The sequence below is a fragment of the Trichomycterus rosablanca genome, chromosome 11 (assembly GCF_030014385.1).
Source record: "Trichomycterus rosablanca isolate fTriRos1 chromosome 11, fTriRos1.hap1, whole genome shotgun sequence".
Classification (NCBI taxonomy): domain Eukaryota; kingdom Metazoa; phylum Chordata; class Actinopteri; order Siluriformes; family Trichomycteridae; genus Trichomycterus; species Trichomycterus rosablanca.
The window spans coordinates 2,036,152-2,108,240 of record NC_085998.1 but is presented as its reverse complement, the minus strand read 5'-3'; the positions used below and the strand labels follow the sequence as shown (position 1 = coordinate 2,108,240).

Sequence of the window (72,089 nt, the reverse complement as noted above, 5' to 3'; positions counted from 1 at the left end):
TCATGCCCGATTTAGTAAGGTGAAGACCTGGCTCGCAACCCAAGTCAAAATTCGTCCCAAAAAGTGTCGAGTCAGGGTCATTATAGCTCATTATAGAGCTCAGGGGAGTAACGCTGAAAGAAAAAGGGGACTTCCCTAAACTGTTGCCACAACGTTAAAAGCATATCATGTACCGATGTGGCAGAAACGACTACAACTAAGCATTAAGTGGGGTGTCCATGTAGTGTAGCTGTATGTGTGACGATGTTGATTCCTGCCTTTCATTCAGGTTCTATAAGTAAAGCTCTATATCTGAAAGACAGCGGTTTGACCGGTACGGATATTTGACACCGTTTATATAATATTAAATACACAAACGGCACCGATTGTGTCATTCGGAAGGAAAAACCCTGTGCCGAATACGTTCGACTAGCGTTCGCGCTTCACGCACCTCCTTAATGTTCAGGGTTCGGCCGTTAAGGTCATGCTTGTTCATCACTTCGATCGCTTTCTTCATGTACTCCTCATCTTTGAACTCCACCACCCTGAAAACGAGAGGACGCGTGATTAACATCGTTTAAAGTTGTAAATATTACTGTATAAGGGTCGTTCCTACAGTTCGGTGCCTTGTGTCCCCAGTACTGATCACTATTTATGAAGTACATTTTAAATAAATACAACTTCTAAACATCTTACTGAAATAATGAACACGGTCACACACTAAACACAATGTTTTCTAGCCCCCCCCCCTTAGACACCAGAGGTTTTCCCAGGTCCCCAGTGCTGTACATTCTGATTTAGGGTGTGTCGGAAAAGCTAGCTAGCTCTCTCTCTACATAGACGCATCTGACGTCGTCCTGTGCTGCGCTCACGAGAAGGAGGCTGTTCCAAATCCTAGATGCCTTAACATCCTCACTACTGAGGCATCTTAACATTTCAATGTTATTTCGGCTCAAGAACGAGTGAGCATCGGAAGCGTCCTTAGTGATCGAGGCAATCCCAGCATTCGTTGCGGGTCGGGCGCTCTTCTCTCACAGAAAGATAAACATGGCTGACGGGGCGGAGAAACGATCTTTTTAACTTGTATAAACTCGTACCGAGTGTTTTTATTTGCAAGTTCGGGCTCGTCAGGAAACGTAACCCGTTATCGGTACATGAAGGGAGATGCTATATTGACATGTTAGCGTGCTGTGCTACCTCAGTTAATTGGTTTTAATGGCAAGATGCTAGATGCTAGATGCGAAACCCGATGGAACCGCCGGCTGCGCCCGGGATCGCACACTTCCATACTCGATAGTACGCGAAGCGAGGACGCGAGAGCGGTTAGTACGTCCGAATACGTAGTATACACAAAGAGGTACGCGAGAAGCACCCGGATGACCTACTTATTGGGCAGCCACGTTCGAGTACGCAAGCGGTGCACACTTGCGGTCCGCTAATGTATCCCATAATGCAACTGGAGCTGCGTAGGCGTTCGAAGCGGAATAAGAAACAAGAAAAGATAGCGGCCCTCTGAGTCCTCTGTTCACAAGTGTAGGTAAGATAAATAAAATAACAATTTTAAAGACGAATTAATAACAAAAACTTTTGGCGAGTGGGGTTTGTAATGAGTCTGTAACCATGGTGATATTACGTCATCACTTGACGTCGGTAAGATGGCGGATGTCGTACGTAGCGGTGTTGTGTGCATACTGCACACTTCTGTACTGACAGTATGTACTTCTATACCGGCAGAGTAGTGCATACTTCCTCCAATCTAGTACGTACTCTGTAAGTATGCGATTCCGGACGCAGCTGCTGTCTGAGTAGTGCGTTTGAATAACCTGCCTTATAAATCACTGACTTATTAGAATCCTCTCTACTGAGGCAGCTGCATGTGTAGGCAGTAAGACAGCGAGGCGGCTCACTAGGTTTTCGAACACACACTTAGTGGTGATATATGAGGTTTAATCATGAAAATATCTCCGTCTTTCAATCCTGTATCAAGGTTTTGATTAAGTCCCTCTAAACCCTGGATTGTTTTCTTTATGAGTTTGATTTTATTGCTGATGAGGGTTTCTCACACGTCCCTCAGGTTACCGTCCACCCCGTTATCTCTTACTACTGAAGAGCCGTTTTACATCCCGACATCATTTCCTGGAAGGTAAACGACTGTGGAAGATGAGCGGCTCATTAAGCTCCTCGTTTTAATGTTGTTTTTTCCACATTTTACCCTAAAAGCCTAATATGGTCGACCATAACATACATGTCCACCCCGTTAGGGTCCACCCTTACCCCTTTTCCACCAAAAAAACCATGGTTCTGGTTCTAGAACCGGTTCTGTTCAGGTTTCTCTGAACTTTGGTGTTCTGTAGAGAACCGACGCGCGTTTCCACCAGTTTTTGAGAACCAAGCAGCGTCATCAAAGGTGGGCGTTACTAAGAGTTAAGAGTAGTAATGGAGGAGTGTGTAGTTTATGTGCGAGCATTTGTGCTGCTGTTACAGATGTTTGTTTTTATGTAAAAAGCATCGATCTAACAATCGGTGATAAGAAGACGTGACGTGTTTGTCTCAGTTGTTGTTTTCTTTAGTTTATTGACGTGAGAGGAGTTTTGCGCTTCGCTTTCACCGCGACTCTCGGCGCAAATAGCCGATCTGCTCGGCGCTCGACTCGAGCGATAAAACATCATTAAAGTTCCACGACACGAACAAACATCTGTGTGAAATAAACATCAAATCCAGTCTAAAATACCACGTGTATCTGTGTTTAACTGGATTTACTTCACGTGTGTTTACGCAGCTCGGGGGGTCGGAAAAGCTTCACGATTTATTTATCACGTTAAGCGTTTTTCGTTCTGTCCGGGTCACTTTTATCTCGTCATATCGAAGTTTAAAAGATAAACATGCAGCATTAAGCTCCATACGAGACCCCAGCGGACGGCATCGTTGCTAACGCGCTGTGCTGTACGACACGACGCGCCCACTGACGGACGTCACGGTTCGGGCTGAATAACCCGGTATTCCGTGGTGCCAGATCGGCCCGCCGGTTCTCTGTCTGGAACCTCTTTTGTCCGGTGGAAACACGCGGAACCGGTTCAAAGTCAAGTTCGGGCTCCGTGCCGCGTCGGTGGAAAAGGGGTACCGGTGTTTTCTCTGTGGAACCGGACCCTGACCAGGATAAAGTGAAGTGTGTGTGTGTGTGTGTGTGTGATTAGAAATCGTCGTACTCACCCACATCCCTTTGCGCAGCGCCGCAGATGTTCCACACGCACCACGTCACAGGGGAACAAGCAGAACGTTAGTACAGAGCACAACACACACACACAATAAATCAGCACAATATAAAGACCGTATTGCTTGATTAGGTGAATATTTATTCATCACTGATGGTCCAATAGCGGTTCTGGTTCTAATAAACCAAGTACAGATGGAAAGGTAAGGTAGGGGGTGTGAGAAAGGTCAATGCAGAAGCACTAGGGATCCAAACAGAGACGGACACGTCTGCTGAACGGTTAAGCCAGACTAAACGTAGCTGTCCGGGTCCTTAAAGGAGTATAGAATTACCCGTTGACATACACAGAGTTCAAATTCCCATTAAAAACACCCAGTCCAGTCGTCTCTAAACATGAAGCCACCAGTATTATAAGAATACGTTCAAAATATACTGAGTTATCATGGCATGGTGAGCATAACGAGATGCGTTTTGCTTCACTAGGTCAACAAACCATCACAAGAGTCTTAAAAAAAACTCAACGGTCAACGTTGTGACCCAATCCGACAAATAAAGACCAGTTTAAGTTTTCCAGTCACGGTGCTACACATGAGAGAAAGAAGCCGCAGGCACAGCCTCGTCAGCACTTACCCTTGACTTTCCTTCAGCATCCTTAAAGAGCTCCACGTATGTAACCTCACCGACTACATGAGACATACAAAAGGGAAAATACCAAACACACACAAGGCATTTAAAATCACAACAGCACCACTGCGCCGAGGCTCCTCACCCTACAGCGTGAAATAACAATCAATCAGTCCATCCACACATCCATCCCAAACCAGGCCTCCTCCCACAATGAGCACTGTACAGTAAAATAACAGCACGCCAGGCAGCCAGGCATCCGTGTTCAACCACGTTCGCTTCGGATTATCGCTCGGGTTACACGTGTACGATACGAAAAACAAAACAACGAAAAGACACGAGGCCGAATCGTCAGGAGCCGTACGAGACGAATTCTCGGATCGGACGAGGCCGGATCTCTGGACCCGTGCCGGCGCCGCGCTCCGATACGACAGGGAGGGAGACGCGCGACTCCGCCGTTACCTTTATCCCTCATCAGGTCTTTGATGGCCTGCCACTTCATGTCGTACGGGATGTTGCTGATGAAGACGCGGTTGCGGTGCGAGGACTTCTTCTCCCCCGGAGCCCTGTCCTTGTAGGGGTGGAAGCGGCTGGATTTCCGGCCGCCGGCGGATTTCTCTTTGCCGTCCGATTTCCCCACGGGCGAGTCCGGATCGCTGGAGAAAGAGACGACGAGTCGGGTCAGCTTGGCTGCATCGTGCCGCCGCATCAGGAACCCTGATCCCGACTATTTACGCAGGTTTAAACAATCTATACATCCCTAAACTCAAGGTTCGTTAGAAATGAAAGGAATCAGCAGGTTTTGTTGTGTACCGTAAGCTGAAATATCTTTAACAGGGTTCCGTGGTACATTGCAGGAGTCCGTTTACTCGATTCAACAGGGCAGTTGTGGCCGAGTGGTTAAGGTACTGGACTAGTAAGTCTATCAAGTTGAATTAGCCTGACTGGGCGTTGTAAGGTACTACAGTATAATATGGAACACATCCCATGCATACGGGCTGCTGTAGGAGCAAAAGGAGTTTGCTGAAGGCGAGTTATGGCCTTCTCCACCTCCGAGAGCACATATTCAATCATAACCGTATAGCTGTTAACGTATAGCTATTAATCCAGCACTTGATCGTGATCGCACATAATAACTAGAGATGCATCGATACCATTTTTACCCGTACGAGTGCATGTATTTTTGTACTTGCCGATACCGATACCTTTTTTAAACAAAAACACACGTGAGAAGTGACGAGAAGTTTAACGATACCACGTCCAAAAACGCACGTCAACAGGTAACGAGCGATCAAAGTGTTTGTGCGCTGACGTGAGGAGGAAAAATAAATGAATCTGAGTGGATCTGGCAACACGAGCAGCATGGATCGTTCTGTAGTGAGTTGGAGGTTAATAAATATTTCTGTAATGTTGGTGTTTTGTTGTTATGTTCTGTAGAGAACGATCAGGTCAGAAATACTGTAAAACGTGTGTGTGCTGATGTATTCTGATATAAACTATATTATCCCCCCCCGTCCCACCTGTTTACGCTCCTCTCCTGCGTTTCCCCTCACACCGTATCCTGCGTTCTCATTGGCTGTTCCACACAGCACTCGCTGCCAGTCGTGCGACTCGGATCAGATATCTGACGTGCTAGAAAACTCGGTCGGATCGAGTTGTTGGGATAGTTCACACTTAGAGATCGAGAACAGAGTTTTGATCGCCGAGCTCGGCATTAATTAACCTCCAACTCACTACAGAACGATCCGTGCTGCTCGTGTTGCCAAATCCACTCAGATTCATTTATTTTTCCTCCTTGATTTTACGCTGCACATCAGCGCACGAACACTTTGATCGCTCGCTACCTGTTGACGTGAATTTTTGGACGTGGAATCGTTAAACTTCGTCACTTCTGTGATTCCAGTTGGTGATGGATGGTGTAGTGTGAAACCCCCCCTATCACCCATCAGTCACGTAGTGTGAAATCCACACCGACTGAAAGACTCCCGAGTGCAAAAGATCCAGTCGTGTAGCGTGAACTGTACAGCGACCCGACAAATCAGAAGATCGTGTCGTGTGAACCGGGCGTAACGCAGCAATAGACACGGTATCGGATGTTTAGTATCGGAGCCTCGTTTGTGAGTACGAGTTAATGAGCGCGGTATCGGGCCGATACCCGACACCAGTATCGGTACTCATGCATCCCTAACAGTGATGTATAAAGTACCGGAAGGCCAGACTTGAGACCATTTTTTTTATTTGGGTAGTACATTCAAGATACTATTATTATAGATACTGTATATATCCCGATAACCTAAAACAACTGAATTTTGGCAGAATTAATTTAAAAGCAAAACTCAAGCAAGTTTAGCTAAACGTGCAGCACTTTTAACCCTTTAATGATCTGCTCAACCATTAGTTTAAATCTAAATAACTGGGTAAAATAAGCTGTATTTAAAATCATCTTATTTGGGCTGTATCTACTCCCTGATTGGCGTGTGTTAAACTTAAATATATTGGTATTCTTACTTTAAGAAAACACCATTTCTAACTTGTGTGTCAACCTGAAGCAGCAGCTGAAAGATCATCCATAAAATATTGAAAGTTGAGTTCTTGTTGAGATGATTACAGGGTTAAAGACGTGCTGCATGTTCCTCAGCACCATGAATGTTTCCTCTGTCGGTGTAATACAGAAGTTATCTGAGGAAATATTCGTCCGTAGGTGAGTTTTATTACTGAATTAATTACGTTTTATTATTTGTGGTTCGAATGTAATAGCTAGATATCTGAACAATGTTAATGCTAATAATAATAATAATAATAATAAAAACAGTGGTGCTGTGGCTTTACTTTGTTTATCATTCCTAACTTACATCAGTGTGTAGGACGGGGAGATTCTGAAATGACGATTATTCCGTATCTGAGTGAACGATGCGCTTTTACAAAACGCATTAATGTGTTTAACCGCTGGTGTAATTTACAAGCGCAGATTCGCCAAACGTTTTATTTTGTAGTAGCGAGTAACGAATTCGCATACAGCAAATGTATTGGAGTAAAAGTGAAAGTTAACGAGTTTTTTTTATACTCCAGTACAGATACTCCGAAAAACTACTCAAGTACTGTAACGAAGTATTATTACTGCGTTACTATACACCACTGATCTCTAATAATAACCAACAGACCCCATCAAACTCTTTATTAACTGTAACTGACCTGTTGTTTATATCCCGCACTACACTGCCACACCACACTCTACACACACTCTTGTGTTACACTGTAATTCCATGCATTAGTTATTATTTACCTCATGGTGTTTTTCTACCCTTGTATATACGCAAATTTTACCTAGCACTAGAGATGGGACGATCGGGGTTTTTGGCACCGATTCCGATCTCCTTTCAGGGACATCTGCCGATAGCCGATTGCGATTTTGGGGGGGGGGGGGGGGTAAATAAAATAAAATAAATAAACTTAAAAAGAGCCTCACAGTAAAGATAAACCGGAGCGCGCGTGTGTGTGTGTGTGTGTGTGTGTGTGTGTGTGTGTGTGTGTGTGTGTGTGTTTGTGCCTTTAGAAGAGACGCTTTGTTCACAGTATCGCTATAAGTGATTCATTGATTCACGAGTCATTTTTCGCGAAGCGTAAGTTTCTCTTCTCGGTTATCTCTCTGTGTTTACTGTTATTAATTAAATGTTGTGGTTGTAAATAAACACCAACTACTACAGAACATTCTGTGACTTACATTATAAAGCTTCATTACACTGATATTACCACAGATCTGTAACCGAGTCAGACTCGTTCCGTCTAAGCAGCTAAAAGTTCAGCAGATGATCCTGAACTAACGAATTTGGTAATGAATAAACTTTTGCCTCTGATTGGCTCTGTAACGTTTTCTGTTCTCATCTACATCACAAGTCAGAACCGCTCACGATTTACCAAAGTGAACCAGGAGTTTATATAACGTGCTGATAGAATCGACTCAGATGTGACCGGGTTGAATTATCTTTTTAAAGTAAATATTACAATCAGCAAAATTACATCGTATGTATGATGCACAACGTTAATGATAGGGCTGGGTATCGCCACCAATTTCCTGGATCGATTCGATTCCGATTCGATCTTCGATTTTCGATCCAATTTCGATTCAACACATTTAGGCATATTTGAGTTACATTAACAGGTTTTGTTTACATATGTAAAGATGTTCAGAGAACGAATGTGATAATTGTACAAAGAACACTCATTATTAAATATATTTGTGTATTTTGTTTACATAAATAATTAATCCAAAACAGAAAACAGTAACATTCAACAGCCAGGTGTATGTTTACATTACATTTACAATGTTGTAGCATGTCAGACAAATGAAATAATAATAAAAAATAAATGTTACTGTTTTCTTCCATTTGTCTGACATGCTACAACAGTGTAAATGTAATGTAAACATACACCTGGCTGTTGTACAGCTTATGCCAAGTTTACACGACACGACACTCTGATTAACACCGGGTCACTGTAATGTTCACACTACACGACTGATCGGCGATGGGGGGTCTTACACTACACCATCCATCACCAGGGGGAATCACAGGCGAGCTTCTCTGCTCTCCAAAACTACGTTCTGTCACGAAAACACACGTGAGAAGTGATGAAAGGTTTAATGATACCACGTCCAAACATGCACATCAACAAGTAGCGAGAGATGAAAGTTTGTGCGCTGATGAAATAAATGAATCTGAGTGGATTTGGCAACACGAGCAGCATGGATCGTTCTGTAGTGAGTTGGAGGTTAATAAATATTTTGTTTTGTAGAGAACGATCTCGCGTGTGCTGATGTATTCTGATAGAAACTATATTGCGCTCCACCACCTGTTTCCAACCTCCCCCCTGTGTTTCCCCTCGCTGTTTCTCACATCGATCGAGAGCCGAGTTTTGATCGCAGAGCGAACACAGAGTTCCTCCCGAATCCAGAGCCGAGCGAAAATCAGTGCAAAAAGTCGTGTAGTGGTCATAACCTGAGCTTCTGCCATGCTAAACTGATGTGCAGGTCAGATCTCGTTGCATGAAAAAAACAGTGGCTGGTCACGCGAAATTAAAGGGGGTAACAATAGTAATAGATTTCCGTGTGCACCGTAAAAAGGGGCGTATTTAAAAAAATCGATCTCGCATTTATATGAATCGATATCGGATCGTTCAAATAAAGATCGATTAAAATCGAAAAATCGATTTTATAAACCCACCCCTAGTTAATGATGTTATTTTAGGTCATGAAGAGCTTTCACGATGGTTTCTGTACGATGGTTGATGAATGGTGATGTGATGGTTGGCGCGTCGTAGCTCAAAGTCTGGATCGATCCACTGAGCTGTTAACTTAACGTGATCTTTATATATCACACCATCGGATCGGCTACTTTTAGGAAATATCGCCGCTCGCCGATAGCATATTTTGATTAAAAATCGGCTGTGATACCGGCTATGATATAAAAATCGGCTATGATACCGATTCATAGCCGATCGATCGTCCCATCTCTACCTAGCACGTTATTATTTGTACTCTGTTTAGAGAGCTACCAACAGCCGGAAACTAATTCTCTGTATGTGCAAACGCACATGGCGAATAAAGCCGGTTCTGATCATCACATTTGATCAATCGGTGTTCTGTGCAGTTTCTCGACGAGTACACTTTTTAAACATGGGTACTTGGGTACAGTGCAGGCCACTGGAACAATGGCCAATGAAAAGAACCACTGGCTTTAAAAAGCGGAGTACCATAAAGCACCACGCAAGAGAACCTTTCCCGGTACAGATTAGTACCTCACGTCTCATGACTCTTCATTTGGTGTTTGGGCTGGAGAAACATCACCTTATGCACTGGGTACATGGTCTTATGTCGATTTTGATAGTGAGACTGTAGCTGGTCAGTTCCCCTCCTCTATATACATTACATTTAGTGTCTTTAATATTGATCCTGTCCTGATTAATAGTTATAGGCGGTTGTAAAGCACCTGTGTACAAGTGTTTTATTATTATGATTAATTTTGTATTATTAGATTTGTACCAAATGTAAAGTGCATTACAAATTAAATGTATTATTATTATTATTATTATTATTAAGGGATCAATAAGATCCACTACTCTTACAGGACTCTTTTTACAAGCATCCAGTATTTAAGAATCTCTTATTAGATGTTCACAGAGAGCCAGAACCTGCATAATTCTGCACTGTATACATTAAATTAATGTTTCATAGCGACATTTCACAGGGTTTTATATTGTATGCTTGACCCATCCAGTGTAGCAATGTTTTTAGGTGATTGCAGGGTCTGGGGTACATCCGTGTCTTGCTTATTTAATATAAAATACATACTCAATCTCACTTTCTTTAATCACTTGGTTAATATCAATATAAAGTGATAAAAACAACGATATTGTATTACAGTAGCGTTGGATTTTTTTTTCCTACCAGTTTTGCGGCCTGTCCCACCCACCTGTGCACGGATTGGCTGAATCAAGCCCGCGTTTTGCGCGATAAACGAATCGCTGAACGGTATTTCAAACACCAGCCAATCATATCCGCGACGACTGCGAATTGATAGCCAATCCCGGCACAGAACGCTGAATGGGCCTGAAAACGGGTGGCATGAAAATAACAATGCGCCACTGATCGCTAGCAACCATTGTAGCACAGCTTGGGAACGATCTATGCTAAGCTAGGCTACATTGTGCAACCGGATTGATGATAATTATGCACAATTCGTCTCTTAAAGATTTATCCACACGCATAAAGACTGAATATGTGTGTAAATCTATTATATATAGTAATATAGTGATCCGAAATCTAGTCAGGCCGCTAGCTAGCCCCCTCAGCCTCCATCTTTGTGTAGGTAGCAGCCACCTAAACGATAGAGAAACAGAATAAACGTTACGTTTTGACTCCATTAGTGTTGTCCTGTGAGTTGTCGGTGTTCTCCTCCATGTCTGGTGATCCCTCCGGGGATTGTTGATCGTGCAGTTCGTCGTTATTGTCGGACATGTTGCTCGGTTCGAGGTTCCCTCACAGAGCGGCCGCTGATTCTTCTGAGTCTGCGCACTGCGCCTCCCCTCCCGAACGCTTTTAACTCGCCGACTTCTCGCTCCCAGATATCGCGAGACTTCGTGTGGAAACTTCTGGAGCGGTTCTGTGGTGATGTGAGATACACTATACTGCCACGAGTATTCACTCCCCCATCCAAACCACTGAGTTCAGGTGTTCCGATCACTTCCATGACCACAGGTGTATAAAACCGAGCACCTCGGCATGCAGACGCTTCTACACACATTAGTGAAAGAACGGGTCGCTCTCAGGAGCTCGGTGAATCCCAGCGTGGTACCGTGATGCCACCTGTACAACAAGTCCAGTGGTAACATTTCCTCGCTACTATCTAGAAGTGGAAGTGATTGGGAACGACAGCGACTCAGCCACGAAGTAGGGTGGCCAGCCGCCCGGCTTTAGGTCGGACAGTCCGGTTTTTCAGCTGCCAGTCCTCCGCCCATGCAACACTAGGACGGACACCTAAAAATCCTCCTTTTGGAGTGAACTGGTTACATTTTTAATCAATATTATCTGTCATTGGCTCAGGTACATGTCAAAACAAATGCTTTGTATTTCATTGGTTTAACAGCCTCATTTGACTGCTTATAGAGCTACCCAGAGCGGTAGAGAGAACAGAGCGGCGACACTCCCATAGGGAACCGTTGGAAAGGGGGCGGGACATATTTTCTGCGCAGCTTCCAGGTTGTGGAGCTCTGTATAGTTCCAAACAACCCATAGAGCCCCATTCATTTCCACTACTTATCAAGCATTTTTAGCTGTATGTTGCTTTGTTTTAAAAAAATAATGAATTTAATGTCATTAATATACTTAATCCTGTTATTGTTTAGCATTTGCTCAGCACTAAATGTTACATGTTTATCTTAATTAATAGGTATAACCCAATTTAGCTTAGTCAGTTAAGCTAAATTAATGCCACTAGAGTCTTTTCACCTAAAATGAGGTGATTAATCAAGAGTCTTGTTACAGAAATGATCATAAAACATTAGAGCCATAATAAATCATTATACTTTTACTTTCATACTTAAGTACATTTGAAGGTAAATTTAGTTTAGTACTTTTACTCAAGTTGAGGTAAAGAGTATTTTTACTTTTACTACTACTTTACTGGAGTAATATTTTACCTTGGATATCTCTACTTTAACTCAGCTGCATGGTTTGTGTACCTTGTCCACCACTTACATTAGACAAAATGAACTAGTGCATATTAATTATGAATTCATTCATGTATTACATGTAGGAATCAATTATTAATCACTCATGAAATAAGAGATGAATGAAGCTATTTCATGTACCTGCACTATAATGTTAAAGGTACGGTTTTGTGTTTATCAATCTGTTCATTCAGTGCAGGTAAACCTTATGAATCCAGCACATGGCTTAGTGTTTAACCAAAATGATTATTATTATTATTATTATGAATCCTCAGGAAAGTGAAGGGAGATTATAGTTTATGTAAAAAACAAAACATAAAAAAACTTTAATGTCTATACTGTATATTGTCTCTACTACTTAATGATATGGCATTATGTAATGTAGGCTAATATAATGTACTGTGTGTTAACAAGAACGACCTATTAACATCATTATAAACATCAATCTTCCACTTCATATACCAAATTGACATTAAAGCAGATGCAGTAAATGTAAACGCAGTTGAAAATACCCAGAAATTGTACAAATGTTTATTATTTAGTGTTTAATATTTCATTTACTGCTGCCGGTCCCATATGAGAACATGACAGCGCCGGGTTTGTTTGGAACTATTGGAGGGTCACATGAACCACGTGACCGCGTAGCGGCGAGATCAAGGAGTGTCGCAACTCTCTCCATCTACGGCTCTGGTGCTACCTATCATGGGCGGATCTTCTGCGATTGGCCAGTGGTGGGTCCGCCCTCTAAATGCTAGTCTGTGATTGGGTGGTTGAATTTCACCCACTCGCTCTGTTCTGCATACACCTCTACCTGAGTCAATTAGTCAGCTCTCATGCTCAGTAACGCGGTAAAAATGCCAAAATGTGGTGAGTAAAACAGTAATTTGTTATAGAATTCTTGCTTAAATTGGTCAAAAACTCTGTTATATGGGTTCTGGTTTCATTCTGTGTGTTGCAGTATCATGCCCCCCTGTTCCTGGTATGACGTCCTCCTTTTGGGGGTGTAATGTCCTCCTTTTTGTGACTATGAATGTGGCCACCCTACCACGAAGTGTTAGCCACGTAAAATGACAGGGCGGGTCAGCGGATGTTGAGGAACACGGTGCGCAGAGGTCACTAACTTTCTGCAGAGTCGATCACTACAGACCTCCAAACTTCATGTGGCCTTCAGATGAGCTGAAGAACAGTGTGTAGAGCTTCATGGAACGGGTTTCCATGGTCGAGATCCATGAAAAGGTTCAAAGAAATCTCAGTGGATGCATGGTAAGGCCAGAAACCACTGCTGAATGTGCATAACGTTTAAACCCCCAGACAGCATCGCATGAGAAACTATTAAAAGTTTGGACACCCCCTATAAGGCTTCACACCTCTTCACCCAGACCTCCCCCTCAGCTGAAATGTAATCACTGTTTGCCACCTTTAGCAGTTCTCACCCCTTGTCCCATCACCATCAGAAAACACTTGACCAGCAGGACCAGTGGCGATAATGTCAAAAATTAAATGGTGAAATATGTACAGTTGTGTTAACATTTCATTGACTACAAATGCGTTAGAACACGTTCATCTCGAAGACGAGTTCGTTTAAAAAAGCTGCGATGTACATGGACGTTTTTGTGACACGTACTTAAGTGTCTCTCCACATTTCACGTTAAGCATCTCGCTCCGCATCGTAGCTGCGCTCGCTCGCTTGTCTCGGCGTTATGCGCACAATATAAAACTTCTGCACCCGGACAAGATCAGCGCTCATAGAAACATAAAACACTTTTGTTCTTGAAATGTTATACGATGTTGTCATTTTCAAATCTATATCATAGGAAGTGTTATTGATTCAAAAAGATCAGCAACACAAATATAATTTTTAGACGGAGCTCTATAGTCACTATAGTGCTATTTTAGAACATGTGGGCGACCAGGTGCCTGCGGGCACCCTGTTGGTGACCCCTGATCTAGATCATCTAGATCAGAACTTGAGCTTGTCTATAGAATTGTGTCTATAGAAACTAGAGATGCATGACAAACTAGTACCGATACTGGTATCGTGTATTTGCCCGATACCGCGCTCATTAACTCGTACTCGTACTCGCAAACGAGGCTCCGATACTAAACATCCGATACCGTGTGCCTAGTGCACGTTGCTGCGTTATGCCCGGTTCACACTACACGATTTTTGCCCTGGTTTTCGCTCGGCGGCTGGTTGGCGTTAGATTTTCCGATAGTGTGAACTATCCAACAACTCGATCCGACCGAGTTTTCTAGCACGTCAGATATCTGATCTGAGATGTGCGACTGGGAATGAGTGACATGTCGAACAGCCAATGAGAACGCAGGATACGGTGTGAGGGGAAACGCAGGAGAGGAGTGTAAACAGGTGGGACGGGGAGATAATATAGTTATATCAGAATACATCAGCACACACACGTTGTACAGTATTTCTGACCTGATCGTTCTCTACAGAACATAACAACAAAACACCAACATTGCAAAAATATTTATTAACCTCCAACTCACTACAGAACGATCCGTGCTGCTCGTGTTGCCAAATCCACTCAGATTTATTTATTTTTCCTCCTTGATTTCATCACATCAGCGCACAAACACTTTGATCGCTCGTTACCTGTTGACGTGAATTTTTGGACGTGGTATCGTTAAACTTCTCGCCACTTCTCACGTGTGTTTTTGTTTAAAAAAAAACGGTATTCTAAATCGGTATCGGCAAGTACAAAAATACATGTACTCGTACTTGTACTCGTACGGGTAAAAATGGTATTGATGCATCCCTAATAGAAACAATATAATTCAGTAGGACCTTCATATGAACAGGATTTACCATAAAGAGTGTCAGACAACAACAGAATTAACCATCACATTCTACCTTTTATCTAACTTTTCACTTCAGGAATAAGGTACTGCTTACTGTGAGAAATGCAGAAATAGAGGTCAGATTTTCACGCTCAAGGCCGGCTCACACCATAAACGTACTGTTTTACCTACAGTGGATTTAACTACGGACCTCTTGACGTTTTGCACACTTATTGTGTTGTGTATTTGATTTTAAATGGATGTAGCTGCCAAAAGGAACTCCTCCACTTCATCATAAATCTGAGTTCATTTCTGTCTCCTCTTCACTCTCTCAGGCTCAAGGTTTCTCTGATTCTTTCTTTATTGGTTTTGTTACTGTACTGTTTATAATGCACTGTTCCACATCATCCAGGTTCACTGCGTCTTTTAAATACGTTATATTCTTTATTGCCGCTGGTCTCTCGAGAGCCACCAAGCAGAGTTTGGTTGTATAACTACGACGACAACGACAGTAAAGTCTTATCTGATCTTATTTCATCTTATCTTATCTTGTATTGAATTCTTTTCTTCTTCAGCTCGCTACCAAACCTGTAAACTGGATGAATCATGTAATCATTTATTGGTACTAAAATAGTTATTGAGAGAACAGTGGATCAGGAGAGGATTATACTGTAGTTACTCGTCTCACAATAAACATGCTGGTAGGTGCACTGTGTACTCTATATTACACTTGATGAACTGGTGTCTTGTTCGGTGTGTATTCAGAGTTCCTTCTCCAGAGTCTGGAGTATAAATGAGGTTTATATATAAACACACACACTTTAGCCATAACGTCAGGAATAAATCTGAGGAAGTTAGTGTTTTGATAAACGATGAGCTGATGGTCAGATAGATCAGGATGCTCAGTCCTGTAGAATTTCATTGTAAAAATGGAACTACAGCAGCACTTTGCAGATTAAATAAAACAGTAATGCCATCTCAGTGTCTGCGGGACAGACCGATCCTCTCGTTCTGCGTCTGGGAGCGCCGGGTCGTTCTTCTAGTTCAATAAGCGCCATCACAGCACTCCGAGTCGAGCTATAATGCTGTGCTGGGACGCAGGCCAGCAGAAACGCTATAAAATCCATCAGAAATGGGAGCGGAGTACGCAGAACATCATCATTGTCTCTGAATCCGGCACTGATATATAACAACTTTGTTTGTCACGGGACTGAATGGGTTTGCACGGGAGATTCTTACTTTACATGCTCGACTACACGAGTACAGAATGAAACGAGAGTTATTAAGTCTTACAATAGCGACTAGTTCAGATTATTACGATCAGAATGTAAAATTCTATAAATTATTCTCACACGCTGTGTAAAACAAGAATCCATTTGCATTGATGTCAATATATGTTCATTACGTGCACCAGTCCGATAAATACATTCATTTATTTCTAAGCTAAACCTTCATTTACATTGTCCACGTTTATCACAAGCTTTTATCCAAGGCCACTTAGACAGGACTGTGACAGTATACAGTCTAAGCAATTGAGGTTTAATTTAAGGGCCTTGCTCAAGGGCCCAACAGTAACAACCTGGCAGTGGTGGGGCTTGAACCCCTTTGATTAGTAGACAAACTATGCAAGTATACAGTTACTGACTGTAGCCCATCTGTTGCGTTGTACACTTTGCCACCCCCTGTACCCCATTTATCAAGTAAAAGGGACCCCCACTAACAGACAGAAAGATAGATAGATAGATAGATAGATAGATAGATAGACAGACAGACAGACAGACAGACAGACAGACAGACAGACAGACAGACAGACGATAGATAGATAGATAGATAGATAGATAGATAGATAGATAGATAGATAGATAGATAGATAGATAGATAGACAGACAGGCAGGCAGGCAGGCAGAAAGACAGACAGGTAGATAGACAGACAAATAGATAGACAGATTGACAGACAGACAGACAGACAGACAGAGAGACAGATAGATAGACAGACAGATAGATAGATTGTAGATAGACAAACAGATAGATAGACAGACAGACAGATATACAGACAGACAGACAGATAGATAGATAGATAAACAGATAGACAGACAGATAGATAGATTGTAGATAGACAAACAGATAGACAGACAGACAGACAGACAGACAGACAGATAGATAGATAGATAGGAGCTTCCTCACCTGGTCTACTTCAGTGGGATCTGCATCAACAACTAAACTGAAATCTTTCACAGTCGCCGTCCATTGACTTTTGCACTTTTGAGGGAGGCAAATCAAATACGTGTCCACTCTCAAAAACCCAACGAGATCAGATCAAGAGATCCCCCAAACACCAATAGCCTGTTGATTTTCACGTCCTGTCATGTGTGTTTACCTTTTATTCTAATCAATGAAACGCCGCGGGACCCCCCTCTAGGCTCAGTGAGGTAACCCCAAGAGGGCTGCACCCCCCTGGTCGAGAACCGCTGTTGTGCAAGACATGCATGAGTATGAACGCTTGATGCTTCTGCTTGGCGTTACAAGAGCTTTCATGAGAAGCAGCAGTGGTAGCCTAGTGGTAGCCAAAAGATCGCTGTTTCACGCCCCACCTCAGAAAGGTTGTCACTGTTGGGCCCTTCTGCAATGCCCTTAACCCTGCATTGATTAGATGGTATACCGTCACAGTACCGTAAGTCGCTTTGGATAAAAAACTGACGGCTACAACCTAATGAGTCGAATTAATTTCTCCAGCAGTGGAATCGGAGTCACACACACACACACACACACACACACACACACACACACACACACACACACACACACAGCATTAAGCAAACAGAGCTCGTCTACGCACTGATATTTATATCAATGCACACAGAGAACGACTCAATAAACAGAGAGAGACAGAAACGACGTGGGGGGAAAGAAAATGAGGAGAAATGAAAGATACTGAACGCTGAATTGAGACGCTGCCGCTGCCACCGAGGCTGACCGAACGTGTGTGTGTGTGTGTGTGTGTGTGTGTGTGTTGTAGTTTTGCGCTGGCTGGCATTTCGTGGAACGGATTAGCGGGTTCATCTCATGTCGACATGTGGGTACGATTCTGCCAGTGCACTCGCACACACTCCTAACTCAACACTCGCACAGCAATCGCATATACACACACCACAACACACACACACACACACACACTCTCGCATCTCTTCAGTTCTCCAGCCACCTGCTGCTCTCGCATCGTTCCTCTCGCATCGCTCCTCTCGCATCGCTCCTCTCGCGCTCTCTCTCTCAGTGCCGTGGTGGAAATCCATTCCTCATGTGACCGTCTGGTTATTCTCTTCCTCTCATCCTCCAGACGCTCCGTGACATGGTGTCGATACGAGCCGCCATGCAACAGGTACAGCCGCGTTTATCCTCCTCTCCTCTTATTAAGCGCACGGTCGGACCGTCGGACGTTTCCAGCCGTCTGCCGTGGAAGCTTGACATTTCTGCAGCGGCTTCCATGTTTGCGTTACGTTCTGCCGTTCTGCCATGTTGACGATAACGTAATCGGCACATTTGCTTTGTGACTTGTGCTTCGGGTGCGATCGGGGTTGTACAGGGTGATGCTACGACTTAAGGATAGACGAAAGAGACAGAGAGTCCTATATTAATCTAATATGATGTTAATTTATGTTATATAACATGTACATTTATAGCTACTGAGTTTGTATACGTATATCCTCACTATATGGACAAAAGTATTGGGACGCCCATGTGTTTCCAGCCACAATAGTTGCTAACCAGTGTACCTGATCAGTAATATAAAGCAAATTATATTCTTCCTTCCTGTTCCAGCATGAACGAGCTCTATAAGGAAGCCCCACTGATCAGCTCTGGTATGAACTGGAACATCAACTGAGGCTTTCCCGTCTATTCAAATGCTTTTTTTTTACTGGATGGGCACAAATTCCCATACACAGACACACCATGTTGTTCTAGCTGGAAAGATCACACAGACGTCACTCTATTTCAATACTGTTTGTTTTGGAACAAGGTGTCCAACAAGCTCATGGTCAGGCGTCCAAATACTTTTGGCCATTTAGTGTATATACACACACACACAGGTGATGTCAATGTTTCTCTACATATCTTTTTAACCTGCTTTCATTCTGTTCTTCAATGGTCAGGACCCCCACAGAACCCCCACAGAGCAGGTATTATTTAGGTGGTGGATGTGTGTTAGTGTGTGTTGTGCTGGTATGAGCGGATCAGACACAGCAGCGCTGCTGGAGTTTTTAAATACCGTGTCCACTCACTGTCCACTCTATTAGACACTCCTACCTAGTCGGTCGACCTTGTAGATGTAAAGTCAGAGACGATCGCTCATCTATTGCTGCTGTTTGAGTCGCTCATCTTCTAGACCTTCACGGTGCGCTGTTGGCTGGATATTTTTGGTTGGTGGACGATTCTCAGTCCAGCAGTGACAGTGAGGTGATTAAAAACTCCAGCAGCGCTGCTGTGTCTGATCCACTCATACCAGCACAACACACACTAACACACCACCACCATGTCAGTGTCACTGCAGTGCTGAGAATGATCCACCACCTAAATAATACCTGCTCTGTGGTGGTCCTGTGGTGGTCCTGACCATTGAAGAACAGCGTGAAAGTGGGTAACAAAGCATGTAGAGAAACAGATGGACTACAGTCAGTAATTGTAGAACTACAAAGTGCTTCTATATGGACAGTGAGTGTAGAAACAAGGAGGTGGTTTTAATGTTATGGCTGATCTTTATATATATATATATATATATATATACGTATATATACAGTGTATCACAAAAGTGAGTACACCCCTCACATTTCTGCAAATATTTCATTATATCTTTTCATGGGACAACACTATAGACATGAAACTTGGATATAACTTAGAGTAGTCAGTGTACAACTTGTATAGCAGTGTAGATTTACTGTCTTCTGAAAATAACTCAACACACAGCCATTAATGTCTAAATAGCTGCAACATAAGTGAGTACACCCCACAGTGAACATGTCCAAATTGTGCCCAAAGTGTCAATATTTTGTGTGACCACCATTATTATCCAGCACTGCCTTAACCCTCCTGGGCATGGAATTCACCAGAGCTGCACAGGTTGCTACTGGAATCCTCTTCCACTCCTCCATGATGACATCACAGAGCTGGTGGATGTTAGACACCTTGAACTCCTCTACCTTCCACTTGAGGATGCGCCACAGGTGCTCAATTGGGTTTAGTCCATCACCTTTACCTTCAGCTTCCTCAGCAAGGCAGTTGTCATCTTGGAGGTTGTGTTTGGGGTCGTTATCCTGTTGGAAAACTGCCATGAGGCCCAGTTTTCAAAGGGAGGGGATCATGCTCTGTTTCAGAATGTCACAGTACATGTTGGAATTCATGTTTCCCTCAATGAACTGCAGCTCCCCAGTGCCAGCAACACTCATGCAGCCCAAGACCATGATGCTACCACCACCATGCTTGACTGTAGGCAAGATACAGTTGTCTTGGTACTTCTCACCAGGGCGCCGCCACACATGCTGGACACCATATGTGCCAAACAAGTTTATCTTGGTCTCGTCAGACCACAGGGCATTCCAGTAATCCATGTTCTTGGACTGCTTGTCTTCAGCAAACTGTTTGCGGGCTTTCTTGTGCGTCAGCTTCCTTCTGGGATGACGACCATGCAGACCAAGTTGATGCAGTGAGCGGCGTATGGTCTGAGCACTGACAGGCTGACCTCCCACGTCTTCAACCTCTGCAGCAATGCTGGCAGCACTCATGTGTCTATTTTTTAAAGCCAACCTCTGGATATGACGCCGAACACGTGGACTCAACTTCTTTGGTCGACCCTGGCGAAGCCTGTTCCGAGTGGAACCTGTCCTGGAAAACCGCTGTATGACCTTGGCCACCATGCTGTAGCTCAGTTTCAGGGTGTTAGCAATCTTCTTATAGCCCAGGCCATCTTTGTGGAGAGCAACAATTCTATTTCGCACATCCTCAGAGAGTTCTTTGCCATGAGGTGCCATGTTGAATATCCAGTGGCCAGTATGGGAGAATTGTACCCAAAACACCAAATTTAACAGCCCTGCTCCCCATTTACACCTGGGACCTTGACACATGACACCAGGGAGGGACAACGACACATTTGGGCACAATTTGGACATGTTCACTGTGGGGTGTACTCACTTATGTTGCCAGCTATTTAGACATTAATGGCTGTGTGTTGAGTTATTTTCAGAAGACAGTAAATCTACACTGCTATACAAGCTGTACACTGACTACTCTAAGTTATATTCAAGTTTCATGTCTATAGTGTTGTCCCATGAAAAGATATAATGAAATATTTGCAGAAATGTGAGGGGTGTACTCACTTTTGTGATACACTGTATATATATATATACAGGTATATATATAAAGAATTAAGCTAGTTTGTCTGAGTAAACTAAGCCAGATATATATTGCAGATATTTGTACATGGTACACATGGTACACTGGGTTCTTTGCCGAGGTCAGGAAGAAATCCCAAACTGTCACTCTATACTAGGACAGAATGACCTCAGAAGCTGCTGGAACACGGATGCCACCGCCCAGGGAATTCAGTTTTACACAGTCACAGACTTGGAGGAAGCCATGCAAGAAAGAAGCTGCTGCTCCAGAATTGGAGATCTTGAAGCTTGACCACATTACGTAGGAAAAAGACAAACAAAGATTCGGTTATTTGGAGGAACCAAAGCTACACCAGAAGCTTGTTGGTGTGTGTGTGTGGGGGGGGGGGGGGTATAATAATAATAATAATAATATAATAATAATAATATAACAGCAAATCTAACATACAGAGAAAGAAGAATAACGTGCAGTAAAGAGGAACGTTTTTGCTCGACTTTTGGAGGAGGAGATGGAGGAACAGCACAAAGCGATTGTGGAAGGAAGTTCCAGAGTTTGGGGGCTGAGGAACTAAAAGACCTACCGCCGACAGACACCAGTCTAAAACAGGGAACCGCTAGAAGGCCCGTGCTAGAGTCAGTAAGGGTGAAGAACTGCACTGAGCAGAGATGTTCACAGGTCACAAAATACGAGTCTGAGTCGAGTCACGAGTCTTTAGTCTAGAGTCTGAGTCAAGTCACGATATAATATAACAAACACAAAACATATATTGGAAATGTAGCGTAGAAATAAAGAAATAATCTGAAAGTTAAGATAGAAAACAACAACAGATTAGCGAGTGTATTTAGCCGTTTTACTTCGTGACTTTACTTTCATAGTTACCAGTTAAAAGCTTAAACTGATGTTTTGTTTTCATTGCAAATCACGGCACAGCGGCCAAAATCCCAAACACAGCAAAAACAATCATGACCGCTGCTTACCTTAGCTTCTGTTCTTCCAGATGCTATTACATTTATAAGCGTGCATCCCATTAGGAACAGAATCCGTTATTTTGTAAATGTGCTTATAATTAAAAACTTCCAAACTTTTCCCGGTCGTGAAGTAAAACAGGAAGTGGTTAGAAAGCCGATCGAGCGTTTCATTACCACGTCATCTGTGTGACGCAAACTGAATAAATGCAAATAACAGCATTTCTTACTAACAATTACAATCAGAAGCTCTGATTGGTTCAGAAAGCGCTCTTTCAACCATTAGCACCGATTCTGTAGGAGCGTTCCATTCACCCCGGTTGTTTCTGTGAAGTGCACTACGTAGGGGATTCCACCATTTTAAGTGAGATTCCGATCCAAAGGGAACGAAAATGTTCAAATGAAGTGAACTTCAGACTGTGTAGGGAGTAGGGAGCGACGCTTCATCACTACACCGGAAGCTGGCTGGAACATTTACACATTGTGTGCGTTGCGGGTTAAGACGGCCGGAGCGTTATTATTATTATTATTATTATTATTATTATTATTATTATTAGAGAGCAGAAAATGACACGATCAGAATTATGTCAGATCATATATATAAATATATATATAATCGTCACATGTAACTAATGTTGCTGACTTTGGTTGTCCACGAGTAATTTTTTTTCGAGTCCGAGTCATTTGAAACAAGTCCGAGTCGAGTCTGAAGTCGCTGTGTGTGCGCCTTACGTGCGAAACGGACTCGAGTCCCCATCTCTGGTACTAAGGTAGAAAGGGGCGAGGCCATGAAGGGCTTTCCCAGGATAGGGGATCAAATACAAGTTGTGTTGTATGTATAATTTAGATCCAGCAGATTTGTTCATCAATATTTTGCGGACAAACAAGTATTCTAGAGTACCAATCATCCAGCCAAAGAAAAATATCAGTTGTAGTATAATTAGGTAAATCACAAGGTTTCCGGAATCTCCGGAAAAGAAGAACCTGTGATTTATTAACTATTGAAAGCTTTGAAGGAAAACCTTGATGTATTTGATGTTTTATTTCGATTTCTCCAATATTCCTACTTGTGATTGGTAGCAATTCTCAAAACTGTTAAAGTCAGCTCCCAAGTTCACAGACACAATAAATAAATAGTGGAAGAACACCAAGGGCATAGCAAGACTGTACGTACCACTAAGGCCCTCAGGCTGACCCGACGTCCCCAAGTTACCTTGGCGTGTGATGAGGCGGTGGTAGTGTATGACAGGACTTGGGAAACACAGAAGCAACATGAGACAGAGGGTGTTGGAGAAACCAATTTGTGCAGCCAACCATCACAAAGTAATGATGGCATACTGGCATGACATGACAGGGGAAAGGCTCAAGCTGTGGGTTCAAGTAAAAGGGGCTGAAAACAAAAGGTTCTATCAAGGAAGATGGTGGGGAAGATTCCAAGAGGCATTGAGTATGTGACGGGTGAACCACGGTATCTCCCTGCTGAGCGTTTTGTTTACATTTGATGGTGTGAATGAGGATTGGATAATTAATGAGTATGACGTAGGCGCTTGTAGAGTATTTAAAAACGGGTGAGTTGGTTGCCCCCCAGGTTATCCTGGTTGCAGTTATTGCAGGTAGGTCCGTGGTAACTTGGTATCTCCGTTAGCGGTGTATAGGTCGTACTAGTGATTACATGTTTTACACACAGCTGACGAACCACGTTGCTGCTACTATTTAGTGTGGGCGTTTGGTGCTGTGTGTGTGCGCCGTGAGCCCTTCCTCTTGGTATGTACTCGTTGTGCATTGAGACGTAATTCCACTTAAATGTAATATTAAATGGAGTTATAAGAGATTTGTTTTATTTACAGGTGGCTGGGGGTGGAGCGTGCTGCTTCTTGGGTTGCCAGTCGTATCCAGTTGACGCATTCCCATCGAGCGCTGCTGTCTTTCTTTCAGTTTTGTCTCCAAGTTTGTTTTTCTTTCTTTTCTTCAGCTGTCTTAATTGTTGTTATTATTGACCTTATCAGTATTGAGAATATGGTTAATATTAATATAAGTTTTATTATTTGGTTACTAATTTTCTTTCCTTTTTCTATCTTGTTATTATCTAGCCCAGTGTTTCTCAACCTTTTTTCAGTCACGGCACCCTTTAAAAGTGTGCAAAATCTCAAGTCACCCCAGTCTAAAATGTATTAAAAAACGTACACTCTGCATCCCTCGGACTGCTAACACACACGGACACACACCATAAGGTGTCATTTGGGGGGGGGGGTAAACGTGACTTACTTTTAATGGGAAACCTGAGCCTGGGATGATGCACACAATCGCCCTATTCTGGCAGGGATGGATGAGAGGCAGACGCGGAGCTCCTGGTCCAGAGCCCTCAGTCGCTCCCTGTACTTGTTCTTGATGTAAGTTAGGCTCGAAAAGCTCAGTTCGCGCCATGAACGAATCAGATTTAACATAAATAAATGAGTTTATAGTTTATTTCTCAATTATTTGTCATTATACTGAGAGCACTGCTTCTTTTCTGCATGTTCTCTCTGTAGCTCGGTTACGGCTCTCTCAACTCAAAAGAAGCTTTATTGGCATGACAAATAAGGACATTCGTATTGCCAAAGCAAGTTACAGAGAAATAATAAAAAATAACAATAAGAAAGAACAAATATATACAAAACAGTTACATGTGCAAAAATATAAAATAGAATGAAATATTAATAAAAACAGTGCAAAATAATAACAATAAAAATTATAATATTTACATTATTGAGGTAATAACGATCAGTTTGTGTGTGTGTGTGTGCGTCTCTCTCTCTCTCTCTTTTTGTGTGTGTGTGTTTTATATATTAATAATTTAAATATGAAATTATTAATATTTTATATTTTTTGCACATGTAACTGTTTTGTATATATTTGTTCTTTCTTATTGTTATTTTTATTATTTCTCTGTAACTTGCTTTGGAAATACGAATGTCCTTATTTGTCATGCCAATAAAGCTTCTTTTGAGTTTGAGTGTCTCTCTCTCTCTCTCTCTCTCTCTCTCTGTGTGTGTGTGTGTGTGTGTGTGTGTGTGTGTGTGTGTGTGTGTGTGTCTCGCTCGCTCTCCGCTCTCCGCTCTCCGTTTTCAGATTAGAATTTCGATAATAAACTGCTCTTATTATGACTGATTAATTCCCTCTACTGATGGAAGCGGACTGGGTGAATTACAGCCGAACTGCGCAGAAATAAACATATACTGTATGTAGCGGCTCCCAGAAGCGCGACTCCGTTCCTTTTAAAGAGCCGTTCAATAGAATCGGATCGTTCGCGAACGACCCATCACTATCAGAATATTTTTGACGGCACCCCTGATGAAGCCACACGGCACCCCAGGGTGCCACGGCGCCCCGGTTGAGAAAGGCTGATCTAGCCTACCAGACTAAAGTGTGTGTAGTGTGGTAACACTTGTGATGTGGTTTGCTGTGCCGGCACGTATATATTTGGTGTTGTACTTTGGGTGACCACTTAAATTTATTTTGGTAGGTTTTATTGTAGTAATTATTTCTTTTTCTTTATTTTGTTTGTTTAGTTTGTAGGAGTGCTCTTGGTGTCCTGTAACCTGCAATCAAAGTACTGGGGCTTTTGCTGATCTCAGTAATAATATTTGTTGCCCTGCTTTGCACCAAGTTTAATTGTACTGTATCTTTTAAGATGTATTTTATGACTTGTCTAGATAATACTGGTTTAAAGAAATAAAGTGTTCTAGTTTTCTATAAACACACGCCTCTTGCTGATTTTGCTATACGAACCTGAGTGCCTTCCCTCTTTTTGGGGTAATTTTTTCTCTGGGTGAAATTCCCAGGGTGGCATTGTCTGTAGTGTTTTCTTATGGTAAAATTGTAAAGATTGTAATTTATCCCTCCATTGGTAGCCGCCACAAGTAGACAGGGGACCAAGAACATCCTTGGTGGAACCAGTGGAACCAAAAGGGCTAATCGTGTTAAATTTTCAGGGGGTCAAATAGGGCCGAGTTGAGACAGAGAGTAACCTGGTGGGTAGAGCTTTTGGGCTATCAATCAGAAGATTGTTGGTTCAAATCCAGACTCTGCTATGCAGCCACCCTTGTGTAGCCACTCTTGAGCAGGGACCAGCTTCCAAACAAACTGGGATATTCAGAAAAAGAATTAAATGATAAATAAAGACATTCTTCTTCTTTAAAGCTATATAACTTGCCTATGCTTGGGTGTTGAAACGTGTGGATTTGTGTCTTTTTCCAGGGTTTCCACGATCATGAGGTCTATAACATTCCGGGGATGAAGTGGACGCTCAGCGATCATGTGTAGCGTGCATTATAACCACTCGTATGTGAGCAGCGGTGACATGAACTCCCTGACTCTGGAGCAGAAGACGGCCTTCGCGTTCGTTCTGATGCTGCTGGTCTTTCTCGCTCTGCTGATCGTCCGGTGTTTCCGGATCCTGTTGGATCCCTACAGCAGCATGCCCTCCTCGCACTGGGGGGACGGACTGGAGGGGCTGGAAAAAGGGACGTTTGAGTACACCCTCACCTGAGGACACGCCGCGACACCATGTTAGCTCATAACCTGCCTTGTTGGAAGTCGACTAACCTTTACCTGAGGTCATGCCTTCACATGAGGCGCCTATGCGCCAAGCGCCTAGCTGAGATGTTATATCTGACCCCAGACACAACATTACGTGAAGCCACGCCTTCATCTGCAGCCATGCTTAAGGGTACCACATTTTTAGGTCAAACCACAACTTAACTTGAGGTAGCACCCTTACCCAAGACCTGATCTAGCACCCTTACCCAAGACCTTATCTTGCACTCTTACCCAAAACCTAACTTTGTTCCCTTACCCAAGACCTTATCTTGCACCCTTACCCAAGACCTTATCTTGCACCCTTACCCAAGACCTTATCTTGCACCCTTACCCAAGACCTTATCTTGCACCCTTACCCAAGACCTGATCTAGCACCCTTACCCAAGACCTTATCTTGAACCCTTACCCAAGACCTGATCTAGCACCCTTACCCAAGACCTTATCTTGCACCCTTACCCAAGACCTGATCTAGCACCCTTACCCAAGACCTTATCTTGCACCCTTACCCAAGACCTGATCTTGAACCTTTACTCAAGACCTGATCTTGAACCCTTACTCAAGACCTGATCTTGCACCCTTACCCAAGACCTGATCTTGCACCCTTACTCAAGACCTGATCTTGCACCCTTACCAAAGACCTGATCTTGCACCCTTACTCAAGACCTGATCTTGCACCCTTACCCAAGACCTGATCTTGCACCCTTACCCAAGACCTGATCTTGCACCCTTAGCCAAGACCTGATCTTGCACCCTTACCCAAGACCTTATCTAGCACCCTTAACCAAGACCTTATCTAGCACCCTTAACCAAGACCTGATCTTGCACCCTTACCCAAGACCTGATCTTGAACCCTTACCCTAGACCTGATCTTGAACCCTTACCCAAGACCTTATCTAGCACCCTTAACCAAGACCTTATCTAGCACCCTTAACCAAGACCTGATCTTGCACCCTTACCCAAGACCTGATCTTGAACCCTTACCCAAGACCTTATCTAGCACCCTTAACCAAGACCTTATCTAGCACCCTTAACCAAGACCTGATCTTGCACCCTTACCCAAGACCTGATCTTGAACCCTTACTCAAGACCTGATCTTGCACCCTTACCCAAGACCTGATCTTGAACCCTTACTCAAGACCTGATCTTGAACCCTTACCCAAGACCTGATCTTGAACCCTTACCCAAGACCTTATCTAGCACCCTTAACCAAGACCTTATCTAACACCCTTACCCAAGACCTTATCCTGCACCCTTACCCAAGACCTTATCTAGCACCCTTACCCAAGACCTGATCTTTCACCCTTACCCAGGACCAAATCTCTACCTGATCTCACCTTCAACATGGACAATGGTAGCTCAATGGTTAGGGAACTAGGCTCATTTGGCAGATCACCAGTTCAAGACCCACCAACCCCAGGTTTCCACTTTTGGGCCACAATAACATAAATGTAACTGGTGACACCATTTCCTTAGAATATGATGTACCTCTACCTGAGACAATCTTAACTCTGGTGAAGACCTCATCTTTACTTAAGATCACATCCTTGCCAGAGACCGTACCCAAATTTAAGACTACACCCTTACGACTTACTTTACCCGTATCTACCTAAATGTAATTGAGACCACACCTTTATGTAAGACCACTGTTTACGTCATAACCTAAGGCCTCACCACTGCCTAAAACCACACCCTAATGTGAGACCACGCCTTACCCTTTTACAAGACACCTTATATTGTTGGACCATCTTGTCTTGAGTCTACGTCTTCACCGGAGACCGCACCACGCCTTTACCTGATCAAACATGGCAACTACTGTATATTTTTTATACTTCTAAAATGGAATGATGTTGCTTGATAGACTTGATGGACGTTGGTACACTGTGAATGTTGCGTACACCTTTATAGAAGACCGTGCTATACCAGAGACCAGGTATGGCAACTTTACTTTACGTGTGGACCTGTGGATTGTGGATCTTCCTGTTCAGTGTGAAATCTGTTTACTAAATGGTGACTGTTCCATGTTTGGTCACGTGAACGTTGGTAGATTTCATGCCTTCATCAAGTGCTTTACGACCGGGGTATAATGAACAGGGTATAATGGCTTCTCGTTGAGGCCGTGCGTCCTTTTGCATCAACACGAAACCAAAAGCAGATTTTACAGTTTTGTGTAGGTAACACAATTTTTAACACAATGTCTGGTTCCTTCAGTCATCTGTAGATCAGTCTGTAGCAGGATGTTGTTCTGTCCATGACTGGTGTACGCCACGATAGATTAGATGTGTGGATGTGATGTTGATGTGATCCAAACCTCAAACCTTTCAACGGAGAAACTGTAAAGAGGTTCTGGAGAAGTCTGGTAACCCTGAAAGCAGGTCCGTTTCTTTGGAGCTGCTGGATTGCTACGTACACCACCATGTACCAGACCATGTAGATGTACCTGATGGGTGTAAAAACTAGAACTAAAAGTTAATCTGCTTCTCCGCACAATAACAGTCCATCTATTCTAGAAATCAGTGAAAAGGACCACCAATCACAGAGCTTATCATTGGTTGGTGGTCCATTTGCACCGCAGCAGTGAGACTATGGTAGTCCATGGTGTTAGAGTCAGTGTGACTCAAATGTGTGTGATGTTGGCGTACGTGTATTACCCTAGTGTGAGTGTATTATGATAGTGTGTGTGTGTACTGGGATATGTCTGATGGGGGGGGGGGGCCTAGCCATTAATAGGTGCACTTGTTGGTGCACTCTAAGTGCAGGTCCCAAGCCCGGATAGAAACAGGAGGGTGTGAATCTGTGTGCTAATGTGCTATGGATAGTTCTAGCTAAAGCTCGGACGCTAAACAGATCTCGAACTAGCCAAGAAGCCAACGATCTAGCACAATTCACAATCTCGGGTATTAATAGCGCAAAGTCATGATGCCCTGTCCAATAACGTGTGTAAATAATGCCAATCAAGCGCTTCTCAGTAGCAATCTATCTTCAAGTTGTGTCCACATTAGCTTAGTATGCTAACTTAGCTAGCTAGATACAATCAACTACTGCGAGCAAGCTAAGGCTAAAGCTAACTTGGGTAAACGTTGCTTCCTCCAGACTTCCCTGTTTGTCGTTAGCTCAGAATTGACCCCTCATTTGTTGGCGTGGTGGCACAGCTGGTGGTGTCGATGCTGCACAGAATCATGGGTCCCGTGGACCTGGGTTTGATCCTTCCTTCCGGTCATAGTCGCGGTCCGTGTAGCGTATATGAATGAGAAGATATTGTGTACAGTATGAGATCTAAGAATGCGAGGATGGTTGTACTGCCGTGTTCACTGTTACTCCAGTCTCTCGGGGCCGGTCGTGATCTCTGATGAGGTCCAGAATTTCAGAGGCTTTGAGACCCTGAATCTAATCCCAAACCTAATCCCTAATCCCCCAAATCTAACCCTAAACTTAACCAGAAACTCTACACCTTTAACGTAACCCTTCATCCCTAACGCTGATCCAAAATCTTTATATCTAAGAATTTAGACATGCCCTCTTCTTAGGACTGTAGGATGATGGGTAATGCGTCTATATTTCTCCAGATGTTTTGTTCTGTTGGAGATCACGTCTGGCCCGGTGATGCCACTGTTACACCGACCACATTTCTGTGCCTTCATTTAGCGATGATTAAACGATCCTATTAAATGTTTGTGTACAGGCTGATAGGATGTGTGTGTGTGTGTGTGTGTGTGTGTGTGTAATGAGGCCATTCATACTGTGACTTTGTATTTGTCTAGTGAAATAAAATAATTTTGCTCTAAATCTTCCTCAGATATCTCTATTCATTTGTCTGAATTAATTCTATAGAAATGGTTGGATGATGAATCTGAGAGCGCAACGTTACAACCGCATCATTAATAACCACACACACACACACACACGCACACACACGCACACACACACACACTTCACCAGATTTTAACCGGCTCGGCATGACCAGTGAAATACCAGGGTCAGTGTACAGTACATGTGTCCACACAAGTCCACATGGTACCAGGTACGAGAAACACGAGGAGGAAGGATTAACATCAACCAAGCATGCAGCACACACATGATGTCACGATGCCATGATCCCATGATGCCATGCAGCTTCTACAGCTTCTGGTGGTTTACTGAACACATGGAAGAAAAATCATCACTTTTAAAAATGGGATGACAAAAACTGAACCTTAAACTTAGTGATGGTGTGATTTATCAGTTGTTGCCTAAACCTAAACCTACTCCCTGAATCTAATTATTAAAACTACCCCCTAATTATTATTATTATTATTATTATTATTATTATTATTATTGTTTTTATAATTTTTATTATTATTATATTTATTATTATTATTATTATTGTTATTATTATTATTATTATTATTATTATTATTATTGTTTTTATAATTTTTATTATTATTATATTTATTATTATTATTATTATTGTTATTATTATTGTTAGATAGATAGATAGATAGATAGATAGATAGATAGATAGATAGATAGATAGATAGATAGATAGATAGATAGATAGATACTTTATTTATCCCAAAGGAAATTATTGATTGTTATTTTTTATTATTATTATTATTATTATTATTATTACTATTGTTATTATTATAATTATTATTGTTATTATTATTATATTTATATTTATTATTATTGTTTTTATTATTATTATTATTTTATTATTATTGTTATTACTATTATTATTTTATTATTATTGTTAATATTATTGTTTTTATTATTATTATTTTACTATTGTTTTTATTATTGTTATTATTATTATTATTATGATTATTATTATTATTATTATTGTCATTATTAATATTATTATTATTGTTATTATTGTATTTATATTTATTATAATTATTGTTTTTAATATTATTATTATTATTATTGTCATTATTAATAATATTATTATTGTTATTATTATTATATTTATATTTATTATAATTATTGTTTTTATTATTATTATTTTATTATTGTTATTATTATTATTATTGTTATTATTGTTAGTATTATTATTATTATTTTTAGTATTATTATTATTGTTGTTTTGTTGTTATTATTATTTTATAATTATTTTACTTTGATCTTTCACATTTTTGCTACATCAAGCTTTTTCAAGGTCACAAACGAACTCTAAATTCTCAGAATTGTTGCATAAGGAACAATCAATAAGGAAGTGTACTAGTGTATGTGTGTATGTGTGTGTGCGTGCGTGTGTGTGTGCACTAGAACCCAGAACATGTTCCTGTTATTGGTGGCTTTACATTAACTCACACACACCTGCGGAAAAATTCAGGTGATTCCAACACCTCACAGTGTCAATCACACACACACACACACACACACACACACACAGGATCATTAACTTTCTGTTAATACACACACACACACACACCAGCAAGAACAACAGCCTCTCTTCTGAGAAGCTACTCACAAGACTTTGAAGTGGTCGGATGGGAATTTGTGCCTGTTCAGTCAAAAGATGCCTGGTTTCCTCCAGATGTGACACTTGGTATTCAGGCTAAAATGTTCCATTTCTTGTTTCTCATGGTTTGAGAGTCTTCTGTCCTCCATCATGTGCCTTTTACTAAGGAGTGGCTTCAGTCTGGCCACTCTACCATACAGGTGTGATTTGTGGAGATGCTGCCTGGATGGTTGATCTTCTGATAGGTTCTCCCATCTCCACAAGGATACTGGAGCTCTGTCAGAGTGACCCTCAGGTTCCAGCTCACCTCCCTGTCCAAGGCCCGTCTTCCCCGATCGCTCAGTTTGGCCGGGCGTCAGGTCTAGGAAGATTTTTGGTGGTTCCAAACTTCCTCCATTTATGAATGATGGAGGACCTGTAAAGCTGCAGCAGTTGTTCTGAACCTTCTCCAGATCTGTGCCTCGACACAATCCTGTTTCTGAGGTCTGCAGATGATTCCTTTGGCCCCATGGCTTGGAGGTTGCTCTGATATGACCTGTTGACTGTGAGACCTCATATAGGCAGGTGTTGACAATCCCCAATCATGTCCAATCGATTGATTTGACCACAGGTGGACTCCAATTAAATTGTAGAAGCATCTCAAGCAGTATCAGTGAAAACATAATGCACCTCAGCTCACTTCTGGGTGTCACAAGTGTCTAAAAACCTGCTTCACTTTGTCATTGTGGCTATTTTGTGTAGGATTTTGTGATAAAAATGCACTCGATTTATAATAGAATGAGTCTGTAACGTAATAAAACGAGGAGAAGGTGAAAGGGGTGTGCAGACTTTCCGACTTGACTGTAAATATAAATAGGGCTAGTTAGGGTCATCTGTTATCAAGGTCAGAAAGAAAACCTGAGCCGTAACCTTCCGCTGTGAGGAAATCTGTCCGGATGTTCAGATGCACCTCAAGAACCACTAGAAACGCATGAATTCAATAATTTTGGGGCGTCCAAATACTTTTGTCCTCACATCTGATCCTAAATCGATTCTATTGTTCCTAACTCACTCCAGATTTTACCGTCGGTACGTTTCATTTAACAGAAGCAGAACCATAAACCTGCGCGTGATCTGTTGGACGCACAATGGCATTAATAATCAATGATCCGCGCCGCGGCCAGCGGCTCTATTATCTTTTTATGGCCCCGGTTAAAGTTTAAACGCTCGGCCCGCGTCCTCTTTGATGGAACAAGGACGTGTTCGTGCCCCTTGCTTCATCATTTTTTGGGTTTGCGATAAAAAAAAACTCGGGTTGAGAGCCAATCACGTCTCGGCCGCTGTGACACGACGGATATTTAAGCGTCTGAGGCGGGTCAGAGGAGACGATTCACACGTGGACGCTGCAGGACGGTTCCAGACTCCAGACTCGTCCAGCGCTGGCCGGCGGTTCTGTACTCATACCGGGAGCTTTTAGGAACCGTTTTGGTGGCTGATCCGTCTCGAGGATTTCAGATGGAGAATCTGGCGTTCGAGAAGTCTAAAGATGACCCTCCACTCTACGAGGAGACGTCGTTTAACGGTTATGGAAACGTGGAGCACCGCTCCGTCCGGCCGTCGGTGGTCAGCGCTTACGGCCACAACACGCTCGACCGGGTTCCAAACATCGACTTCTACCGGAATGCGGGGAGCGTGAGCGGGCAGCGCGCCATCCGACCCTCGCTGCAGGAGCTACACGAGGTCTTCCAGAAGGTCAGTGATCGTATATCCAACACTGTTAAAATAATGCATATATATTATATAGCCAAAAGTATTTGGACACCTGAACATGAGCTTCAAAACATGAAGTGATCCACTCCTCTGAAAGGCTTCTCACAAGATTTTAAAGTGTGCCTGTGTGTGGGAATTTGTGCCCATACAGTCTAAAGATGGCAGCATTCGTATATATCTGGCTGGGCACTAATATTTCTCAGTTGATGTTCCGGTTTATCCCAGAGCTGTTGAGTGGGATTGAGCTTTTCTTGACGTCTTTATCGTGCTCGCTTTGTGCACAGGGACAAAAAGGGCCTTCCCTAAACTGTTGCTGCAAGTTAGAAAGTTGGAAGCATGTCATTCCCTTTATATGATTAATTTATTACAGCTGTTGGCGACTGTCGTGGCTTAAAAATGAATTTTTAATTATATTACATTTGTTAAATTAAAATAATTATATTTCTTAGTTTTTTTTTGTCTTAAATTAATGTTTATTTATTTATTTAAATTAATTAAATTAATTACATTTATTTGTTTAAATTTGTTAAATTTAATTAATTAAATGTATTTATTTAAATGTATTAAAATAATTAAATTTATTAAATTAAATTTATTAAATGCATTTATTTAAATTTATTTTAATATATTACATGTATTTATTTAAATTAATTACATTTACTTATTTAATTGTATTTATTTAAATTTATTAAAATAATTAAATTTATTAAATTAATTTTATTAAATGTATTTATTTAAATTAATTTTAATTTATTACATGTATTTATTTAAATTAATTACATTTATTTATCTAATTGTATTTATTTCAATGTATTTAAATGTATTTATTTAAATTAATTATTGTCCCAATACTTTTGACCATATAGTGTATACACATAGCAGCTCAGATTCGCAGTGACCCCTCTGTGCCCATATAACTAGGAATAGTTAGAGTCGTCTATTACTTAGGTTGTGAAATAAAAACCTGAGCCGTAACCTTACGCTGATAGGAAATTCGCCGGATGGTCAGATGCACCTCAAGAACCACTAAAAACAGGTCAGCGTGAACCATCCACAGTCGAGCGAGCTTTACACAGCCTTACAAAGAAGCTCCTGATCAAAAATCAGTTCCTCAAAGCTCTGACTGACGTTTCCTGAACACAGGATCACATGGACACATGAAAAAGAATCAAGGGTTTATTTACTGTCACAGTGAAGCCTGCTTGACTGTAGACGGTGTCACACGTCACTCATGTTCCAGCACGGAGACACTTCAGGTTTTTCTTTCTAACATTCAGGAAACAAGACCTGGACTGTTGATGGGACTGGTGAGGGTTCTGGTACTACCTTCCCAGAGCGTAGTCTCATCAGCACGTGTGTGTGTGTGTGTGTGTGTGTGTGTGTGTGTGTGTGTGTGTGTTAGAATGGAGATGTGGATATCCCTGACACAGTGGATGATGGGGATGGAAGTGAAGGTTTACCAGGTGATGATCTGGAAGCTGCGGCTCCTCCAGAAACAGAAGGAGGGTTCATTAAATTCGGCTGGATTAAAGGTGTACTGGTGAGTAGTGTGTGTGTGTGTGTGTGTGTGTGGTGTGAGTGTGTGTGTGGTAACTGTGCTGTGTTTGTTGTGTAGGTGAGGTGTGTGTGTGTGTGTGTGTGTGGTAACTGTGCTGTGTTTGTTGTGTAGGTGAGGTGAGGTGTGTGTGTGTGTGTGTGTGTGTGTGGTAACTGTGCTGTGTTTGTTGTGTAGGTGAGGTGAGGTGAGGTGTGTGTGTGTGTGTGTGTGTGTGTGGTAACTGTGCTGTGTTTGTTGTGTAGGTGAGGTGAGGTGTGTGTGTGTGTGTGTGTGTGTGTGTGTGTGGTAACTGTGCTGTGTTTGTTGTGTAGGTGAGGTGAGGTGAGGTGTGTGTGTGTGTGTGTGTGTGGTAACTGTGCTTTGTTTGTTGTGTAGGTGAGGTGTGTGTGTGTGTGTGTGTGGTAACTGTGCTGTGTTTGTTGTGTAGGTGGGTGAGGTGTGTGTGTGTGTGGTAACTGTGCTGTGTTTGTTGTGTAGGTGAGGTGAGGTGTGTGTGTGTGTGTGGTAACTGTGCTGTGTTTGTTGTGTAGGTGGGTGAGGTGTGTGTGTGTGTGTGTGTGTGTGTGGTAACTGTGCTGTGTTTGTTGTGTAGGTGAGGTGAGGTGTGTGTGTGTGTGTGTGTGTGGTAACTGTGCTGTGTTTGTTGTGTAGGTGAGGTGAGGTGTGTGTGTGTGTGTGTGTGTGTGTGTGGTAACTGTGCTTTGTTTGTTGTGTAGGTGAGGTGAGGTGAGGTGTGTGTGTGTGTGTGTGTGTGTGTGTGTGTGTGTGGTAACTGTGCTGTGTTTGTTGTGTAGGTGAGGTGAGGTGAGGTGTGTGTGTGTGTGTGTGTGTGTGTGTGTGTGTGTGTGTGGTAACTGTGCTGTGTTTGTTGTGTAGGTGAGGTGAGGTGTGTGTGTGTGTGTGTGTGTGTGTGTGGTAACTGTGCTGTGTTTGTTGTGTAGGTGAGGTGAGGTGAGGTGTGTGTGTGTGTGTGTGTGTGTGTGTGTGTGTGGTAACTGTGCTGTGTTTGTTGTGTAGGTGAGGTGAGGTGTGTGTGTGTGTGTGTGTGTGTGTGGTAACTGTGCTGTGTTTGTTGTGTAGGTGAGGTGAGGTGAGGTGTGTGTGTGTGTGTGTGTGTGTGTGTGTGTGTGTGTGTGTGTGTGTGTGTGTGTGGTAACTGTGCTGTGTTTGTTGTGTAGGTGAGGTGAGGTGTGTGTGTGTGTGTGTGTGTGTGTGTGGTAACTGTGCTGTGTTTGTTGTGTAGGTGAGGTGAGGTGAGGTGTGTGTGTGTGTGTGTGTGTGTGTGTGTGTGTGGTAACTGTGCTGTGTTTGTTGTGTAGGTGAGGTGAGGTGTGTGTGTGTGTGTGTGTGTGTGTGGTAACTGTGCTGTGTTTGTTGTGTAGGTGAGGTGAGGTGAGGTGTGTGTGTGTGTGTGTGTGTGTGTGTGTGTGTGTGTGTGTGTGGTAACTGTGCTTGGTTTGTTGTGTAGGTGAGGTGTATGCTGAATATTTGGGGTGTGATGCTCTTCATCCGCCTCTCCTGGGTCTTTGGACAAGCAGGATCAGGTAAGCACACACACACACACACACACACACAGTATTAATGGATAAAAGTATATGGACGCCGCTCTTTATTACTAAGTTCAAGTGTTTCGGCCACACATTGCCAGCAGGTAAATAAAATAAACTGTAGAAAATAAATGATGTGCTCCAGCTTGGCAGCAGGTTAGGGAAGGTCCAGCATAACAAAGTAAGGTCCATGTTTGGTGTGGAGGAACCCAGTACAGAGCCCTGAGCTCACTGAGCTTCTCTCAGAAGGTTCAGTCTGGTTTAACTGGGATGATGTTGAGATCCATCCGTGTTCTTCTCAATCAGCAGATTTAAACACAGCAGCATTTATAGAACACTGAGGAATGTAGACTGCAAAGTAGATCACTTTAAAAAGAAAACCAATCAGCCTTTATAAATCATTCAGAACAATTAGAGGAAGAATCAACAAGACCTTAACAAAAGAGAAGTGGTTCTGAAGAAACACCACCCACACGATGATCCAGAGTAATAACAATAATAATAATAAATATAATAATAGTAATAGTAATAATAATAATAATAATAATAATAAATATAATAATAATAAATATAATATTAATAATAATAATAACAGTAATAATAATAAATAAATAGTAATAATAATAATAACAGTAATAATAATAATAATAACAGTAATAATAATAATAATAGTAATAATAATAATAATGATAACAATAAATATAATAATAATGATATGATTATAATAATAATAGTAACAATAATAATAATAAATATAATAACAATAATAATAATACATAGAATAACAATAATAAATATAATAATAATAATGATAATAATTAAAAAACAATAATTCTCTTATTAATAATAATAATAATAGTAATAAATAAAATAATAAATATAATAACAAAAATAGCAATAATAATAATAATAATAAATATAATCATAATCATAGAACAATAATAATAATAATACCAACAAATATATAAGTTCTAAAACCTAAAGTTTGGTTCCACTGCTTATTAGCTTCTTCAGTTTCAGGTTTACATTATTACTGTGTAAAAACATTTATCTTGAATTTACTGTATGAAGATAAACTATAATAATTATGGTTGCTAATTGTGTAATTAGCTAAACTGAGCACCTAAAACACACGACTCTGTTAACATGTTAGTTTGAGAACACAGAACACTGAGACGTGACTGATTCCCACATACACTCTGATACAGAACAAAACCCCACAGTCACAGTCAGACGTTCAGCTGCTGAACTTCCTGTTCGACTCTCTCAGTAAATCATCGCCGGTGATCCGTTCAGCCCCCGGGGTTTACACTCACACCCTCGGTGCTGAAGGGGCAGTTAGCTGGAGCGATACGCCGTGCCATTAGCTCAGAAATGTGTCTCCAGGTTTATGGTGTGTTACTAACGACGGAGGAGTCGCCACTGCTTCAGCTAGCAAAACAATTCCTTTCAACCAGCGATAAAAAGGAACACGTGGAAAAATGAGAAGGACTGAGGACGTTCGGCAAGGGCAGAGGAGAGAGGAACACTGCTGGGGGTGTGGGGTGGGGTGGCAGGTATGTAGAGGTGTGTGGTCTGTAACCAGGTCGTCGGCTCAGCTGAGGTTCCAGCCCACGAGTTCCAAAACTCCTGCGTCACACGAGCGCCCAATGTGGATGTCAGCTGCTCCAGCTGCGCCTCGGCCTACTATCCAGGGTCGTCGAAGACCTCGCCCACCTTTTAGTCGCGTCTTTTCCCACCCAGCAGACTAGTGGTCAATTTTAACTAACTGTGCCCGCTAGGGGGTGCCCAGCCGACCGGTAGCACAGATGAGATTCGAACTCAAATAGCCGTGTTTACAATATGTGATCTTTGAGACTCGTCCAGGCGTCTGGCTCTCCGTGCGCGATATGGCTCTCCGTACAAACCAAACACTCGAAGTGGCCGCAGATTGGATTCACATTCATTCGTCTGGAACTGAAAATGACCAGCTTGCGAGATCAAAGGAGGAATCCAATATTAATTTTAATTGGGTCATCTGAATACTTTCTGCTTTGATCCGCTGTGGCGCCCCCTAATGGGAGGAGCCGGAAGGAATCACTGATTCTAAACCCTGTATTTGTGGAGGAAACACCTCTAACACTGTGTGTGTGTGTGTGTGTGTGTGTGTGTGTGCGTGTTGCAGGACTGGGGATTATCATCGTGCTGCTCAGTATGGTGGTCACTACAGTCACATGTCTGTCCATGTCCGCCATCTGCACCAACGGAGTCGTACGAGGAGGTGACTGACGCATGAATGCTTATTATATCTAGCTCAGCGGTTAAGATACGGGATTATTAACCTTAAGGTTGTTGGTTCGAGTTTTGAGAAACCCTGTCGGGCCCCTGAGAAACCCTCAATTTCTCTTGCATTGCATTTGTCTTAACTGTAGGGCCATTTACGACTGTACAGCTCCTGTAGGATTTCGTCTGTAAGTCACGTTGAGTCGTGTCCTCCTGCAGTGCCGTATTTGGCCAGCAGAGGGGGCATGGAGGCGCAGATGATTGATTGATATGTCAGTCAGGCTCCAGGTGGATGTTCTCCTATATATCACAGTTTATTCCTCTTAGACTTGCCGGCTCCTTCATTGGCAAACCTGCATTTCTCTGAAGCCGTGATGCTGGGCCGTTTAGTTCGGTCCGGTCAGGTCGGGTCATTCTGTAGCTCTCTGGGAACTCACCCCAGTGTTGTGGCATCGTTACGTATCCCTCCTGGGAGACGGTATAGCCCCAGAAGTGCCGGAAAGTCCCTTATCCGCTTGTGCCTAAGGGTTCCCAAAAATAACCCAATAATAAAACCTGTTTGTGTTTACTTTTTGTGAATAATCAGGAGGAGCGTACTACCTGATCTCTCGCAGTCTGGGCCCGGAGTTCGGCGGTTCCATCGGACTCATCTTCGCCTTCGCTAACGCCGTAGCAGTCGCTATGTACGTGGTGGGATTCTCCGAGACGGTGGTGGACCTGCTCAAGGTACCTACATCAACTTTTAACCTGATTTTACACCCTTTATCTTATCATTTAGTCATACCCAGTTTACTGTGAATCTGCCGCCGACTAGGAGACCCGACACCCGTCCTGTCTGCCGCCACTTCTTTTCCCCTACTAGTCTTGGGTTCCCACACGGATCTGTATAGCGTACGGAGAGCAAAACTAAGCTCTGTGTGATTGTGTGGAACCACAATCTTTCCTAATATTTACACCTAGGGTCAGAATTTACATACACACGTTCACTATATGGTCGCATCAAAAGTATGTGGACGCCAGACCATTAGCTTGTTGGACGTCCTGTGTCGTAGATGTCTGATTCTGTTCTGTTCTTTTTTTTTTTTGATTGGATGATTGAAACACTGACTTTACTGTTGTGTTTTGTCAACAATATATGCAAAAACCTTGTCCAGAAAAGTTTTGATGCTTAGTGAAACATAGTAAAAAGAAAAATCTGTGATGTCTCAATTCTCATGAATCTTTATTTAACAGATTTCCAATGTTTTCACTCATCAACACGCTCCAAAAAAGTCAGGACAGGGGCGTGTTCCCCCCTGTGTCCCATCAGCGTTCCTATGCATTCCACTTTTTAATGCGTGTGGAACTGAGGACACTAATCGTTGCAGGTTTGCGACGCGCTGGACTGCAGGCAGGCCGCTCAAGCACCTGCACTCTGTGTGTTTTACTGAAATAATCCTCCGTCCCAACTTTTTTGAGCGTGTTGCAGGAATCTGATCAGTAAAAACATTGGAAGTATTTTCTTTGACTTCTCTGTGCCAATATATTCCAGACTGGTTTAACTGCACCTATTTGAATGTGCATGGAACAGTGGTCTCTTGTCAAGGTCCAAATGATAAAACAACCTAAAGCTTGGACGTCAGTTCCTGTGTTTAGCAGCTTCTAATTTAAACTGTTTGTCGGTGGTTCCTGGATTGGATCTGATCATTTGGATGAATCTCAGCATTGACTGACCGTTTTCTTCTTTACTTGGGCGAAAGTTGACTTGTCCCTAGTTGCCCCCTCAAATGGGCACAGAGAAGTCACGTGCTGTAGTAAATTATAAACACAGATAAAGAACTACAGGCCACGAGGCAGCAGATTTTCAGTAAAAATACACGATAACCTCGTGAAAGATCAAATAAATCAGAAAACGATCAGTGACGTCTCAGGACTGCGGCGAAACACAGCGTCCGCAAACTTCTGACCGTCCGTAGAAATGATTTGCAGGTTGTTTGAAGTGCAGATGATCCCCGAGGCGTTAAACGTATTAGTTCCGCACCGTCGACCTGAAAACACGTTTCCTCAGAATTTCCACACTAACAGTCTCACCTCACACCGGCTGAGCTGTGATTCCCCCTCGAGCCACAAACACGTGACACATTAACGCGACCCGGGGCAGGAAGGACGGCGCCTCGGACTTCCTCTTTCTGGTTAGCGAGGTCCTGATCTACAAGTTCCTCATTCTGCAAGGTGAGAGCAAGGTGAGACCTGGTCCCGGCTCTCACGTCTTCAGCTCCACCGTAAAATTCCACTTTTAATCCCACGATAAATCAACCTGAACCTTCATTAGGGCTGTTTTAAAAAAGGTCGAACTACCAATAAATAAAGCCCTAACTAATTCACGGACTGTGAAATGAGCCGTTTCCCGGTTTGTGTTTAGCGATTTACCGCTTTTTATTTGCGTAGCGTTCAAGTCTTTCATGCTCACTGGTTAATCTGCATTTTGCGTCCTAGCGATCCTACAGCAATTCAGTTAGCAATCGCTTAGTCAAAATGTCCAAGATGTGGAAGTGTACAGCAGCTAAAAACACGACTTGGGTCACTGTGTTCGGAAAACTCACAACTAGGGCTGCAGCTATCAATTATTCTTGTAAACGAGTATTCTATCGATTATTCCAGCAATTAATTGAGTAATCGGATAAGTAATACTTTTGCTTTAATAAAGAGCAACAATAAATACATATAAGATTAAATAAGATGTGTCTCTTAAAACAAACTGTACATTTTTATTTTTTTATAAGAGAACATTATTGAAATGCAAAAACAAATCCATCAAAAATAAATCAAATTACATTTAAAATGTAAACAGGCACCTAAAACTAAGGCATAAATAATAATAAACAATAATACATAAACATTGTCTAATTTGTGCAACTTTCAGAACTAACGGCTCACGCAGAACATAAAGCTTTAATATTTTGTTGGGAGGCTTTGTGGTGTTTGTAGGAGGTTCTGTCAGGATTGTATCTCCTAGATGAGGTAGATCTGGTGTGTGTGTGTGTGCGTGTATGTGTGTTTGCCTTCAACCCTACTCACAAGCATCGCACCGTCGCTGGATGTTCTGGGTTTATATTCGACTATTAATGTAGCTGTGCTGTGTATCGTAGCTTCTATTTATTCTATCATTCAATTTATGAGTGAAATTTAATAACTGACGTGAGATGTGACTCTTTTCTTTATAAATCTGTGATTTATGAAAAACCAGCTCTGTAACATGAAGCACATTTTCCTGTAAATTTAGTACGGCGTTAATTATAACCAGCCATCGCGTTTCAGGTGAACGATGCCATCATGGTGGACGAAGTGAGCGATATCCGGATCGTCGGCTGCATCACCGTGGTGCTTCTGCTCGGGATTTCGGTAGCTGGAATGGAGTGGGAGGCCAAGGTATAAATACAACCACCTACACACACTCACTCACTGTCTTAACCGCTTATCCAATCAGGGTCGCAGGGGGTGCTGGAGCCTATCCCAGCTCTTCAATGGGCGCAAGGCACACAGTAACACCCTGGACGGGGTGCCAGTCCATCGCAGGGCAGACACACACACATCTGTATGGGAATTCATTCAAAAGATGGCAGCATTTTATGTATATGACTGGGCACTGATTGACCAGTTGGTGTTCTGGTTCATCCCAGAGCTGTTGAGTGGGGCAGAGGTCAGGGTATTGGGGCGTCCTAATGCTTTTGTCCATATTGTGTGTGTATTAAATTTATCCTCTGTTCTTTAATTCTATATTAAATTCTATATTTAATTCTGTATTTAATTCTGTATTTAAATTTATATTTAATTATATAATTAATTCTATATTTAATTCTGTATTTAAATTTATATTTAATTATATAATTAATTCTATGTTTAATTCAATAATTAATTCTATATTTAATTCTGTATTTAAATTTATATTTAATTATATAATTATTTCTATGTTTAGTTCAATAATTAATTTTATATTTAATTCTATATCAAATTTTATATTTAACTCTGTATTTAAATTTATATTTAATTCTATATTTAATGCTGTATTTAATTATGTATTTAATTCTATATTTAATGCTGTATTTAATTCTGTATTTAATTATATATTTAACTCTATATTTAATTATGTATTTAATTCTGTATTTAATTATATATTTATTTCTATATTTAATTCTATAATAATTCTATATTTAATTCTATATTTAATTTTGTATATAATTCTATATTTAATTATGCATATAATTCTATATTTAATTCTGTATTTAATTTTATATTTAATTCTGTATTTAATTCTGTATATAATTTATATATAATTCTATATTTAATTCTATATTTAATTCTGTATTTAATTCTATATTTATCTTTATATTTAATTCTATATTTAATTATGTATATAATTCTATATTTAATTCTGTATTTAATTCTGTATATAATTCTGTATTCCTCTTCCTCTCTCAGGCTCAGGTCGTATTATTAGTGATTCTGCTGCTGGCCATAGTCAACGTGTTCGTGGGAACGGCTATTCCGGCTACAAAGGACAAAGAGGCCAAAGGTTTCTTCAGCTACCAAGGTAATAAAGTACACAGGGGGTCTGTCCTTAAACCTGGTGCCCCGCCCTGCTCCCCTACCTACCTGATCAGCTCCTCAGTACAGAGGATAAAGTACACAGGGGGTCTGTCCTTAAACCTGGTGCCCCGCCCTGCTCCCCTACCTACCTGATCAGCTCCTCAGTACAGAGGATAAAGTACACAGGGGGTCTGTCCTTAAACCTGGTGCCCCGCCCTGCTCCCCTACCTACCTGATCAGCTCCTCAGTACAGAGGATAAAGTACACAGGGGGTCTGTCCTAAAACCTGGTGCCCCGCCCTGCTCCCCTACCTACCTGATCAGCTCCTCAGTACAGAGGATAAAGTACACAGGGGGTCTGTCCTAAAACCTGGTGCCCTGCCCTGCTCCCCTACCTACCTGATCAGCTCCTCAGTACAGAGGATAAAGTACACAGGGGGTCTGTCCTAAAACCTGGTGCCCCGCCCTGCTCCCCTACCTACCTGATCAGCTCCTCAGTACAGAGGATAAAGTACACAGGGGGTCTGTCCTAAAACCTGGTGCCCCGCCCTGCTCCCCTACCTACCTGATCAGCTCCTCAGTACAGAGGATAAAGTACACAGGGGGTCTGTCCTAAAACCTGGTGCCCCGCCCTGCTCCCCTACCTACCTGATCAGCTCCTCAGTACAGAGGATAAAGTACACAGGGGGTCTGTCCTAAAACCTGGTGCCCCGCCCTGCTCCCCTACCTACCTGATCAGCTCCTCAGTACAGAGTCAGTACCTGGACTCATAATGCAGATTATTTAGACGCTCTACTTATGGACCCCGTATTGCCAAAAGTATCTGGACACCTGACCATTCTTTTAGGAAAATCTTCCACAAGATTTTAAAGTGTGTCCCAAAATTTTTTGAATTTGAGGCAGTTTAGTAAAAAGAGCCCAGGTTATACAAGAAGGACTGGCTCACAGTCGGCATTCCAATTCGTCCCACAGGTGTTTTTCTGAGACTGAAGTCAGGCCAGTAGGGTTTCTCATGACCTGACTGGAAAAGCCATAAGCTGTGCTAGGCGCACAGGGGCCTTCCTTAAACTGTTGTGCTCATTAGCAGTAGGTGAATTACTTTGGTGAGCGCTGGTGTGTTGAAGATACATCCTAAAAATCAATGTCTAGTCATATTCAAGTCCCCATATATATAGTCATATCCAATTTCCACTGCTGTTTGCACGACCCCTGATCTGATCCACCTCTGATGTGTCTCCAATTTGTTCAGCATGTTAGAGTGATGCGCCACCCATTTACATGTTCAGCATTTGTCCAAAGCGACAGTATACAGTCTAAGCAATTGAGGGTTAAGGGCCTCGCTCAAGGGCCCAACAATGACAATCAGTGGTGGAGCTTGAACCAGCGACCTTTTGATTACTAGTCCAGTTCCTAACTGCTAGACTACAACTGCCCACACCTGGTGAAACCTTCATGCATTCATTTGTCCAAATCAGTTTAGAATTGCGTGTGTTTCCTCCACCACAGCGTCCATCATGGCGGAGAACTTCACCCCAAATTTCCGGGATGGAGAGACGTTCTTCTCCGTCTTTGCCATCTTCTTCCCTGCAGCCACAGGAATTCTGGCAGGTGCCAACATCTCCGGAGATCTGAAGGTAAAAAAGTGGAATAAATTTCACTAAACGTGTCAATATTTGTGAATTACTTATTAATTATTATTCGTGTGTGTGTGTGTGTGTGTGTGTGTGTGCAGGATCCTCAAGGAGCCATTCCCATTGGCACACTGCTGGCCATCCTTATCACAGGATTGACCTACCTGGGCATCGCTTTGTGTGTCTGTGAGTATGTGGGCACAGCGGTCTAACACTACCCACCAAGACAGTTGATCAGATGGACCAGTTGATGTTCTTCCGTCGCTCCTGTGTCCACATCTGATGCCATCTAATAGATCCCTCACACTCACACGCACCATCAGATCCACATCTAATAGATCCCTCACACTCACACGCACCATCAGATCCACATCTAATAGATCCCTCACTCTCACACGCACCATCAGATCCACATCTAATAGATCCCTCACCCTCACACGCACCATCAGATCCACATCTGATAGATCCCTCACCCTCACACGCACCATCAGATCCACATCTGATAGATCCCTCACCCTCACACGCACCATCAGATCCACATCTGATAGATCCCTCACCCTTACACGCACCATCAGATCCACATCTAATAGATCCCTCACACTCACACGCACCATCAGATCCACATCTAATAGATCCCTCACACTCACACGCACCATCAGATCCACATCTAATAGATCCCTCACTCTCACACGCACCATCAGATCCACATCTAATAGATCCCTCACCCTCACACGCACCATCAGATCCACATCTGATAGATCCCTCACCCTCACACGCACCATCAGATCCACATCTGATAGATCCCTCACCCTTACACGCACCATCAGATCCACATCTAATAGATCCCTCACTCTCACATGCACCATCAGATCCACATCTAATAGATCCCTCACTCTCACATGCACCATCAGATCCACATCTAATAGATCCCTCACACGCACCATCAGATCCACATCTAATAGATCCCTCACTCTCACACGTACCATCAGATCTACATCTATTAGATCCCTCACTCTCACACGTACCATCAGATCCACATCTAACAGATCCCTCACCCTCACCATCAGATCCACATCTAATAGATCCCTCACCCTCACACACACACCATCAGATCCACATCTAATAGATCCCTCACCCTCACCATCAGATCCACATCTAATAGATCCCTCACCCTCACACACACACCATTAGATCCACATCTAATAGATCCCTCACCCTCACACGCACCATCAGATCCACATCTAATAGATCCCTCACCCTCACACGCACCATCAGATCCACATCTAATAGATCCCTCACTCTCACACGTACCATCAGATCTACATCTATTAGATCCCTCACTCTCACACGTACCATCAGATCCACATCTAACAGATCCCTCACCCTCACCATCAGATCCACATCTAATAGATCCCTCACCCTCACACACACACCATCAGATCCACATCTAATAGATCCCTCACCCTCACACGCACCATCAGATCCACATCTAATAGATCCCTCACCCTCACACGCACCATCAGATCCACATCTAATAGATCCCTCACCCTCACACGCACCATCAGATCCACATCTAATAGATCCCTCACCCTCACACGTTGATGTTCTTGTCTCTTTAGCTGCTACAGTGGTGAGAGATGCTACTGGATCGAAGAACGACACCATCATTGCAGGAAGCAGCTGCAACTTCTCGATCGCCTGTGATTTCGGCTACGATTTCTCCTCCTGCGCCACCACCAAGTGTCCGTACGGCCTGATGAACAACTTCCAGGTCAGAGATCAAACAGACACCTGATTAAAAACACACAAAACTGCTTTAATTAGGAACACTGGCAACAAAACTATGAGTGTGTGTGTGTGTGTGTGTGTGTGTGTGTGTGCAGGTGATGACGATGGTCTCTGGGTTCGGGCCCCTCATCACTGCGGGGACGTTCTCGGCCACCATCTCCTCCGCCCTCGCCTCCCTCGTCAGCGCTCCCAAAGTCTTTCAGGTGACAGAGTAGCACAGGCTACATGCTACCCTTCCTAATTAAATGTTAAAACTGCATGTGATCCCCGCGCTCTGTTACCTGTTCAGGTGAGGGTAGAGCTGAAGGAGCCGGAGGTTCTAAACCCAGCGATTCTTTTTTATTTCCCAGGCGCTGTGTAAGGATAACATCTACAGAGCGCTGCACTTCTTCGCTAAAGGTCACGGCAAGAATAACGAACCCATCCGAGGCTACGTGCTGACCTTCGTCATCGCCGTCGCCTTCATCCTCATTGGTGAGCAGCTAACGTCTTGGTGCCTGGTCTACTGAAATGCTAATCAGATCTGAACCCCGAAATCAGATCCCCGAGATCCGAACCCTCAGATCTGAACCCTCAGATCTGAACCCTCAGATTCGAACCCTGAGATCCGAACCCCAAGGTCAGAACCCGAGATCCAAACCCTGAGATCCGAACCCCATAATTAGAATCCCAACATTAGAACCCTGAGATCCAAACCTTGAGATCCGAACCCTGAGATCCGAACCCTCAGATCAGAACCCTGAGATCCGAACCCAGAGATCCAAACATTGAGAACCAAACCCTCAGGTCCGAACCCTCAGATCCGAACCCTCAGATCAGGACCCTCAGATCCAAACCCCGAGATCCGAACCCTCAGATCCGAACCCTCAGATCAGGACCCTCAGATCCAAACCCCGAGATCCGAACCCTCAGATCAGAACCCTCAGATCCAAACCCTGGGATTAAAACCCTCAGATACAATCCCTCAGATCCGAACCCCAAGATCAGAACCTTGAGATCCAAACCCTGAGATTAGAACCCCGAGATCCAAACCTCGAGATCCGAACCCTGATCTCAGTGGTGTTGTGCTACCCCAGTGCCCGAATAACAGATTTGAATTTTATTTTATTATTATTTTATGTCAGGAAATAAAAACAGTCTGATTAATTCTGATGTTCCTCAGCTGAGCTGAACACCATCGCTCCCATCATCTCCAACTTCTTCCTGGCCTCCTACGCCCTCATCAACTTCTCCTGTTTCCACGCTTCCTACGCCAAATCTCCAGGTCAGATCACAAATTCTACATCATACACAATATAGAATCAGGAATAGTTGGGACGGTACGTTAAACTGTGATTTGTGGATGTTTTATGACCTGTATTACATTAAAACAGCCCAACAGAAAATTATTTACTGTTTTACTGCAGTTTTTTTTATAAAAATATTATTTTAAACAAATTTAGTTCTTATTTCAAACAAGTTGGGACAGTGAGGTATTTATCACTTTTAGCCCTTTTCTGATGTGGAAGGAGCTCAGGTTCGGCGCGTTTAAGCCTAAAAAAACAAAAGCTCCAATTACAGCTGATGATCCTCGGTTCGTCTTTACTCCTGTAAAACTGCTTCAGTACCAAATCATAATCACCTGTTTTAAATGACATTCATTCATTCCTTGTCTAACTTTATCCTGGTCAGGGTCGCGGTGGGTGCAATTTACTAGGCAAAAGATGGGAAATACCATCCAGTACCATCCAATTGCCAGTCCATCAAAGGACACACACACTCTCAAACACCTAGGTGGACTTCCAGTTCCAGTAGAAACTGCACTGACTGCACGTCTTTGGACTGTGGGAGAAAACCGGAGCTCCCGGAGGAAACCCACTCAGACACGGGGAGAACATGCAAACTACACAAAGGAGGGACCCAGACCGCTCCACCTGGGAGTCGAACCCAGGAACGTTTCTGCTGCGAGGAGCCACCGCACCGCCCCTTAAATTACTTAAAAATATTATTTCAGTATTTTACCTCGTTATTAGCCCTAGATTGTCTCCGTCCCAACTTTTTTGGTATGTGTTGCAGGCCTGAGTGGCAGGAACTGATTTAAAGTGACCAGACGTACAGTCCGAAACGACATACGGGTCAAAGGAAACTTTAGAAATCACTGAAATCACTGCTCTCTGTTTTTTAGCGTTTTACACAAGTCCCAACATCTCTGATACAGAGTTGTACTGTGTTCTATATTCATTCTGTAATATTGTGTGTGTGTGTGTGTGTGTGTGTGTGTGTGTGTGTGTGTGTGTGTGTAGGGTGGAGACCAGCTTATAAATACTACAACATGTGGTTGTCTCTGTTCGGGGCGGTGCTGTGTTGTGCCGTGATGTTCGTGATTAACTGGTGGGCTGCGGTGCTCACCTACGGGATCGAGATCTTCCTCTACATCTACGTTACTGTCAAAAAACCAGGTGATAACGTCACGCACGCTAACGCTACACACAACTGGGCTAACATAGCTCATGTAGCATGCTACGCTATGTTCAAAAATACTACATCTGAACATCTAAGGTAGTTCCAAGCATACTAAAATACTAAACATCACATGCTAATGTTCCCAGTGTACAACAATACTTCATATACATGTTTCATATTCATATTACTCATATATACACTGATCAGCCATAACATTAAAACCACCTCCTTGTTTCTACACTCACTGTCCATGTTATCAGCTCCACTTACCATATAGAAGCACTTTGTAGTTCTACAATTACTGACTGTAGTCCATCTGTTTCTCTACATGCTTTGTTACCCCCTTTCACCCTGTTCTTCAATGGTCAGGACCCCCACAGAGCAGGTATTATTTAGGTGGTGGATGATTCTCAGCACTGCAGTGACACTGACATGGTGGTGGTGTGTTAGTGTGTGTTGTGCTGGTATGAGTGGATCAGACACAGCAGCGCTGCTGGAGTTTTCAAATACCGTGTCCACTCACTGTCCTCTCCTACCTAGTCGGTCCACCTTGTAGATGTAAAGTCAGAGACGATCGCTCATCTATTGCTGCTGTTTGAGTCGGTCATCTTCTAGACCTTCATCAGTGCTCACAGGACGCTGCCCACTGGATATTTTTGATGGTGGACTATTCTCAGTCCAGCAGTGACAGTGAGGTGTTTAAAAACTCCAGCAGCGCTGCTGTGTCTGATCCACTCATACCAGCACAACACACACTAACACACCACCACCATGTCAGTGTCACTGCAGTGCTGAGAATGATCCACCACCTAAATAATACCTGCTCTGTGGTGGTCCTGTGGGGGTCCTGACCATTGAAGAACAGGGTGAAAGGGGGTAAAAAAGCATGTAGAGAAATAGATGGACTACAGTCAGTAATTGTAGAACTACAAAGTGCTTCTATATGGTAAGTGGAGCTGATAAAATGGACAGTGAGTGTAGAAACAAGGAGGAGGTTTTAATGTTATGGCTGATTGGTGTATATATATATTAGGGTCCAGACCATCTGGGAACATCGGAACATCAATCGATATCAGCGCCCAGCCATACAAATGCTGCCATCTTTTGACTGGGCGGGCACATATTTAATGTTTAATGTTTATTATTTAATTTTTAAACCGGGTTACAAACTAGAGACCATAAATGAATGGACTACAGTTCTGTGTATCAGGTTTAACAATGCTCCAGACACATGAAGGTGATAAATGAATCACTCGGAGCTGATTTACTGTCCGTACGGCTGATAACAGAACGCTGACAGTGCATAAATAACTAATCACTGTCTGTGATTACCAGCACTGATGAATGATTAGTGATTAATATTTACATTAAGATTTATGATCTCATGTAGATGTGAACTGGGGATCGTCGACCCAGGCCGTGACCTTCGTGAACGCCGTGAACAACACGCTGACGCTATCTGGGGTGGATGAACATGTCAAGAACTTCAGGTAATGAAGCAGAGTTAATCATCTTAAATAGTTTTATTTCTTTTAATAAACAGCACTGTTTTTATTAATAATAGGAACTTTATTCCTGTTGTTCAGGCCTCAGTGTATCGTGTTAACCGGATCTCCTAAAATCCGTCCGGCTCTTCTGGATCTTGCTCACGCCTTTACCAAAAACTACGGACTCTGTCTCACCTGTGAGGTTTTTGTTGTGAGTTCTATTGCTTTTTATAATTATGTAATATAGAAAAACTAGTGCTGGAGCTTAATGAGGAAGACCCTGGACAGGGCACCGGTTCATCTCACCGTTTCGGACGTCCCCCACCTCAGACATAGCCAATCATGTCTGTGAAGACGCCTGACCGACCTATAGCACTGCTGAGGTTCGAACCTGGATCTCAGCAGTAGTGGGCAGCATAACAGACTGCTGCACCACCCGGTCACCTGATAATTTTGTGCTTCATTTTCATCAACTGCTCAGATCAGATTAGATCAGATCAGACTAAATTAGATTCAATCCAATCAGATTAATTTAGATTCCATTAGATCAGATCAAATTGGATTAGACTAGATCAGATCAGATTAAACTAATTAGATTAGATCAGATTAAACTAGATTAGATCAGATCAGATAAAATAAGATTAGACCAGATTACATCAGATTAGATTAGATCAGACTAGATTAGATTAGATTACATTTGATCAGATTAGATTAGATCAGATTTGATTAGATCAGATCAGACTAGATCAGACTCGATCAGATTCCATTAGATCAGATCAAATCAGATCAGATTTGATCAGAATAAATTAGATTAGATTTAAATTCAATTAAATTGGATTAGACTAGATCAGATAAGATTAGATCAGATTAAACTAAATTAGATTAGATAAGATTAAACTAGATTATATCCGATCAGATAAAATAAAATTAGATCAGATTACATCAGATTAGATTATATCAGACTAGATTAGATTACATTTGATCAGATTAGATTAAACTAGATTAGATTAGATGAGCTGAAACTAGAATAGATCAGATTAGATTAGATCAGATTTGATTAGATCAGATCAGACTAGATCAGATTCCATTAGATCAGATCAAATCAGATCAGATTTGATCAGACTAAATTGGATTAGATTTAAATTCAATTAAATTGGATTATACTAGATCAGATAAGATTAGATCAGATTAAACTAAATTAGATTAGATAAGATTAAACTAGATTATATCAGATTAGATAAAATAAAATTAGATCAGATTACATCAGATTACATTAGATCAGACTAAATTAGATTACATTTAATCAGATCAGATTAGATGAAACTAGATTAGATTAAATTAGATCAGATTAGATTAGATCATATTGGATTAGCATCGTTAGCTCGATCCTAACGCTAATGGCATCGTTAGCTCTACAGACTGAACAGACGGGTACCTGCAGGATTATTTTATTGAGGTGTGGTTTATAGATGGAACAGTTGACGTTTCCTCTCCTCCGTGTTTCAGGGTCCCCGTCTGGAGCGTCAGCAGGAGCTGATTGGCTGTATGGAGCAGAATCAGATCTGGCTGAATAAGCAGAAGAGGAAAGCGTTTTACGCCGCTGTGGCGTCCGATAACTTCCGCGAGGGAGCAGAGAGTCTGTTACAGGTACAACATATCCAGGCTATTAGCGGCTATTAGCGGCGCCGCTATCAGTGATGATAAGACTGTGTCAGGACTTTAGACTGATCTGTGATTCAATGCGACGTTTCATTAAACTAAAAAGACGCCGTACATTAAATACAGATAAACAACTTAGCAGAAACGTGTGTGTGTGTGTGTGTGTGTGCGTGTGTGTGTGTGTGTGTGCGTGCGTGCGTGCGTGTGTGTGTGTGTGTGTGTGTGTGTGTGTGTGTGTTCCAGGCCTCAGGACTGGGTCGGCTCAGACCGAACACACTGATGCTGGGCTTTAAGAAAGACTGGAAGACGGCGACCACCACCGACATCCAGGATTATGTAGGAGTTCTGCAGTACGTACACACAGTATACATCAGGATCTATAGCTGTGTACATTATATGGTCAGAAGTGTTAGCGCTAATCCCCGTTATACACTGTCCAGTCACATTATTATGAGCACCAGCTGCATAAAGGGACTCAGTAAGGTCCTGGTAGGTCGTCACAGGTATCTGGAGCCATGCTGACTGCAGCTCATCCCACAGCTGCTGGAGGATCCACAGAGGATCCACAGAGCCAACACCACCATCGAGGTGCTCCCACAGATGCTGGGTTCAAGTCTGGGGAATTAGGGGGTCAGGGTGGTACTTGGAAGTCTCGGGTCATGCTCTTCCAACCAGTGTGAGACATTTCTAGCCGTGACGTCTCGCAGGAAGATCCCATCCGGCCCAGGGAAGAGAATCAGCATGTCTGGGTGTACGTGATCTGTAAGGATGGACTCATACCCAAATCAGTTGAGAGTTCCTTCCAAGCAGCTCACCAAACGTGACTTCCTTCATGAGCTACACGCTGCAGCCGTCGAAAGTAGGAAGTCGTCATAATAATGGGACTCGACAGTGTGTATTTTGTATATTATTAAAAAACCTTTAAATGTAGTGAATTTCAGTGTCGTTTGTGTTGATTTGTTGTTTCCAGTGACGCATTTGATTTTGAACACGGTTTGGTGATGCTGAGGCTGAATCAGGGACTTGATATCTCACACATCCTTGCTGCTGAAGGTAAAATAACACCCCAGTATAATCATTTACACACTTATAAATGTACGTACAGTCGACCCTTGACTTACGAATGTAATTGGTTCTGAAGGGCTGTCCTTAAGTCTAAATGTTTGTTGGTTAAACCTATTTTTTCCCATAAGAAATAATGTAAACAGAATTCATCTGTGCCAGACCTCCCCAACCCCCCTTACCCCTAACCTATACAAATATATTTGCCCTTAATTCTTAAACTATAGAATAGACATTCCTGTAATACACAATAATAAACAATTCACAGTAGTACTGTACTGTACATAAACACACACCACATTTCATACACCATAATACATTTCCTTCTTTTTATATAAAATAAAAACCAGAAACAATAAATCTCACATTTCTGTATTATTTCCTTCTTTATTTCAGTAGTGTTGTATACTTTACTCAGCCGAATTCCTTCTTCTCTCTCACTCACTGTCCCCTCTGTCTGATACACAGTGACACCTACTGGCAGGAGTCATTATACAACATCAAATGTAATGTTTCTCAGCTCTGCGCGTTCTCTGCACCTTATTTGGGGACATTTTAATATTGAAAACTCCGGAAAAACCCCGACCGCTGCGCGAATGTTCGCTCACTGTATATATATATACACAGAGAGAGACGCTCGGAGTTAACTTGTTCGTGACGTCACGAATTTCTGTTCGTAATCCGAAATTTGTTCGTACGTTAAATGGAAAAATATCGTTCGTAACCCGAAATGTTCGTATGGTAAACCGTTCGTAACTCATGGGTCGACTGTATGTGTATATTTACACACACTATAGTCGGACTCATGATTGGCTCATTAGAGGGTGGAATGCTGTAGGGACCGCCTCATAACTGCTGTAATTACGACCTCTGCTGGCTGGTCGAGGCACTGCACAGAGACGGGGTATAATGGAGAACATCGGTATGTGACACTCTGATCCCTGCACGATACGGATCTCAGTATAAACTCACCTGGTGCAGGTGAAAAGAAGCGGTCAGTGCTGAACACGTGTCCGGGGGGGCGTGTGTTAGTTACGACAATCCTCGCTCAGGAGTGGAGGTCTGCAGCAGTAGAGGTAAAAGACCATTTGGGAATTGGTTATGACTAGATTGGGGAAAAATGCATGAAAGTATACCTCCCAATTTAGTCATATCCAATTCCCAACTGTGAATGCGCTGCTGCTTGCACAACCTATGATCTGATCAATGAGAGCCGGATCACCACGTGTGCACTGCAGCCGCTTCTTATCACAGAGCCGCATCACGTACAGAGAGACACGCTAAGCTCCATGTTACTCACCCCCAACCCCCAAACTCATGCAGATGCCCAGACCAGTCCCGGAGGTCAGTCTCGGCCTTCCCTCCCACAGACACCGGCAATTTTATTTACGTTTTATTAGATTCCAATATAAAATAAATGAAGAGTAAATTGTGAATGTAGATGTGTGTTCCCTGCAGAGCACATGTCCATTACTTTTCACTTTGAAAACCAAGTGTCATGTGACCAGGGGTGCACAAACTTCTGCACAGGACTGTAATTGGCTGTTTACATTTACATTCATGGCATATATTGGATGCTTTTATCCAAAGAGACTTACAGTACTGTGACAGTATATAATGTCTAAGCAATTGTGGGTTAAGAGCCTTGCTCAAGGGCCCAACAGTGGCACCCTGACTGAGTTGAGTCTTGAACCAGCGACCTTTCTATTACAAGTCCAGGACTTAAACCACTAGGCTACAACTGTCCTGTTAAACCTGATACTTCGCTTACAAGCTTTGTGTGTGTGTGTGTGTGTGCAGAGGAGATGGAGAGGATACTCCTGGAACAGCAGGCGCTGGAACTGGAGGAAAACGGGTTCGAGGAGGGAGGAAAAGGATTTTTTAAATTCTCCAGGAAGTCTCAGAAAGCCGTGCTGGCGACTAAAGGTACTGATAAGATCTGAGACGATCTTTACTGATCTCTGGTGTTTGATCTGGTGTTTGATCTGGTGTTGGTGTCTTTACTTCAGCCGTGGAGGTCCCTCACTCGTCAGACATAGTGAAGGTGAACCAGCGTTTGGTGGACGCCAGCTCGCAGTTCAAGAGGAAGCAGGGGAAAGGAACCATCGACGTCTGGTGGCTGTTTGATGATGGAGGTGAGATTGCATAGTGTTCATCACCGCTTACTGATCTCCTGGAACGGTATAGCCCATCCTGAGCGCTTCGTTCAGCCGAGGCACCAGCTCAGATATTTCTAACCAAGGGTGTGATAATACAGTATATTGTCGGATGGAGGTATGAGGATCCAGGGCAGAAAGAGATAAAGAAAATCAGACCTGATTAAAGCTGGCATCAGGGTTCCAAATGAAAAGCAGGTTGCCAGACAGAGGAGCCGGCAAATCTGTGAGGAAGAATCCGTGATAGATAGAAACACGTCCTCCTGGAGCGAACTAATGAAAGAAAAGACAGATCGATCATCTGCGCCTCCTTGCCCCCTCTGCTGGCTGTAGCTGGCATGGCAGATGAAGCAAGATTCTGCAGCCACGCCCAACTGAACCTGGTACTGCTCAGGTTGTATTTTTGCCTTTCAGTTTGTGTTTCTGGGTGGCGCCTGCCCTCCCACAACCCTGATAAAAAATAGTTATTAAAAAGTTTCTTACTGATCTACTGAAGCAGTATAGCCCATCCGGAGTACTTCACTTAGCCGAGGTAGTAATTTAGGCAGCCCTGGGGAGGATGCTGTTCTAGCTGAAAAGGTCACACAGAGGTCACTCTATTTTAATACCGTTTTAATGCTATTTTAACAGGACGTCCAACAATTTCATGGTCATGTGTCCACATACTTTTGGCCATCTAGAGTATTTTATCAAAATTTTTGTTTAAAATTTTAACTTTAAAATTATTAATTATTAGTTTACATTATTTTTGCAAGGTTTTATATTGTTTACAGTCGGTGTATCGTGGTAATAACATGATATTTGTGTAAAATAGAAAACGATCGGTGCTCATTTGAATTCTTTATTTGCTCTGCAGGTCTGACTCTGCTGCTGCCGTTCATTTTAACCACGAGGAAGAAGTGGAGAGACTGTAAACTACGGGTTTTTATTCCCGGCCAACCTGACCGTGTACAACAGGATAAAGAAGAGTACGAACCACACACACACACACACACACACACACACACACACATACACTCAAATACAGAATCAACACCACCAACAACAAAATCTATTAGATGTGGATCTGATGGTGTGTGTGAGAGGGATCTATTAGATGTGGATCTGATGGTGTGTGTGAGGGATCTATTAGATGTGGATCTGATGGTGTGTGTGAGGGATCTATTAGATGTGGATCTGATGGTGCGTGCGAGGGTGAGGGATCTATTAGGGATCTGTTGGAATGTTTGGTTAAAGTCTTATTTGAAGCAGCTTGTAAATATTCACAGTTTTAAATGAGTGTGTGTTAATTAATGTGTGTGTGTGTGTGTGTGTGTGTGTGTGTGTGTGTGTGTGTTTCAGGATGGAGTCTCTACTGAAGAAATTTCGGATCAAGTGTACAGACATCAACGTCATTGCAGATCTGAACATCAAACCCACTTCAGAGAAGTAAATCAACTAACAGTCGAGTTCAACTCTTTATACATCAGTGCTGATCTACATGACGTTATCACTGTGTGTGTGTGTGTGTGTGTGTGTGTGTGTGTGTGTGTGTAGCTGGAAGCTGTTTGAGGATATGATCGAACCGTACCGGCTGCATGAGGGATCGAAGGACACGACTCAGGCTGAAACTCTGAGAAAGGAAAATCCCTGGAAGATCACCGACGCTGAGCTGGAACGCTTCGAGGAAAAGGTCAGAGAGATGAACTGATGAATGGACGGATGAATGAACCCAGTCATTATCTGAATGTATGAGTGGATGAATGGATGGGTAAATGGATGGATGGATGAACCCAGTCATTGCCTGAATGAATGAATGGATGGATGAACACTGTTATTAGATGGATGGATGTATGGATGAACCCAGTCATTGCCTGAATGAATGAATGAATGAATGGATGGATAAATTAACCCAGTCATTGGCTGGATGGATGGATGAACCCAGTCATTGGCTGAATGGATGGATGGAATGGTGGCTGAATGGATGGATGAACCCTGTCATTGGCTGAATGGATGGATGGATGGATGGATGGATGAACCCAGTCATTGGCTGAATGGATGGATGGATGGATGGATGGATGAACCCAGTCATTGGCTGAATGGATGGATGGATGGATGGATGGATGGATGAACCCAGTCATTGGCTGAATGGATGGATGGAATGGATGGATGGATGAACCCAGTCATTGGCTGAATGGATGGATGAATTTATAGACTATTTAATAAGATATAATATATGAGTGAATAACTACATGAATATATAGATGAATGAATAATGAGTGAATGAATGAACCGGTTCTCTCTCTCCGTGTACAGACGACTCTTCAGGTTCGACTGAATGAGTTACTGCAGGAGAGCTCCAGAGCTGCTAAACTCATTATACTGTGAGTACAACACACACACACACACACACACACACACACACACACACACATAAATACACACATATAAATACACACACACACACATAAATACACACATATAAATACACACACACACACACACACAGATGAACACCAGTATTATAATATAATATATACATTGTGTGTGTGTGTGTGTGTGTGTGTGTGTGTATTTATATGTGTGTATTTATGTGTGTGTGTGTGTGTGTTACAGGAGCATGCCCATAGCTCGGAAGGGTTTAGTATCAGATCACCTGTACATGGCCTGGCTGGAGTCTCTCACTAAAAATCTGCCCCCCACGGTGCTGGTGCGCGGAAACCACAAGAGCGTCCTCACCTTCTACTCTTAATGTATTATCATGGGTCACTAATGTAGTCATAACTCATCCCTTCATCTTAACTCAACCCTTCATCCCAACTCATCCCTTCATCTTAACTCAACCCTTCATCCTAAATTAGTATTTCATCTTAACTTATTCATTCAACCTAATTCTTCCCTTCATCTTAACTCATCCCCTCACCTTAACTCATCCCTTCATCTTAACTCATCCCCTCATCTTAACTCATCCCTTCATATTAACTCATCCCTTAATCCTAACTCATCCCTTACTCCTAACTCATCCCTTCATCCCAACTCATCCCTTCATTCCAACGTATCTTTAACTCATCCCTTCATTGTAACTTATCCCTTGATCCTAACTCAGTGCTTCATTCTAACTCATCCCTAACTCATCCCTAACTCAACCCTTTGTCCCAACTCATTCCTAACTCATCTCTTCATCTTAACTCATCCCTAACTCATCCCTAACTCAACCCTTTGTCCCAACTCATTCCTAACTCATCTCTTCATCTTAACTCATCCCTAACTCATCGCTTCGTTGTACCTCATCTTTTCATACCAACTCATCACTTAATCTTAACTTATCCCTTCATCCTAACTCAGTGCTTCATACTAACTCATCTCCTTGTCTTAATTTATTCCTTCATCTTCAACTCAACCCTCATTGTTTTATTTTAACTCATATATTCATCCTCACTCTTCCCTTCATCCCAACTCATCCCTTCATCCTAACTCATCCCTTCATCCTAACTAATCCCTTTATCTTAACTCATTCTTTCAGCCTTACTTATCCCTTCCTAACTCACCCCTTCATCAGTGAATGAACGGTATGGAAACTGTATGCTGTTTTGTAACGTGAGAATAATTTGAGGTTTGTTGACAGTAGGATTGTAGCGTTGTGGGATTGTTGTAGGATATGTGAGTGGATATTTAAACGTATGAGCGAGTAAACGAGTGAATGAAAGAATTGATCCACAGATTGATGAATGAACAGGCAGGTGAATAGATGGATAAACAGTAAAGGTAAAGGTTTTACTAGTGAGTCTAATATAAAAGTATATAATTAATAAAACTGTGTAAAAATACAAATGTGTTTTATTAATTTTACATATATTCTATATTTATAAATCCTCTGGGTTTATTTAACTAAAATCAAGATTGTATTTCACTCTGGAGAATATATATATATATTGTGTGTTTATTCTTATTATCATTTGCACAATAAAATGTTTGAAATAGTTGAACCGTTTTGTCTGTTTTTTTTTACAGTCCTGTTTTACCGCGATCAGCCAAAATGGTTTTTCTTTTTTTTTTTTTTTTACTACAAATTAAAAATGATAAAAACAAAAAGAAAGACGTGTTTAATGAACTTTAATAAAAAGTATTTACATCACATTTTACATTAAAAACTGGAGCTACTTGGGTCCAGTGTCATCCAGCAGAATTAAAGTTGATTGAACTCATCTAAACTTATGAATGTTAATGTCACACATACCTCCAAACTATTTTTTTTTTTCTTTTTCTCCCCCTTTAGCGCATCCAATTGTTCAATTTGCATCGTGCTTCCTCTCTATCTATGCCGAACCCCGCCCTGACAGAGGAGATCGAAGCTAACCAACATCCCCTCCGAAACACTGGCAGCAGCCGGATGCATCTTTGCCACCTAGCGCTGCATGCGGAGAGACACACCCTAAGGGCACTCTTTCCTCACCTCTTGTGTAGGCGCCTCTAATCAGCCGGCAGAGGTCGTAATCACATTCTGACAGAGAGAGACCCACCCCCTCCGGTCTCCAAGGGGAAGCAAGGCTGTACCTATGGGGGGTCCTGTCATTCTAAAATATTCCTGCTATATCAAATTTTAGCAGTGGGCTTCAAAATGGCAAAACATCTAAATAATAAATCTGTATTTATAAAAGAAATCAGCAGTTTTCAGTGCACAGTTATGACTGGATGAATCCACAGTCTCATTATTTGGCTGTTTTAGGTTTTTTAGACGCATTTGGTGAGAGTAGAAATCTGACCATGGTGCGCATGCGCGAATCTGTATCAAAGCGAAAGAGTCGATTCCTATTTTGATTCCAATGGTACAGATTTTATTACAAAACTGAATTTCTAACAATGTAATACTCTAATTTGAACACAAACACAGCACAAAAACAACATTTGGACAAAAATGTAATCCTTTTTAAGATCAATTTAGTACATAACTCACTATTATTATTATTATTCATATAAACGAAAATGTGTTGAATCGACTCCGGATTCTTGTTGTTTATAATCAGTGATTCTGAGTGTAACCTGAACACCACAGGTAACAGGTGTATTTGCAGTGGGCAGGACAGAGCAAAGGCTTCAAAATTACACAAAATAACTTCTGTTTGTGTGCCATCAGTGAACTGAATACAGTTTTATTTGCAGAATTTGTACCTTATATTTTTGTATTTACTTTTTCCCTTGTATATTTAACAACTAGAAGAAGAAAGAAGAACCTTCAGTGTTATTATACTTGTGTACAATGAAATTTAGTGACACTCTCCAAAATAAATAAATAAATAAAAAATAAAAGAAGAAGAAAAAGTTTTTACATAACATCTGGATATTTACAAAGGATGAACCAGTACAACTGAGGTATGGATTGATAAATAAAATAATATTTTCAGAACTTAAATGCATTATGTATGTTTGTGTGTGTGTCTGTGTGTCTTAACTGGATTGGATTAGACACGGTAGAGCAAGTTAGACCAGGCAGACTGGTATGATCAGATTTGTCCTCTGTAAAGTATAATGTAAACACAGTCGGAAAGTGAAGATTTACAAGTGTAAAATATCTTACTTGAACTAATTGCACTATTTCTTCTACCTCTATTGTCATAGTTTCATCAGATTTGTGCCTTAAGACCTTGTGTTTTCTATGTGTTCAAATGTGTTCATTAATACCACACTAGCTGAGACAAGTATCTGACTGAAACCCTGCATGCTAAGTTTGAAAACCCAAAGAAACAACCCACCGATGCATGCAGGGCAGAATTAGGTTGTTTTTCACTATTAACACCAAAAATGAGCCATTTAATTCTGGATGCTTTTAAAGACCAGTCACAGTGAATAAAGCATTACAGTCTGGAGCTGAACCCTAAAAGAAAGCCTTCAGTTGGGTGGCACTGAATCTTATTAATCCCATGACAACTCTACAACCAAATATAAAAATCAATCAGATTATCACCTTTATAAAAACACTTTTAGAACACTGGCACAGTAAAACTGCATGTCAAAGTAAATAAAGCTAAATAAAGAATACAGATAGGCAGAGTTTCTCCTGATCAAGTACAGGCACAGTGCCCGAAGTCTCGCCATCGAAGAAGGTAAACACAGAAGCTCCTGGCTGCCCAGAGAGAAGAGACTGTGTGACCAGTGCATGACCACAAGGATGGGGAAAAAAGAGACATTTTACCCATGGAAAAACTAACAGTCTTCCAACACATAGATCAACACTTGCTTCAAAACATTTAACATGTCACCACCTGAGAGATAGTGGGTAACCATCTAATGCCCCGTATCCAATGCATGGCACCCTACAGTACAGTTTAGCATGAATCCTAATCCAAAGCCTGAGCAGGATAAAGCTGTGGTAAAACATGAAAATTAAATTAAATTAATGTCTTCTGGTATGTAAAAATTAATTTATTAAAAAAAATATATATATATTTTAATGCTTGATATAAAAGTTCTTATTTATTTATTTGTGATGAGCCTACAGTCCTGCTAACAATTAATAGGAATATTATCACTTTACCCTGTCAGTTACCGAACTTTAATATCCCCAGGAACTGTTTACGCACTTATCACTTTAACCGAGGGCGGCACGGTGGCTAAGTGGGTAGCGCTGTCGCCTCACAGCAAGAAGGTTCTATCCCCAGGTGGGGCTGTCCGGGTCCTTTCTGTGTGGAGTTTGCATGTTCTCCCTGTGTCCGCGTGGGTTTACTCCGGGTGCTCCGGTTTTCTCCCACAGCCCAAAGACGTGCAAGTGAGGTGAATTGGAGACGCTAAATTGTCCAAGACTGTGTTCGATATAACCTTGAGAAGTGATGAGCCTTGTGTGGTGAGTAACAACTGTTCCTGTCATGAATGTAACCAAAGTGTAAAACATGACGTTAAAATCCTAATAAACAAACGTTATCCAATTTGCACTACTGTTTATAATTGCACTGGTCATACCCAAGACTTTAATCTGCATTATGTCACTTTACTGTCTCGGTTGTTAATATCGGGACCTATATTTTTCATATATATTAGGTTTAGTGTTTATTTAATGTTTAGTGTTGCACCATGGGTCTGAGAGTAACGCAATTTTAATCCTCTGTGTGTCCTGTATATATTGCAGTATTGACAATAAAGCAGACTTGGACTTTTTCACTTTGAATGCTGTAAACAGGGCAGCAGTTGTAGCCTAGTGGTTAAGGTACTGGACTACATTTTACATTTTCATTTACATTTTCGGCATTTTATCCAAAGCGACGTACAGTAGTGTGACAGTATACAATCTGAGCATTTCAGGGTTAATGGTCTTGCTCAAGGGCCCAACAGTGGAAACCAGGCAGTGGTGGGGCTTGAACTGGCAACCTTCTGGTTACTAATCCAGTACCTTAACCACTAGGCTACAACTGCCCCAACTGGACTAGTAATCAAAAGGTCGCTGGTTCAAGCCCCACCACTGCCAGGTTGCTGCTGTTTGGCCCTTGAGCAAGGTCCTTATCCCTCATTAGCTCAAACTTTATACTGTCACAAAACTATAAGTCGATAAAGGCGTCTGCTAAATGCTGGAAATGTAATGTTTTATTTTTATTTTATTTTTTATTTAACCTTTATTTAACCAGGCAAGTCATTAAGAACGGCTTCTTATTTACAGTGGCGGCCTGGCAAAAAGGCAAAGCCTCTTGAGGAACAATCATACAAACAAATTTACATAAGACATTGAAAACAAACAACGATGATCACAATACAGTAACACATAGTCGAATCACCCAGCAACAGTATAAAAGAAGAATCAATTTGTCATACAGCTGCATGTATCTCTTAAGATATCTGTCATTTGTTTTTTAAAAGAAATGAATGCATCCAGCCTTAGAGTTTCTTGCAGTTTGTTCCAGTGTATGGCTGCAGCCACTTGAAATGATGACTGACCAAAAATGGTGTTCGTTTTAGGAACCTTCAGTGAAATACGACGGGCAGCGCGAGTAAAATAAACTGAAGATGAGGTTTGCAATAAATGACACAAATAGGGAGGAGACAAACCCAGCAGGGTTTTGTATATGAGCATAAACCGATGAATAGCACGACGAGTGTGTAAAGACGGCCAGTTCACAGTAGAACAAAAGGTTCAGTGATGTGTTTTATAATACATAATAATAATGTAAATGTAAACGTAAATTAAGTTCAGCAGTGAACAGTGGGTGACAGTAAGGGCTGCAAAACGTTAAAAAACAATAAATCCTAAAGCATAAAAAGTAAAGAAAACGAAACAAAACAGGCTTAGAAAAAGAATCTACAGTAGTAGCTAGTGATCTAATGTCATGTTTTAATGATTTATTTCCTGCAAAATCTCCAGTTTTACTCTCCAAATCAGTAAGTGGCAGTAATGCACAGATAAGCTGCTCTTCCAACCGAAGATAAACACACAGAAGAAGGAAAGGAAGCTGAAGGGTCGGAGCTGCAGCCAGAATGTGGATTGTATAAATGTAAATAAATATAAGCAGGATGATTCCAGCGTGTGCTTCAGTAGTGAGGAGTGTGATTATTACTAGAGGAGCTCATAACCTGCCCAGACTGCTACCGACAGCATGTCTGTCTTCATACTCTAACGGTATATTGCTCTTTATGTTCATATTTATTGATCTGTAGTGAATGTATATATGTTATATGTTAATATAAACCAATCAATAACGTGAATTGTTTACATTATGGTTGCTATGAATGTATTCCAGCCTAGAGACGGTGTTGTATTGAAGCGATTTGATTGGTTGTCGGTGTCGCGTTTTGATTGGCTGCAAACCTTGCAATCTGATTGGTTTAAAAAAAGGCGGCGAGGTCCCTTTAAAAGCTGCTCCTGTAGGCGGGAAGAGTTCAGTCTGAGGCGGGAATTTTGAGCGGTTTCTTCCCCTTTGCACAGTATTTTTGCCAAAATAACCAGTATTTTTGTCATTTTACGTTTGTATTCTGTGTCAAATATTCGCATTACAGGCAACATGCCGTGCTCAGTGGTGACACAAACGGACGCTTCTCCTCTGAAGAAGAAGAGGACGGAGGAAATGAATGGAAGTGCGAATATTATGTTAAAATTCGCCAAACTGACGGAAAACGCTACAGCACCGACCAGAGGATCCGTTAAAGCCGCTGGATACGATCTCTACAGGTAACTTCATACAATTAGATCTGTGCGAACGTATTTTAGCTTTAAAAAGAGGACATGATGAGGGGGGGCAGTAGCTGAATGGAGGTGGAAGTACTATAGGTACTCAGGTTTGTTTACCTTGAGCTGTCTTCAAATCCTGAATGAAATCCAGACTGGTCACTAATATGTATTCATGTGTCTGACATCCATTAAAATGCTCAATTTATTGATGTGTTACTTTTAAGTTCCATATCAACGTCTAACACTTACACTATACAGCACATGTACAATAATAAGCATTTATAACCAGGCACAATAACGTTCTGCTATGACTATCGAACATCTGACATGTCCGAAGCTGCAAACATCATCACTTACCCAATAACTGCCCCTGTATTTAGAGTCTGTATAGCAGATTTGGCACAGTTCTTATTCCTGATGCCCTTATTGCATCCGCAGTGCGTACGATTACTCCATTCCTCCGATGGACAAGGCCGTTGTGAAGACTGATATCCAGATCGCGGTTCCCCGTGGCTGCTATGGACGAGTGGGTACGTTGAGATGTTGTTTTTGTACCCCGAGTGGTGCTTTGTAGGTGGTTATTGTATTGATGTTGCGCTCCTGTCTTCCAGCGCCTCGCTCCGGTCTGGCAGCCAAGCACTTTATCGATGTTGGAGGTGGGTTCGTTGGTCAATGGTGCTGATTTTTATATATATATATCTTTTGCGTCATGGTTCCTCTCCACTAATGCTGACCCACGCCCCCTCCGACCTGTGGGCAGCAGCTGTATGCGTCTCGTCACCTAGCACCGTGTACAGAGAGACGCACCCCGATCGGTGCACTCTTTCCCTCCTCCGATCCCAATCCGCTCCCTACCCTATCACTAACATTATTATTATTATTATTATTATTATATTTAACCCTGTGCAATATATGCAAATTAGGCAATGACGTCATTTAGCGACTTCTAGGACAGCCAATAGCTACTTTCCTTACTGAGGAGTTGGCAACGCCGGTAGTTAGTAGTGCTCCAGTTATGAGCGAGTCCCTTTCCGGCTGCTTAATACCCCACCCCTGTCTGAACGACAGGCCGATCGTCGTTCGTGTGGCCGCTCGGCCCGGTCGATACGACGCATCCGAGATCCCGGCTCCGGTGTTCCAGCGCGTGTTTTACCCCTGCGGTGTGGGTTTTATTCTGACCGTTGCCCTTTTCTGTTTAGCCGGTGTCGTGGATGAGGATTACAGAGGGAATCTCGGTGTCGTGCTGTTTAACTTCGGCAAGGAGACCTTTAAAGGTGCCTTCATTTGTACACCTTGTTTAAATGTTCTTGTTTATTTAAATTTAATGGACTAAATGGATTTGGTCTTTATAGTGAAGAAAGGAGACCGAGTAGCTCAGCTGGTGTGTGAGAGAATCTGTTACCCTGATCTGCAGGAGTTGGAGGTGAGTTCACTTGACCGGCCCCTTTAACCACAGCAGCGATGCATGTCACGTACGCACTGTCCACCTTCGAACTCGGTATTATAGTGGACAATAAGTCAAAACGACTGGCCACCTGTGGTCTCTGTTGGATATACAGCGGTTAATGTGTTGCTGCTGGTACGTTCGACATCACAGACATGCACTATAACGCACCAAGGGAACTGAACCCCCACTGACCAGATGATCAGGTAACGAACTATTCTCAGTACCAACATGGCAGTGTGTATGAAGAGTGTAGCAGGTGCAGCATTGTTGGGATTTTAAACCTCAGTTAGCGGATGCTTTTATCCGAAGTGACTTGCAGTATACAGGGCAGGCAATTCAGGGTTAAGGGCCTTGCTCGAGGACCCAGCAGTGGCGACCTGGCAGCTTATCAGCCCAGTACCTTAACCGCTAGGCTACATTAGACTAGTAATCAGAAGGTCTCTGGTTCAAGCCCCACCACTGCCAGGTTGCTGCTATTGGGCCTCACTTGCTTAGACCATAAGTTGGATAAAAGGTGTCTGCTAAATGCCATGAATGTATAGGTTGGTAATGGATGGTCCAGTCAGTAATTGTATACCCACAAAGTTCATATGTACGGTAGGTGTGGCTTATAAAATCAGTGAATGTGTGTATATGAGAATTGTATTTATTTGCAGCATTAACATGCCGAGCTATCCTCTTCTTTTCTAGACACTAGATGAGACGGATAGAGGAACTGGAGGATTCGGCTCCACTGGAACAAACTAATTATTTATTAATGTTGTTTTATGATTATTTTTCTAATAAAATGAATGAATCTGAAAGCTGGTGGTGATTGAAGCTGAATCAGGTTAGTCTTGCACTACTGTATGTAAACGCTGCGTTCTGCCACTAGGTGGAGCTGTATGTTTAATATTGATCATCCTGCCTGGTGGTGTTGGTGATCATGAAGGAGGAGCTCTGATTAGGGTTGTGGTAAATCTGGGGTACTAGTCATGGTAAAGGTGGTTTGAACCTTACTGAGCAGCTCATGTTTTATGAAGGTGAAGTCTAACGGCCGACGCTACTGAATAGGACATTCTAATATATGGACAGAAGTATTGGGACACCCATTTTAATTTTTAAGTTCATGTGTTTCAGCTCAACGGCTCTGGAATGAACCGGAACATGAACCTGAGTCAGTGCCCAACCATACTTAACAGGTCAAGTGAGCTTTAGACCCTTTGACCAAATGACACATACAGATGCAGGCACACATTCCCACAGACGTACAAATAAAGGTGTTGTGAGAAGCCTTTTCAGAAGAGTGGATGTCGCTCTAGCTGAAAAGAGGAATAAGTCCACGTAGGCGAGCTTGTCCACAGTCGAACGAGCTTTGCATCGTCATTGGCTTCCACTGCCTCTAAGCCATTATAGATCTAAAGCTCACGTGTGACCTGTTTCAGCAGAGCCATGAATGAATCAGCCAGACATCTTTTTTTATAAGGATGTATTAAAGAGAAACGAACCAAAAATGGCTTTTTAATGGATGTGAGACCACGTTATATGGGCACAGAGAAGTCACCAGCTGTGTTCAGCCATAATCAGTGATCAAGTTAAATGACAGAACTTCCTACATCATCAAATTGATCAATCAAGTGGCCGTCTGTATATTTTTGACCTCAGATTTTCAGGCGACTCGCATTAAACTTCTGTTTTCCTGTTTGGGAATCTGGTGGTGACTTTTAGCAAAAAATCCAATCCAGATCAGATCAGATCAGAGGTTGTTCAAGTGTAGCAGATTTACTTGGGGACTAATCTGGGAGATGTTTTTTTTTCTGGTTGCTCTCATATATTTACTTTTGAAATCTTGTGTTGGTACTCAAACATTGGGGGGGGAATATGAAATAAATCTATTTAAATATCGACAAAATGTGTCATTTGGTCAAAGGGTTTAAAGCTCACTCGACCTGTTCAGAAGGAAGTAAAAACAATAATAAATGGGTGTGAGACCACATTATATGGGCATGGAGAATTCAGCAGCTGTATTCAGTCATGGGGATTTGGTGATGAGGCAAGGCAATCGAGTTGAATGACATTATAGAACTTTCTACATCAGATAAATCAATCACGTGGCTTTGATTTCAGACTTGATCAAGAGGTGTTGAAACATCTGTGTTACATTCATGGCAGGAACGGTGGCTACTCATCACACAAGGTGTATTATATACAGGGTGTCCCAAGATGAACGGAAGTTTTAAATTTGCCGCCATTTTCTCAAGGCGAAACCAGAGCTAGAGATTTTTAAATTGCTGTCATTAGTAAACGAGGTTAAATCATGAAGAGGTACACGATCCAATGACGCGTAGAAATTGTGAAAATTCACATTAAAAATGGTGATGTGAATTGGCCGGCAAGATCATGTGACTTGACGCCGTTAGACTTCTTTCTTTGGGGTTATCTTAAGGATAAGGTGTTCACCAGCAAACCACAATCCATCGAGGACCTCAAAGAAGAAATTCGACACGACATTGCTGAAATTTCTCAGCGATTACGTCAACGTGTCCTGGAAAATTTCATCAGAAGAGCGGACATGTGCTGCCACGGTCGAGGGGGTCATTTGTCAGATGTTTTGTTTCACACATAACCTCTGTGTCTTTACTTTTAAATAAAGCAAAAAATTTGATTTATTAAAACATTTTGGGACACCCTGTATATACGCTTGGTGCAGCGGGATATTCTGCTAGCACGCCAGCAGCGAGATTCTGAACTCCTCGGTTGGAGACTCGATGTCGCCGCCGGTCGGCAGGGCGCCGGTCTTGCGGACAAACGCTGTGCAAGGACCCCGATTAGCAGATCGAGAGGCGCCTGTGCAGAGTGCATGGGAGGAAAAGGGTTCCGCCAAGGGCGCGAGCGGCAATATACCCACCACAACTGCAATCAGGGATCCACCAGCAGAGGAAGACAGATCGACTACACTAAACTGGGAGAAAATGCATCAATAAAACAGAAAAAAAGAGAAATGCTTATGAGAGAGCTTGAAGCTTATCTAGTTTGTTTGTGCAGAAGCTCTTGGGCCTGTCTTCCCTCGAGAGCTGTCCACCATATACTGGATACGCTATATGCCCGAAAGTATGTAGACGTCCCATTCCAAATCCAGATATCTATTGAAGCTTTTTCCCCAGCATTCGAGTTTAAAGTGTGTCTGTAGGGATTTGTGTTCATCCAGTTGTGAAAGCGTGTGTTTAGTGAGTGATTAGGCGCAGACGCTGGACGAAGTGTTGTATGGACCACGTACATTTCACCCTGTGTTATACATAAATGGAATCATTAAAAGAAATAACGGACACAGTGGTTCTTTAACAGAAAGATGTTTATTGTGATTGTACACCTGGATGTGAACACGACATTAATGATGGTGTTTATTATTTAAAGGCACTGATGATGATGATGATGATGATGATACTGCCAGGGCGTGGTTGTTTTTTTTTGGCGCTGAGGCCTCAGTGCAGCAGTTTCCTTCTGTTCGTTCCTCGTATAACGGTGACATGTACAGTTATATAAAATCAACATAAAAAAAAAGTAGTTGGTTCTTTTTATAATGAGCACCATCGCGACCCCTCCAGTTCAGGGCGGTACAGACGCGTTTATAAAGGATTCCTGGGTTAACGTGACGCGGTTGCGGTTACAGTAATACACACGCTGACTGAGCGGAGTAGCGAAAGGCGTTAAGTGGCGTCGGTTCGGAAGTCTGCAGTGCATTCGTTGTCTAATGTCGACGAGTTACTAGCACCAGTAAATACGATTAAAACTGAGCTTATCTGTAAGAGTGCAGAAATAAAAAGCAGAGTCCTTTAACCTTCAGTTTTCTCTTCCTCTTTATGTCCAATATAGACGATCAGCCAGCAGGTCCTGAAAGGTTCAGGGTTCGAATTTCCTTCTTGCCGTCCTGTCGGGGGTGGAGAAGCCCACCGTGACCCTGACCGGGAAACAAAGCTAGTGAGTAATGCAGGCTGCCTATATAGGATACAGGATCTGTACTATTGCTTCAGAGGAATAAGTCCATGTAGGCGAGCTTGTCCACAGTCAAGTGAGCTTTACATCGTCATGGGCCTCCCTTGCCCCTAAGCCAATGCATTGTATTGTATTGTATTTAAAGCTCACTTGACCTGTTCCAGCGTAGCCCGGAATTAATCAGCAAGACATTTTTTTTTTAATTATTTTTTTTTATATAAGAACGAAGTAAAGGAAAACAAACACAAAATAGCTTTTTAATGGGTGTGAGAACACGTTATATGGGCACAGAGAAGTCACCCGCTGTATTCCGTCATGATCAGTAATCAAGTTGAATGACATAGAACTTTCTACATCATCAAATGAATCAATCAGGTGGACGTCTGTATATTTTTGACCTCAGATTTTCAGGAAACTTATTAAACTTACATTTAAAATCAAATGTGTTCGTCATTTCAACTTTAATTCATAATTTTTAAATAAAATTAAATAAAATATTTCTGTTCGGGAATCCAGTGGTGGCGCTCTTTAGCAAGTGTGACTGAATACAGTTGCTCAGGGGTCCAACAGTGGCGACTTGGCAATGGTGGGGCTTGAATCACTAGTCCACGACTAAACCTTAACCACTGACCTAGCACTGGGATGCCGTACGGGGTCTGATGTTTATAGACGGCACGTGGACGGACTTTTTTAAAAAATAATATCCTGAGTGTGTGAACCACTGTGGGGGGTTTTTCTCAGCGGTGCCACCGACCTGGCAACCTGTACGCTTTCTGTACCTGGTAGGTGATAAGAAGTGGCTGCAGATTGGACCTGTGTCAAAGATCAGAAGTTGCAGCAGCAAGTGTAACAGAATCACAATCGGGAATTAGATATGACGAATTTGGAAGATGTCTGGCTGGGGAGATCTTTTTTTTGGAGTGGGCGGAGTTCTTTGATGTGGAGAGATCTTTGGTCAGAGTGGGCGGAGTTCTTTGATGTGGAGAGATCTTTGATCAGAGTGGGCGGAGTTCTTTGATGTGGAGAGATCTTTGTTTGAAGTGGGCGGAGTTCTTTGATGTGGAGAGATCTTTGGTCAGAGCGGGCGGAGTTCTTTGATGTGGAGAGATCTTTGTTTGAAGTGGGCGGAGTTCTTTGATGTGGAGAGATCTTTGATCAGAGTGGGCGGAGTTCTTTGATGTGGAGAGATCTTTGTTTGAAGTGGGCGGAGTTCTTTGATGTGGAGAGATCTTTGATCAGAGTGGGCGGAGTTCTTTGATGTGGAGAGATCTTTGTTTGAAGTGGGCGGAGTTCTTTGATGTGGAGAGATCTTTGGTCAGAGCGGGCGGAGTTCTTTGATGTGGAGAGATCTTTGGTCAGAGTGGGCGGAGTTCTTTGATGTGGAGAGATCTTTGGTCAGAGTGGGCGGAGTTCTTTGATGTGGAGAGATCTTTGGTCAGA

At 42.3% G+C, this 72,089-nt stretch overlaps 4 protein-coding genes across 6 annotated transcripts in view; 3 read left to right on the top strand and 1 right to left on the bottom strand.

Annotated features, from left to right (window-relative positions):
* Positions 1-10,868, bottom strand: part of myef2 (myelin expression factor 2) — an 18,810-nt gene extending 7,942 nt beyond the window's left edge. The window contains exons 1-5 of one of the 2 annotated variants that reach the window (XM_063004697.1): positions 10,720-10,868; positions 4,277-4,470; positions 3,821-3,873; positions 3,190-3,197; positions 431-524 (exon numbers count right to left, since the gene is read on the bottom strand). In XM_063004697.1, the coding sequence (XP_062860767.1) occupies positions 431-524; positions 3,190-3,197; positions 3,821-3,873; positions 4,277-4,470; positions 10,720-10,826 (456 nt within the window). In that variant the 5' untranslated portion in view covers positions 10,827-10,868. Of the gene's footprint in view, positions 1-430; positions 1,885-3,189; positions 3,198-3,820; positions 3,874-4,276; positions 4,471-10,719 lie in introns of those variants that run through there. The other variant, XM_063004696.1, reaches the window with a different exon arrangement.
* Positions 10,869-26,476: 15,608 nt separating this feature from the next.
* Positions 26,477-26,710, top strand: ctxn2 (cortexin 2). Its single transcript, XM_063005146.1, has one exon. It carries the CDS (start codon positions 26,477-26,479, stop codon positions 26,708-26,710), a length of 234 nt encoding a protein of 77 aa, XP_062861216.1.
* A 6,981-nt stretch (positions 26,711-33,691) lies between these two features.
* On the top strand, positions 33,692-58,834 carry slc12a1 (solute carrier family 12 member 1). The gene is made up of 26 exons (XM_063004384.1): positions 33,692-33,928; positions 35,349-35,486; positions 36,973-37,048; positions 39,216-39,311; positions 39,900-40,039; positions 42,611-42,721; positions 43,772-43,883; positions 45,385-45,512; positions 45,611-45,695; positions 47,129-47,280; positions 47,393-47,500; positions 47,648-47,771; positions 48,460-48,561; positions 49,580-49,735; positions 51,130-51,229; positions 51,326-51,437; positions 52,733-52,873; positions 53,129-53,235; positions 53,856-53,938; positions 55,748-55,873; positions 55,957-56,082; positions 56,960-57,071; positions 57,445-57,531; positions 57,640-57,775; positions 58,399-58,466; positions 58,699-58,834. The coding sequence occupies exons 1-26, from the start codon at positions 33,692-33,694 to the stop codon at positions 58,832-58,834; spliced, it is 3,099 nt and encodes a 1,032-aa protein (XP_062860454.1).
* Positions 58,835-64,498: 5,664 nt separating this feature from the next.
* On the top strand, positions 64,499-67,480 carry dut (deoxyuridine triphosphatase). 2 transcript variants are annotated; one of them, XM_063004433.1, is made up of 7 exons: positions 64,503-64,681; positions 65,059-65,230; positions 65,669-65,760; positions 65,842-65,886; positions 66,430-66,504; positions 66,583-66,653; positions 67,368-67,480. In XM_063004433.1, the coding sequence occupies exons 1-7, from the start codon at positions 64,576-64,578 to the stop codon at positions 67,422-67,424; spliced, it is 618 nt and encodes a 205-aa protein (XP_062860503.1). In that variant the 5' UTR covers positions 64,503-64,575; the 3' UTR covers positions 67,425-67,480. The 2 variants fall into 2 exon arrangements, with proteins under 2 accessions (XP_062860504.1, XP_062860503.1); XM_063004434.1 differs by lacking the exon at positions 65,842-65,886 and having other exon boundaries at positions 64,499-64,681.
* The last annotated feature ends 4,609 nt before the right edge of the window (positions 67,481-72,089 follow it).

Excerpts from the sequence above, each read along its gene's own strand:
- ctxn2 (XM_063005146.1), top strand. The coding sequence starts at position 26,477 with ATGTGTAGCGTGCATTATAACCACTCGTATGTGAGCAGCGGTGACATG.
- slc12a1 (XM_063004384.1), top strand. The coding sequence starts at position 33,692 with ATGGAGAATCTGGCGTTCGAGAAGTCTAAAGATGACCCTCCACTCTAC. Across the intron at positions 35,487-36,972 it reads GCTGGATTAAAGGTGTACTG|GTGAGGTGTATGCTGAATAT; the intron begins GTGAGTAGTGTG and ends TTTGTTGTGTAG. Across the intron at positions 55,874-55,956 it reads AGCCGTGCTGGCGACTAAAG|CCGTGGAGGTCCCTCACTCG; the intron begins GTACTGATAAGA and ends TCTTTACTTCAG.
- dut (XM_063004433.1), top strand. The coding sequence starts at position 64,576 with ATGATTCCAGCGTGTGCTTCAGTAGTGAGGAGTGTGATTATTACTAGA. Across the intron at positions 64,682-65,058 it reads TCTGTCTTCATACTCTAACG|GCAACATGCCGTGCTCAGTG; the intron begins GTATATTGCTCT and ends TTCGCATTACAG. Across the intron at positions 65,761-65,841 it reads TGGCTGCTATGGACGAGTGG|CGCCTCGCTCCGGTCTGGCA; the intron begins GTACGTTGAGAT and ends CCTGTCTTCCAG.